Source organism: Henckelia pumila, chromosome 2 (assembly GCF_033568475.1).
Source record: "Henckelia pumila isolate YLH828 chromosome 2, ASM3356847v2, whole genome shotgun sequence".
NCBI lineage: Eukaryota > Viridiplantae > Streptophyta > Magnoliopsida > Lamiales > Gesneriaceae > Henckelia > Henckelia pumila.
The window spans coordinates 111,196,878-111,268,966 of record NC_133121.1 but is presented as its reverse complement, the minus strand read 5'-3'; the positions used below and the strand labels follow the sequence as shown (position 1 = coordinate 111,268,966).

Sequence of the window (72,089 nt, the reverse complement as noted above, 5' to 3'; positions counted from 1 at the left end):
GAACCGCTTGTTTTACTAATTAAAATAAATAATCGGAAAATTTTTCAGGTTTGGTATCTAATTCTGGGCAGTGGGGACGAGACTAACCTTGAATCGATAAAAGAAAATATTTTTTTATTATTTAAAATAAAGTTTTAGTCGATGCAATGTATTTTAATTACTAGGAGGTTAAAATTTTAAAAACTTTTAATTGTAACTAATGGGTCGTGTTAGAAACCCATATATTAGTCACAATTAGTTAAGCGTTCAAAATTTCATTTTTAATCTTTATTAGAACGTTTTCTCTTCTCCCAAAAGTTCTCTTCTCTTGTTCAAACTCAGCAGCCAAGGCAAGGGTTTTTTCTCGAGGCTAGATCGTTCTTCCGCAATCCAGGTTAAATCCAAGCAATGATTCAGGCAAGTTTTTAAGGTTTTGAAAACCCATTCAAGGGTATAGAAATTTTGATACAAACCCTATATGCATATATATATATATATATATATATATATATATATATATATATATATATATATATGTTGATTGATGCATGATTTACAAAGATTTCATGAGTATGATGTAGAATCGTGATGTGTACTGATGCGTTTCTGATGTCTTTGGGGAAATTTTATTGATGTTTTATGGATTTAGATGAAAGGTTTTTGAATTTGGTGTGCGTACGGTGTTTTGATTCAAACTTTTGAAGAGATGAATTGATGTTGGAATTATTTTCATGTTTTTTATGTTTTTTTGGCGTGCAATTGTTTTTCTAAGGGTGTGGGTACATAGTTTCATCAAAAAGAGTTCGAAAGAGGTTGAAATGGTCATGTCTTCGTCCAATTCGCGCGGCATCGGACTGCCTGGAAAACCCAGACAGCATGCTTTGAGGCGGGACATGTTCTGTCCAAATTTTTATATTTTTTGCATTTGAAGTCCAAAACTAAGTTTTATGTTTTTAAAGCTATTTTAAGTGTTTTTAAGACGTTCTATTGGAAAAGTTTCAAATTCAAATGTTCAGGACGGAAGAAACGACTCACGTGGGTTGATTATACTATGTGATGCATATTTATGTTTTCAACCTTCATGAAAACTATTTTTCCTTGAAAATCATGAAATGTAGGAAGTACTTTATGCATGAATGGTTCTCACATTGGTTTATGCATGCACGACATTGTTTCATGAATGTTCACGTTTTTGGAAGAATGATGATTATGACTATGAAATATAATACGATGAACGGTGTGAAGCCTCGGGTTGCTAATCTCATTCTTGAGGCAACTAGTAATTAAACATCATTAATAAAACTAGAAAGGAAAAAGATCAAACAATTTTTTTTCTTCAAACAGGGGTGCGCGAGGTCCGCCAAAAATAGTGGACCGTTCGCCCCCCTCAAACCCAACTCTCCGGTTGAACAAAATAGGCTGCGCTCGGTCTGCTAAAAAGAGCAGACCGAGCACACCTCTGAACAGTCCTGTGCTCTGGTTTTTGACAGCCAAACTTGATCTTTCTAAACACTCCAATCCATCATATTGAAGTCCTAAAACATGTAAACATACATAGAACAAAAACTAAACATGTTTATAACAAGGTTATACATCAAACCAACCTTTAAGAATTCAACAAAAGCATGAACTTTACAAGGTGTTCCTCAACTTCTTAAGAACATTAACCAACGTATTTTCAACATGCTTTCTAAGAGATATAAACATCATTTCAACTACAAACAACCTGAGTCCACATATCTAGACTCTCTCATGAGCTACCCTCGTTGACTATGGCCAGCTCCTGCCCCATCTGTTGTCATGCACACATACAAAATAAAGCAACAGCCGGATAAACTCCGGTGAGAAAACATTCCCAGTACAATCGACATATATAAAGCGTTAAATAAATCATATCAACTCTATTCATAATCGACTCAATAATAAAGTAAATAACGCATATCTCGATTAAGAATTAATTCATATATATTGTTGTTGCCATCAAGATTCGTAACCGATCTTGATATGGATATCCATCTATCGTAGCCATCCCGGCTAGAAAATAAGGTTAACCGCAACCTTGGCATAGAATCAATTCAATATACTATCATATCGACTCAAACTCAAAGATCCACTACCTGAGATGGATCGACAACATCAAACATAAATAAAAACATATCAAGTATGTGGTTTTTGCGGGCCAACTCAAAAATAGTCGTTCTTGAGTCTCAAAGTCCCTAACTCACGATGTCGTCATTATACCTTCGTATATCTCGGTTCTGAACACTTCAATCTGCAATATAACAATCAGAACATATATATCAAACTTCATTCAACTCAATCATTTCAGAAATGAATCAAAACCATCAACAAATCGTCAATCAATAGCATTTCAAACCTCAATCAAACTTCTTCGGTTCAAATTTGATGTCTTGAGTCGTTGGCCTTCCAAACTCAACTGAAACTGAAGAATAAAAATGTTGTAACAATCACAACATCTAGATAAAGACTTCAGCTCAGACATAGGCTATCAAAACAGCTTCAAAACACGATTCGACGGCGTAGTGATTGAAAATCGGGAACCGACAAAATATCGAAATCAATTCTATCTTCAAAACCATTCATACGTGCATCTAACTCAATAAATCATCATCCAAATCATCCTAACATCAGCTATAAACTTCGAATCATAATCGAATTCAAAGATTAAGAACAAATAGGATAAACTCTTCGATCCGGTTTCAAATATAGAATTGCATATACGTCAAGAACAACTACTGACTTCGAAATCCATATAAAACAACACAAAACTTACACGAGATCGAAGCCCTCATCACAAGGATTTCAGAACAATTTACGGAATCGAAATCGGATAACCGGAGCAAAAGTTACAAGGTTTTGAAGATCACAATTCCAAAGAAAATTGAAGAACCTGACTCCTCTGTTTCTGAATTCTGAATTGTCTATATACATTACACGTTTCAAGCTGATAATATAAATATTAAATCAGATAACTTCAATACAAATTGCAATTTAATTCCTCAAACTTCGTAAATTGCAATTCAGTCCTCAGCCCTCTTTTTAATTCAATTTCAGTCCTAAATAATTTAAGAATATTAGAATTTAAATCAAAACTCTAAATATTCCCAAATTAAATATACTCGGATTAAAATTAAATTATCTCGGATTATGTTAAATAATCCTGGATTAAATAAAATAATCTCGGGCCTTACATTTCTCCCCCACTAAGACATGAGTTCGTCCTCAAATTCATAAGCAGTATAGATATGCAGTCTGTATACTCGTAAGAATAAAGAATAACCAGAAACTGAATAAGAACTCACATAAGTGGAATAGATAAGGAAATCGTTGCTTCATATCTTCTTCGACTTCCCACGTCGCTTCTTCAACTCCGTGCCTACTCCATTGAATCTTCACTAATGGAATGGTCTTCGTTCGGAGTTGCTTTGTCTTTCTATCGAGAATCTGAATAGGTTGCTCGAGAGTATCATCCAATTCAGCTTCATCAGATCGAATCACATGAGACGCATCAGATATATACTTTCTCAGCATCGATACATGAAAGACATCATGTATTCCAGATAAAGACATAGGAAGAGCGAGTCGATAAGCAAGATTGCCTATCTTCTCGAGAATCTCGTATGACCCAATATATCGTGGAGATAACTTCCCTCGTTTTCCAAATCGGACTGTGCCCCTGAACGGTAAAATCTTTAGAAACACTCTATCTCCCTGATCAAAAGATAACGACCGTCGTCGTACATTCGCATATCTGGTTTGTCTGTGCTGCGCTGTTCTTATTCTGTGCTGTATAAGCTTCACTTTCTCAGTCATCAGTCTGATCAAATATGGCCCTAATTCAGGTACCTCAGAAACATCATCCCAATACAGTGGCGATCGGCACTTCTTCCCATATAACTCTTCAAATGGAGCCATATCGATACTCGTCTGATAACTATTGTTATAAGAAAATTCTACGAGTGGTATAGAATCTTGCCATGTAGTACCAAAATAAAGTACTACAGCTCTCAACATATCCTCAAGCATCTGAATAGTTCGTTCAGATTGACCGTCAGTTTGAGGATGGTAAGCAGTACTCAAATGTAAGCGCGTACCTAGAGCTTCCTGTAGGCTATGCCAAAAGTGCAAAGTGAATCTCGGATATCGGTCAGAAACTATTGACTTTGGCACACCGTGTAATCTTACCACTTCTCGAATATAGAGATCTGCCATTGATCATGACGATAAGTCATTCGGTAAGGAATAAAGCATACAGATTTTGTCAATCTTTCGATGATCACCCAAACAGCATCGCATCCTCGAGATGATCGTGGCAACTTTGTTACAAAGCCCATGGAAATGTGGTCCCATTTCCATTCAGGAATCGATAAACTCTGTAATAAGCCACATGGTTTCTTTCTTTCAGCCTTCACCTGTTGGCAATTCAAATATTTGGATACAAATTCAGTCACGTCAGACTTCATTTGTTTCCACCAGTGCTGATTCTTCAAGTCGTTGTACATCTTTCTGCCTCCAGGGTGAACACTGAAGCGACTACAATGGGCTTCTTTCAAAATATTCTGTATCAAGTCTGCATTATTGGGAACAACTATTCGGTTATTCACATACAAGATATCATCGTCACAAACCTTGTACTCAGACTGATGTCCTGATCGGATCATTTCAATTGATTTCCGTACATTCTGATCGGCTTTCTGCGCTTCTTTGATACGAATCAGCAATTCTGGCTCAGCACTGATTGCATATACTCTCATCGGCCTTCTATCTGTCTCAAATACATATCCAAAAATACAACAATCCTCAATCAAATTAGATACACCTACCGTAGACAAGGATAAAGCACATACCTTTCTACTCAGGGCATCCGCTGCTACATTAGATTTCCCTGGATAGTATTTGATTTCACAATCAAAATCCTTCAATAAATCAAGTCATCGTCGTTGTCTCATATTCAATTCGGATTGTGAGAACAGATACTTCAGACTTTTGTGATCAGAAAAGATTTCAAACTTCTCGCCGTATAAGTAATGTCTCCAGATCTTCAATGCAAAGACGATTGCAGCCAATTCAAGATCATGAATCGGATACCTGACTTCATGTGATTTCAGTTGTTGAGAGCATAAGCTACAGCATGTCCTTTCTGCATTAAAATACATCACAAACCCTGGTGAGAAGCATCAATATACAACAAAATCACCAGTACCTGTAGGGATTTTCAAAACCGGCGCTGTAGTCAATCTCTTCTTTAGTTCGATAAAACTCCTTTCACATGCCTCAGACCAAATAAATGGTGCATTCTTCTATGTAAGCTGTGTAATAGGCTTCGCTATCGATGAAAAATCTCGAATGAATCGACGGTAATAACCAGCTAAGCCCATAAAACTTCGAATTTCTGGCACAGATGTCAGTTTCTGCCAACTAATCACAGCTTCAACCTTATTTGGATCAACTAAAATGCCATCTCCTGAAATTATATGACCAAGAAAAACAACTCTCTGCAACCAAAATTCACATTTGGATAACTTGGAAAACAATTTCTCTTCTCTTAATGTTCTTAGTACAATTCGTAGATGATCAACATGTTCACACAGATTCTTAGAGTATATCAAAATATCATCGATAAAGATAATCACAAAGTCGTCTAAATATCTTTGAAATACTCTATTCATCAATCCCATAAAAACTGCTGGTGCATTCGTTAGACCAAAAGACATGACTATGAATTCATAATGGCCATACCTGGTTCTAAATGCAGTCTTAGGAATATCCTCGTCTCTAACCCTCAACTGATGATAACCGAATCGTAGATCAATCTTCGAATATACTGACGAACCCTGCAATTGATCAAATAAATCATCGATACGAGGTAAAGGATAACGATTCTTTACCGTTGCTTTGTTCAATTGCCCGTAGTCAATATATAATCTCATCGATCCATCCTTCTTTCTAACAAATAAAACTGGAGCACCCCATGGGTAAACACTCGGTCTAATATATCCCTTGGCCAACAAATCTTCGAGTTGGTCTTTCAGTTCTTTTAGTTCAATCGGTGCCATTCGATAAGGTGCTTTCGATATCGGCTGAGTACCTTGCATCAATTCAATACCGAAGTCTATCTTTGTACGGTGGCAATCCCGGAATCTTGTCAGGGAATACATCTGCAAACTCATTCACCACTGGTAGATCAGTCAATTTTGGACTAGTCTTCAGTACATCAACTGCATAGATCAGAAATTCCTCTGCTCCTTTCTGTAACAAATCAGTCATAGCAATAACAGATATCAAGGGAATTTTAGATCTTGCACCCTTACCATAAAATTTCCATTCGTCAGCCATCACTGGTCTGAACCTCACTATCTTTTGAAAACAGTCAACTGTTGCTCTGTACTTGGTTAGCATATCAATACCAATTATATAGTCAAAATCAGACAAACCAAGAACGATACAGTCAAGCTTAACTTCATTACCTTCGTACTGTAGTACACAGTTTCTAACAGACTTCACTGATACTATACATTTTCCCAGCGGTGAAGATATAGACACTACAGTAGTTAATGACTTAACAGGCAATGAATACAATGTAACAAATTGTTCAGAAACGAAAGTATGCGACGCAACAGTATCAAATAAGACATAGGCAGGATAACCATAAAGAGAACAATTACCTGCAATCACATCGTTCGGTGCCGCTTGTGCTTGTTCCTCTGTCAATGCAAACACTCGTGCTTGTTGCCTCGGAGGTTGATTCACCGTCTGACCTCCTCCTCTACTCTGTGCTGCAGTCTGTGGTTGGAAAGAGTGGACTGAAGTTACTTGTCTATCAGCCTGAGCTACTGATCTAGACGATCCAGTACCCTGAGCACCTACAGAACCTCGTTGTGGACATACTCTCGCAAAGTGTCTCATCTTATTGCAAATATGACAACTTCCAAATACACCTCGGCATTGCTCATTGGTATGTTGACCTCCACATCTGGTGTAATAAACATCTTACCTCTGTCCAGCTCTAGACTGTCGGGAACTACCTGAACTAGAAGAGCTACTACCACCTGATCTCTTGAACTGTTTGCTCTTACCCTTGAAAAAACTTTTCTTTCCACTGCTGCTATCTCCAGCTTCAAATCGAGGTGGTTGTGGAATTTGTGGCTGTTCTTGTGGTTGCTTCATAGGTTGGGGAACAAACTGAGCTCCTCTTTGTTTCACTATTCCTGCTTCTACACCCTTTGCATGATTCAGAGCATCAGCAAAGGTACTTGGTCTTCCCGAATTTACAAGAGTAAACACGTCAGGATTCAAGCCAATTATAAATTGATCGGCTTGAGCTTCGTCACTGGAAGCAACATGTAGAGCAAACTTCATCAAACTCGTAAATTTTTCAACATAATCTTCAATATTCATTTGGCCCTGTTGCAAACTTGCGAATTTTGCTCCCTTGTCCTTCCGATAAGACATAGGAAAGAAACGCTGATAGAAAGCAGTTTTAAATACAACCCAAGTAATAACAGTACCTTGGTTTTCAAATGCTTTCTTTGTCACTATCCACCAATTCTTCGCAAGGCCATGTAGTTGATGGATTACCAATCTCACTCGTCATTCATCCGCATAATCAAGTGACTCAAATAACTGCTCTATATCCTCCAACAATTTTTCACAGTCAATAGAGTTCTCAGTCCCTTGTAGTGTCGGTGGTTTGAAGGACTGGAATCGCTTCAAAAGCTTCTCCATCGGATTGGCATCACCAAACAAATCAACAGAAGTACTACTCTGTCCATGTTCAGTTGCTGTCACTGGGACCTGTGCAGCATTTGTCTGTTCTGGTTCATTTACTGCCAATGTATGTCTAACTCTCGGTGCTGGTCGGGGAGGCATATCTGATAATCAAACAGATTAGTGCACATTTCATCATATCATAACACATTTCTGTTTCAGTTCCACCTCTGATTAGCACAATTATGCCTTCTCAAGAGATCGAGTTCTGATTCATACTCATTCAATACATGCTATTACTTCAATCAGATAATCAGATAGCATGTAATTCAAAACATTGTACGACATGTTCTTCGCAAATTATCACAGCATCATGTGACAATTTAACATCTGTAATCAATGAATCATATACCATACAAGTATGAAAGCAATAAATAAATCAGAATAGATGACTCGATCTACCCCGCTCATCTATTCTCAGTCCGAGAAACTTATCGCTCTGATACCACCTGTTGTGAAGCTTCGGGTTGCTAATCTCATTCTTGGGGCAACTAGTAATTAAACATCATTTATAAAACAAGGAATGAAAAAGATCAAACAATTTTTTTTTTCAAACAGGGGTGCACGAGGTCCACTTCGCCCCCCTCAAACCCAACTCTCGGGTTGAACAAAATAGGCTGCGCTCGGTCTGCTAAAAAGAGCAGACTGAGCTCACCTCTGAACAGTCCTGTGCTCTGGTTTTTGACAGCCAAACTTGATCTTTCTAAACACTCCAATCCATCATATTGAAGTCCTAAAACATGTAAACATACATAGAACAAAATCTAAACATGTTTATAACAAGGTTATACATCAAACCAACCTTTAAGAATTCAACAAAAGCATGAACTTTACAAGGTGTTCCTCAACTTCTTAAGAACATTAACCAATGTATTTTCAACATGCTTTCTAAGAGATATAAACATCATTTCAACTACAAACAACTCGAGTACACATATCTAGACTCTCTCATGAGCTACCCTCATCGACTATGGCCAGCTCCTGTCCCATCTGTTGCCATGCACACATACAAAACAAAGCAACAGCCGGATAAACTCCGGTGAGAAAACATTCCCAGTACAATCGACATATATAAAGCGCTAAATAAATCATATCAACTCTATTCATAATCGACTCAACAATAGAGTAAATAACGCATATCTCGATTAAGAATTGATTCATATATATTGTCGTTTCCATCAAGATTCATAACCAATCTTGATATGGATATCCATCTATCGTAGCCATCCCGGCTAGAAAATAAGGTTAACCGCAACCTTGGCATAGAATCAATTCAATATACTATCATATCGACACAAACTCACAGATCCACTACCTGAGATGGATCAAAAACATCAAACATAAATAAAAACATATCAAGTATGTGGTTTTTGCGGGCCAACTCAAAAATAGTCGTTCTTGAGTCTCAAAGTCCCTAAATCACGATGTCGTCATTATACCTTCATATATCTCGGTTCTGAACACTTCAATCTACAATATAACAATCAGAACATATAGATCAAACTTCATTCAACTCAATCATTTCAGAAACGAATCAAAACCATCAACAAATCGTCAATCAATCGCATTTCAAACCTCAATCAAACTTCTTTGGTTCAAATTTGATGTCTTGAGTCGTTGGCCTTCCAAACTCAACTGAAACTGAAGAATAAAAATGCTGTAACAATCACAACATCTAGATAAAGACTTCAGCTCAGACATAGGCTATCAAAACAGCTTCAAAACACGATTCGACGGCGTAGCGATTGAAAATCGGGAACCGACAAAATATCGAAATCAATTCTATCTTCAAAACCATTCATACGTGCATCTAACTCAATAAATCATCATCCAAATCATCCTAACATCAGCTATAAACTTCGAATCATAACCGAATTCAAGATTAAGAAGAAATAGGATAAACTCTTCGATCCGGTTTCGAATATAGAATTGCATATACGTCGAGAAACATGATCAAGAATTCAAAATCTGATATCTGTCAACTACTAACTTCGAAATCCATATAAAACAACACAAAACTTACACGAGATCAAAGCCCTTGTCACAAGGATTCCAGAACAATTTACGGAATCAAAATCGGATAACCGGAGCAAAAGTTACAAGGATTTGAAGATCACAATTCCAAAGAAAATTGAAGAACCCAACTCCTCTGTTTTTGAATTCTGAATTGTCTATATACATTATACGTTTCAAGCTGATAATATAAATATTAAATCGGATAACTTCAATAAAAATTGCAATTTAATACCTCAAACTTCGTAAATTGCAATTCAGTCCTCAGTCCTCTTTTTAATTCAATTTCAATCCTAAATAATTTAAGAATATTAAAATTTAAATCAAAACTCTAAATATTTCCAAATTAAATATACTCGGATTAAAATTAAATTATCTCGGATTATGTTAAATAATCCTGGATTAAATAAAATAATCTCGGGACTTACAAACGGTATGATGTATGAAAAATATTTTGATGATTTATGCGTATTATGGTGATTATACGAGGTATGCACTTCGGGATGAGCTCGGGAACGGCTATCCAAACATGGCTCACGGGATGGTTATATGGGGTATGCACTTTGGGATGAGCTCCGGAGCGGCTATCCAAATAATGAAAGTTTACGGGCGTAATGTCATATACTTGTTGTACGACAAGAACCTATGAATGACTCTTTATGACGGTTACCACAATACACATACTTCATCACCCCTAAATGTTTATGTTATGGCTTCATTAATAAAATGCATTTATGTTAGTTTTGCATGAAAGTTTAGGATAATATTTTTCTCTTTTAAAGTTTAGAAAAATCCTATTTATGTATTTTTCTTGATGAGTCTTTAGACTCGCTATATTTGAATGTTGCAGGTGACGATGATGTTGATTCATTCATTGATGATTACGTTAGTGGACATGAAGAAGAGGCAGGGGTTGGTCCAGCGTGCGATGCATGAGTGCGAAAGTTTTGAAAGATAGTTGTTCAAAAATTTTTACGTTGATGAAGTTTTTGATTTTATTGGATGGCCATGTTTGGCAAAATTTTATTAAATGTTTAATTTATTATCTTGTGAAATTTTTAATACTCTTTTTAATGAAAAAGATGATGCTTCCGCAATATTGTAAGATTCTATTCATGGAATGATTTTCTAGATGATTGAAGATCAATTTAAACAAGGGAAGTCAATGCATTAAAGAGGACACACGAGATACAAGAGAAACGGCGAGATAAGAGCAAAATACATAGAGAATAACGTTGATTACCGCATGAATTCCCGAGCAAAATTTTTGAAGATCTAAAGAATTTTTGAAGTACTCATAGCCGTTACACAGTGTTGCCGAGTAGTGTTGGAAACACTGAAGAACACACGAGTGAAGTGTTTTTCTGAAAGTGGTTCTTTGGTTTTTGTTTTTCGACACATGTATTTAGAACTTCTTATTAATTTTTCTATTCTATTTTTTAACTAGTTTTTAGAAAGTTATTTATTTTTTAACCTAGTTGAGAAAGGTAGGTTTTCATATATGTTCACTAGTTGGTTTTGTAAACTGAGTTATTTTCTAGTGATATTTTTACCATGAGGCATCATGCAAGTACTTAGTACTTATGCATAAATATCCTTGTGTTATTTACTTTTATTTAAATTATTTCGTTGTGTAGTTTGTCTTGAAGTGTTGATGACACCAAGAGATAATACTTACTTAAAAAGTTATTCAAGTTAATTTATGGTATTTTCGTAGTTGAGACGTCAGAACCTTACACAAAGCATCACCGCCTCAAGAGCTTATCACGTATTTTTACCGGAAGCCCTCATCTCCTTCGTTTTAGTCTCCAAGAATTCCTCCAACATGACTCGATTAGACCATGTGAAAAGACCCTAACTCTATAATTATAAATATATATATATATATGCGGAAATTTTTTTTTTTTTTTATTTACTTACTATGTAAAAATATGTACATACATGCCCATACATATATGCACAAAATAAGTAGTTTTTACAAATAAATAAGTTGAATAAAATAATGCAACAATTCAAAAATTTAATATTGCATAAATTAAATATCTGAGTCATGCATTTAATAAAATACTGACAAAAGAAAAATAAATTAAAGTTTACATGCACTGAAAATATTTAAATAAAAACATACAATAGTGTCAATTACTGAAAATAAATAAAAATGTATAACATGATAAAATATTCGAAACATGCATATAGACTCAGACAACGGTCACGGGGTCACTGCATGTCCGCTCATAGGTCCTCGCCGCCGGTGGGTACTACATCCTCCGCTACGTACTCACCTGCACCATATCAGTGTAGTGAGCCTAGAAGCCCAACATGCTAATATAACAAGGGTTTAAAATAATTTAAATCACTTTAATACTAATACATAACATATACATGAATGAGCATGCTTAAAAATATCATGAACATAACATAAACTTAAATTAGACTTGAATATCATAATAATACATAAACATTGTTGAGCAAAGTATTTTCTAACCTCGAAAGGTCGTATCCATAGTGTAACCACACATACATTAAATAATGATCAGCGTGGTAAACTAACGTACGTGGCGGTGACGAATCACCTCTTAAATTGGCAGTAAACTGCCCTTCAATAGTTCACATATGGGGACGAATCCCCCTTAAATTGTCACACTCTTCAACTTCCAACATAAAATTATTTTCTTATGCTCAACCTTAGACATTAAATCATGCATAAAAATTATTTCATGAATGCATGTACTTAAATAAAATGTGTGTCCTTCATATATATTTAATTTAATTTCATACTAACATATAAATATTAAAAATAACTTCCATGCATAAAAATAATTAAATATATATTCAGGACACATGCAATTTCTCATGGGTTGTACTGAACTGCTGGCCCTAACACTCAAGCCCAATTTCTTAAATTCTGGCCCATTAACACTGAGACTGGCCCATTAACATACTTAAACCCATTAACACATTTCTAAGCCCAATAAAATTTCCTGGCCCAATAATACTCTATTCTGGCCCAATGGGCCCAAAAGCCCAAAGATTGGCCCAATAATTTCCATGGGCTCTAAAGCCCATAAAAAATTAGTGGAATAACTTAAATTAATTATTTAAGCCCACTAAGAAAATTAAATATATCCCATTAATTTAATTAAACTAATTAGCCCAATTAAACACTTAAACTTATTAATTAACTTAAAAATAAAATACCCGAGCCCAACTAACTTAACCCGGACTCGGACCCAACTAACTTAACTCACTTACTTCCAGACCCGACCCGGACCCATAACTCGACCCGGACCAACTCTGGAACCCTAGCCCGATCGCACCCTAAGCCCTAATCTGCTGCGGCCGTGAGCAGCAGCCGCTCCTTGGCTGCTGCCGGCCTGCTCCGGCCGCCCCTGGCCGGAGCGCCGCCGCCCAGACGTAGCCCACTTCTGGGCGGTTCGAACCTAGCCCTTGACCCAGCCCCATGCACCCTAGAGCCCTTAGCCGAACCCTCCTTCCCCAAACCCTAGTCTGCGCATCCATGGGAGGCCGTCCGACTTTGTGGCTTTCCTGGGCTCGTTTGGATCGAAACACTCGAGCCATTCGAGTCCAGGCCACTCACACACACCCTCTGAACACCTACCAGCAGTCATACGCAACCATGGCTAAGAAACGTGAGCATGACATTCAAAAACACACGACAAGTCACAAACTCCATGAAAGCCGAAACCTTTTTCTGAAAATCTTTAAAGTTTTCGATGCATACACAATACACACACTATAATAGCTGATAGGTACAAAAAATAGGGAAGAAAATCATGCCTTTCACCGAAGTTGAAGAGAAAAGAAACGTGTATAACGATTCCGGGACGACGGGGCGACGATGACACAACTTGGAAGCTTCAAAATCGTGGCTATGGATTCCTTAGAGATGCTAGCCGATGAAGAAGATGAAGATGAAAGGAGGCGTCGGCTGATGCTTGGAGGCGTGAGGGTTGGGTAGATTAGGGTGTAATTAATTAAAATAGAGTTTTGGAATAATTAAAAATATTAATAAGGATTTTAAATATGAAATATATAACTTAAAAGCTCTAAATAATATTTAAAATCTGATAACTTTAATAAAATCCCGAAATATATAATTAAGGAAATTTTAAAGATAGTAAAAAGTCATTATTTTGGCTTATTTTGAATAAAAACGGACTCCTAAAAATATATAAAATTAAATACTGATAATTTTGAGGAAATAAAACTCAAAATAATATTTTTGGGCTCTAAAAATGCTCATGAAATAAATTGGATAGAAAGTTGTCATCTCGTCCGTCCATGGTCCCGTCTACGCGATAAAATAATTTAAATACTAAAAATCATAAAAATCTCAAATTATGGGTTAAATGCTTGAAAATAAATCTTAAAACATGCACAAATAATTCACATCATAATTTAACCCATAAATATAAAATTTTAAATAAATAAATTTCCTAATTATGCATGCGAATTTACGTATTAAAATACCGGGTGTTACACCATGGCTCTGAGGCCACTGTTAGAGCAATTTAATACAAATATCTCTACAATTGTATGATATTGTTCACTTTGAGTTTAAATTCTCATGGTTTTGCTTTTGAACTTCAAGGTCTCATACCAAATTGAGATACCATTCCATATATCAATATAACGATCTTGATCTCTTAATGTGAGACTTTGATTGTATTTCAAAAAATCGTCAAATTAACTTCATTTCCCTTCTCAGTACCCCAGCTTTATATTTCATTTAAATTATTTATAAACTCATTATAAAAATGTTTTCAAAACTAAACTCACTTGTCGTGGAATTCAATTAGTTGGCAATAATATCCCCTCAGAACTGTTCGAGTTTATGGGATAAGTGAACAATTGATCAGTAGTCATGTGCTCAATCTTTCTAGTTATCAACATTTTTTTGGACAAGTCTATCACACAAATTTATGCTCAATACGATTTATAATCTAACTAACGTGATTTAAAAACTAAGGTGTTAGCCAGGAGTTTTACATAGTGTGCATAAAAAAGATGACGAATGTGAGTCGTATATATCTTCAAGAAAATGGGCACTTATAATAATTTTCCTCTATATTCATTCAATTAGCCCAATACGTGAAAAAAAGTATTCTCATAATCCGCTCGTTAAGTAGGTTATTTCGATCCAACTATAAGGTGATTTGCCATTAATAATACATGATCCAAATATTCAGCCATTTCAGATTATGGCATACACAGTGGAGGACATTTGGAGAGGACATTTCTCCAAATGTCCTCCAAACACAAATGTCCTCCCTTAAGTCAAGGAACTTCTTCCACTAGTGGGACATGCCCAGCATCTCCTTCTGTCCAGTCTATGATCTCGATTGTGGGTGGGTTCGTTTATGCAACTCTTTCTTCGATTGCTTCAGCTTGAGAACCCAGACTGGCATGACAGTTGCCCATCACCATAGGTAATAGCATGAATACTTTATCTCCCCTACATTTTCCGAGTGTTACTAGACTCTTGAACATCAAGCTTGCGAACTGGCCTATCGCCCTAATACTTTACTTTTTGGGCGAAGGGCGGGTGTGAGCTGACCAACTCGCCAACGGGGATGGCTATCTGTGCTGACTAGGAAATGTCCGGACACAGATTAGTGTCCGGACATTTCCACTTACTTTTTTTTTATTGATTCAACGGGTGGACAGCTGTCCACCCGTTGAACTTTATTTTTTTTAAAGTAATAATTTATTAAATAATAAATATTTTATTAAAATAAATAAATGAAAAAATAAATATTTTAAATTTATAAGAAAAGTTAAAAATTAAATTAATTAAAATAAATAAATAAACGATAAAATGACAATTGTATAATTTATTTTAAAATTTAAAAATATTTTATTAAAATAAATTTAGGCTTTTAAATTAATTGTAATTGTCATATAGTTGTTATAAAATAATGTTGGTAATTATTTTTTGAATGAAAAATAAATTAAGAGTAATAAAATATTAGTGGGGTCATAAATGTTTGGTTTGTAGGATATTTGATTGTGAGAAGTGAGATATTTGAGATGTGTGATATTTGAAAGATGACGCGGACAGATGGACCCACAAATGTTTAGGAGTAATATTCCCACTATTGTGGGTGCCCTTATAGAGTTTGCGGTATTTAGACGACGTGGACTCGTCTATAACACTGAAACCCGTGTAATGTTGGAATGAATAATTAATGCTAAAGATACAAGCAATAATGTAGCGACCCTACCCGGATCCGCTACCTAATCAGAGTTAAGAGCATAATTAGACATGCATTAAATAAATCGCTGCGGAAGACTTAAATAAAAACAGACCGGCAGAATGCAACCGGTTAAACCAATTCGATTTATACAACCAAATCGAATAAATAGCCTAAAGGCAAAACCTACAGCTAATCCTGCTGTCTTCACTGGTCACTGGCTACTCCAAGCTCCTGGTGCTTAATCCTGCACCTACACCTGCCCCGTCGAATGGGGTGTCCAGATACACAGAAAAGACTGGACGTGAGCTCTAAGCTCAATACAAAAGCACTGGGTAAAACATACAAATATGATGCATGCAAATGATAGGGTATCCATATCTGGGATAACTATATACAACTGCTCAGTAAAGGCGCCTAGGACATGAGTGGTACAACCCGGGGAGCAAACCCTGTGTACACTGCTCATTCCTATAGGACGTGGACCGTGTCCCCCAGATGCTAATCACCCATGACCCTTCAGTCACTGGGCCCTAGACATCAACCGTCCAGACAGGGCTGAGCGGCCCTATATGGCTCATCTCACAAGATGGACATGCACAATATGATATGCACATGCTGCATAATAATATGACACACAAATGCAACATATAAGCATGCAAAACCCGCTGGCTATCTCAGTCTGTACTTACGTACCTTACTACAGGCAGTCATAGCAGTCCCACTCTAGGTTCCCAGCCTATCATCAACTCTACAATGCAAATACCCATGCATCAATAATTAAGTTCTAAAAGCCTTAACTAAGCTATTGCATACTCTTAAATATTTTAAGGAGACCATAGCTATACCTGCGTTCGTCGTCAGCCCGCTGATGACAATTGCCTCAAAACTTAGGCACATCTTCGCCTCGACGTCGGGATCGCTATGCCACTTTCGGATTCCTCATTGGATGCCTAGATCTCCCTAGATCTGAGTTAGAAGGCTTAGTAATCAAAGAGAAGAGAGGGAAAGGTGCACTTGAAAATGAAATCTCGGCCCCCTATTTATAGACGGAGTTCGGAGCCTCCGAACCCGATTCGGAACGTCCGAACACGATCGAAACCTCAGATCCCATCTTCGAAGCATCCGATCGCCCAATATTACGTCAGCCATGACATCACTTTGCTGACATCAGCAATGACACGTGCCCTAGTCCCGATCGGAACGTCCGATCTCACCGACGGAGCTTCCGATCCACTTCGGAGTCTCCGATCCTGAGTTCGGATCCTCCGATCAAGTTCGGAGCCTCCTGACTTGGTTCGGAGCTTCCGAACTCTCCGGATCCTCGGGACCTTCCTGGCTATTTTCGAGTATCCTGAATCCATTTCTGGACTCTGTTAACCCATTTGGAATTTCCTTAATCATGTTTTACTTATTCTAAACATGATTACATGATTAATATACTCATTAATCGCTAATTCTGGATACGGGTCACTACATTCTTCCCCCCTTAAAAGATTTCATCCTCGAAATGTAGGGTAAAACCTCGAGAACGTACAAGAAACCCTTGTTCGAGTGTCTGGTCGAAATATTCTCCGACACACTCAGACTCCCATCGAATTCTCTGCAAGCTTCATTAATGCTGAACCGCATTAACATTTTCCTAGCTAAAAATTACTGCGCTACTGGTCGACAATCGAACTTTCCTTGCGCTAGCGTATCGTAACATTGATACATCTTTCACTCGGACCACGATCTTCCTGACCACGAAGGATACAAACACCCACTTGATCAAGATCATCATCTCAAGTAAAATCTTAAGCTAACAAAGACCAAGTCATAACTTGACTGGCTTACGACAATCGTCGAATCACTAATCCAATTAACCATCAAATGGTTCCAAAAGTTCTCGGTGCTCAACACCTCTAGTCAGGAAAACACTAATCCCAACATTGTGCTGACACATTCTAACATGAATCTCGCTTAAGATAATCCAGTGGACTCAAGTCTATACTCCAACGTAACTGCTCACAATGTTCCCTAGACTGGTTACTCTCCCCACTCTCCCTGAAGCACAACCGGCTTCCCAAGGAATATTGGGAACTTAAACCATCATGTCTAGTACATTATGTTGTCCACGTTTCTTAGTATAACCTCAACACTGTGCCCTGATGATAACTATCATCACTTGAAATTTATGACGCTAAGTCATCTCTTATCCATTGGCCTGCGAAGTCACGCATACTTTGCAATGGAAGTCATTACGCCTCTGATGATCTACATCATCTCGATCATAGGTTATTCACCTCATGAATTTCAATCGATAGACATCCTCTGGTTAGTTAAACATACTCGCAATCACTGCACACACATTAAAACTAAGGCAAGCTCCCACCAATATGCTCGACTGGGACATTCCACAGTGCACAGACATATGGAAACGCTTCCTATTCCGTCTCGAAACTCGACAGTCATTGCACCTGGTATAACTCAACTCAGAGTCTCTGATAATACCATCAGCTCATACCAACCTCCCAAGGTTGAACATACTGATCCTGGAACTAAATCCCAACGGATTCTCAATAGTCAAATCGCTCCCTTGCCGAACGCATCAGTCTCAGCACTGAACGATCTAACTCGTCGATTCCCTAGTCAATCCTGAGAAATACTTGTGCTCGAAGTAACTTGACACCCGACGCACATCCGAATATCGTCCATTGCGAAAGCACAATATCCTTGACGAATGGTCCGCACTGATGTGGCTTGTCGACTGAAAAGAAAAAAGTTGCTTCATCGCTATCTTGCGAAATCTTCAATTCCCACAACAATCTTGTTGGCTACTAAGTCGATCTATGACTGCCTTGATCACCCCAATGATCTTAAGCACCACACGATGAAAATTTATGACACACCCTGTCGGATCTCGAGAACTAGGTCTCAGCAAATGTCACACCTCACAATCAAACAACTGATGTCCATACAAGTACACATAGATGCCCTCACTTAACCGAAATGTTCGGTCAAAAATCTTCACTATTGTTGTTCAATGGAAAACTCTCACATGAAACAACAAAATGATCCTTTCCTGACCTATTGCTATCACTAAGCAATCGATTGGATCAATATCAGCTTCCTTCTTAACAAGAATGCACTATACTGGAACTACCAACTCTCTTGCTCGTCTCCACTGTCAAGTTAGCACCTAACTTGATCATACAAGTCCACTTGCAATCGTTCCCGATTACAGCAATCCCAGAAGATTCATCTCTAGCGATCATTGAGACTAAAATAACTCAAATCTCCGATTTCTCTGAGATGGTATTCAGTACTCATCCCATAAGCATTACTCGACAAAATACTATCCCAAGTATTTCTTAATTGCTACATCCTGATCAACCCTGATTGGCTCAACCAATCGAATTCGTCAATCTACTTAAGCTTGCACTTATCAGATCAGACCACCACTGATCATCCAACCTACATGGCTTGGTCAATAACCATGACTCAACTGCCACAAAGAACTATTTCCAAACGGTGTCAGATCACGGTACATAAGTAGTTTACTTGGCACAAGTCCTGCGCCTTTTCAGCACTACTAACCGCTGCTTCGTATTCTGAACTTAATCATCCTAACTCTGACAGAGTTAGCCAATAACCACTAGTAGTCACTAGCATAGATCCCGTGCCACCTTAGCACTACTAATCGTTGTCTTGTTCGCCCAAGTCAAACATCAAGATGAACTAAGCTCATTTCCATTCCATGGAAAATCCTACGCTCAATCTCTGAAAATATCAGGCAGTACTTAGCGCAACCACTGGACTCACTATCCTTACCTCGTTCATTCAAAATGAACACCACGGCTCGTCAAGTCCAAGAAGAATAACTAAAGAATCCTAAAGATTTCCACAATCTTCGAACACTCTCCTGATCATATCCCTTGTTAAGATTGTGCAACAGTTCAAGACTAAGGTAGCTTACCTCAATAACCCACCTGGACAACCACCAAGGTTTCACGGGTATAGGCCACGCTTCCCTCCTATCTCAAATAGTCATGTACAATCCTCAACATCTGATATAATCTGTAGTAACCCGGAACCCATTTTAAGATAATAATATGTTAAACATGATTAAGGGTTGGTAATTGATCTATTTCGGAGTGTTATTGGACTTCGGAAGAGGAATTTGGGCTTTTGACTTTGGGCCAGATCGGAAGCTCCGATCCCAGTTCGGAAGCTCCGATCCTGACCACTTCGGAAGCAGATCGGATGCACGGAGATCGGACGTTCCGATCAGGAACGGAGGTTCCGATCTCCGCCAGCCAGCAATGCTCAATGACTCAACTGTGAGTTTTGACAAGTGTTGATCGGGGGTTCGATCGGAAGTTCCGATCCCGGAACGGTGGTTCCGATCCCGACGTGTCGGACATGCACAGAATGAGCTGGAATCGGAAGCTCCGATCCCGAGATCGGTGGTTCCGATCGTTGCCGAGATTTTGGCTATAAATAGGGCTCATTTGCTTTAGTTTTGAAATACGAATTCCCGCGTTTCCTTCTTCAGTTATATAGTGTGAGATATACACTTGAGGGCCCTATCGATTATAATAGAGGTTCTGGAATAACCAAGGTGTGGTTATAGTCATCCGGGACTAGCGACTCCAAAGGGCTAACTACGGACGAAGGTATGGTCCGGGAATCTATTTAAGTTTTGAGAGTACTTATTAGCTTAGTTAAGGCTTATAGAATTTATGTAGTGATACGGTGAACTTTTGAATATAGGCTTGAAACCTAGGATCCTATTATACTTGAACTAGCCTAGAGGTACGTACACATTGACTGAGATTGCCAGCGAGTATACATGTTTATATGTTGCATTTATTTGGCATTATTATATGGCATGATGTATGATTTATCGCTTTCTATACTCATATGTCATGTGCATATACACGTTGAGCCTATTTCTTGTTATACCTGATTATAGAGCCGCTCAGCTCTATACTCGATAGTCTGTCACTGAGAGTACCGCGACGGCGGGGGCATTTATGTCTGTCTACTCTGGTGTACTAGACGAGTGTGGTTGCACCCAGAGGTTGATCCGTGCGGTGGCAGCACTCATATGGCGCCGGTTCTGAGCATGACTTTTCAGATGACCCTGTACCAGTCATCATGTTGCATGCATTATATACATATGTTTACTCATGTTTATGTACTGGGCGTAGCGCTCACGTCCTAGTTGTTATCTTGGACACCCTATTCCATGGGGCAGGTCGCAGGATGGACGGAACTGGTAGTTCAAGGCAGGACTAGGGAGCAGGAGCTTTGAAAGTTTTTATACAGCACGATTTATTAGCTGTATAATGTTTACTTTTAAGAATTTCTATATGGTTGTATCACTACAGATTTAAGTCTGGATTATATTACTAAGCTGATATGTAAATTATGGATTATGTTTCCGCACGTTTTTACTCTGTTAAGTATTTTGTTGTATTAAGTTTAATGCATGCTATTAGTTGCCAGTTAGTAGGTGATTCCATGCAGGGTCACTACATTTTTGGTATCAGAGCATGCATAGATTTTGGGATTAGTACTTGGGATTTAGTTTAGTCTTGAATAATTCTTGCGCATTTGGGATTTTAATGTGCAATTCTTTTCAGGATATGGCTGACGAGAGTCACGGTAGTGTTGGCCAGGGAAGTGGTCATCATCATCGTCGCCATCATCATCATCATGATGATCAACATCGTCCTCATGAGGGTCGACGTCGCTATACTATTAATAAGTTTATGCAGGTAGGACCGAAACCCTTAGTGGGAGGCGAGAATCCTGAACAAGCTAGAAGCTGGATGTCTAAACTTGAGAGCACGTTCCGAGCTTTTGAGTGTACTGAGGAGCAGAAATTGGAAGTTCTAGAATTCCTTCTAGAGGATAGAGCACGTTTTTGGTGGGATGCCAAGGTTGCTCAGGCACGTACTGAGAGAGGACAGGTGACTTGGGGGGATTTCTGTCGGGAGTTTCAGAAATTATATTTTCCTCCGGCTGTTCGCCAAGAACGATCTATGGAGTTGCTTACTCTGAGGCAAGGATCAATGACTATTGATCAGTATCAGCAGCGATTTCTTGATCTGCTACCTTTCAGTCCTCATATCAATGAGAGTGATGCGTCGAAATATGATATCTTTCTGCAAGGCCTGAACCAAGATATCTACTCTCAGGTTGTCGTCTGTGATGACCCGGTATCTTATGAGACTTTGGTGAACCGTTGCCGTCTTGTGGAGACTAGCAACAGGCGTGCACAGTTGATGATGCCAGCACAGCCTAGTGGATCTTTTGAGCCTCGAGCTCAATCTGTTGTGCCATCTGTACCTACGTCTTCTTCTACTCCTACTACTTCATCTGGATCTCGTGGTTCACGAGGTATGTTCCGTTTTGGGAAGAAGAAGAAGAAGGAGGAGTTTTGTAGCCACTGTGGTGGGAAGCATCCTGCAGCTTCATGTCGGAGAGTTACTGGGGCATGTTATATTTTGTTGGGAAAACTGGCGGTCAGATCAATCACGATTGATACCCGGTGCAGCGGAAGTTTAAAATTTTTATCATGGAACAATTCCATGGTGTGGGTATCAACCATTCAACGATTAAATTATTGTGTGTGTAAAATTCAAATAACAATTAATTAAATTTTACCTTCAATCTCGAAGCGAGATTAATAGACACCAACAGAATTAATCTGCTCTTGTTGTCTCTCCCAGGAACCGATGAACTCCTTCAATCAGGTCCACGAATAGGGTTTAAATCCCTCTGATAGATTGCACTAGAAAATCTATCAGAAGTTTTCTGCGAAGAGATTAAACGAATCTGATTCGTTATTCCTGACTGCGATTCAAAATCACAGACCGAAATTTCTCGGGCAGAGGTAGGGAGGGGTCGGCCGATTACCTTTTGAGAGAGAGGAGGGTTCGAAATTTCTGTCTCAAAAATAATGAGCTGTTGTGTCTAATTTCTGTACTGCAATAACTTATTTATAATGCAGGCCACTAACACCTTAGGGCCCATTAGTCATAAGCTAGGGCCCGACAAGCAAAGCCCGCACGTTCAGAAATTAATATAAAATTCATCATGACTCCGATTGATGAACCGATTTCACCAATGTGCACAGAAACCATTTCTGCACATTTTAAAGTCAAAATAAATTTTCCTGAATCCGAATTCAGTGGTTTCCAAAAATGTCCATCCCTATGTCATTTTAGGAAATCCTACTCCCTTACTCTTATTTAAGAAGTCCAACTCCTTAGTTCATTAAATTTAACTCTTTAAATTTAACTATCTCAACGGGGATTAAAACTCCATTACACTGTGTGACCCTCAATGGTTCAGGGATACAGCTAGCCGTGGGCTCACAACTCCTTGTGACTCGGAACAACACTTTCCGACTTGCCCAACGAATCATGGTAAAGCGCCTAGCAACATCGCCCCATGATTCCCTAGGTATCACTGATAGTGCCTACAAGAACCAGTAGATTTTGGTTAGCGTACAGTACGGTCCCTTCATCCATATATCCCGATCGAATCAACAATCATTGGTATATCGAGAGTCGCTCAAGATTCGATAACTATGCAATACATCTTGAAGATCAAATTAGTGACATCGCATGTGCTTCTAAGAAACCATTTCTTAAATCACATCAAGTACTCTGGCCAGAGATTTGTCACACTAATATCTCCTCAGATCGCATAGGATATCCACACTCGCAAGTATGTGGTGAATCCTTGACAACAATGCATTGACTCCTATATGTGTCGTAACTGTACCCAATCTCGACACCTGATGACCCCCATAGAGTCGGTAAACGAGTCAAAGCACAGCACTAGCATATAGAGTCTCCATGATGTTTCAAGTCGTAAGGACTAATGGTGTACAACCAAAACCGCGGACTTTATCCACTCGATAAGTGATAACCACTTGGAAAGTCCGGATAGGGTAGTTCGATTATTCATCCTATGAATATCCATTTGCATGCTTCGAACATCTCCATGTTCCCTACCAATGAAACGTGGTACTCCGCATCGCAAATGCTAGTCTCAAACTCGAGCGATCCTTATCCTTATTATCGGACGGCTCAATCGACTAGGAACGGTTTTAGAATATACAGTGACTATAAGATGTATTTCATGATAGACATCCCCATGTTCTACCACATCTTACATACACTATAGTATATTCAAGGTCTTTATCAAAACAACAATAGTATATCACAATATAACAATATGAAGTAATATAAAGTCATTGCCATTAATAAAAGTGTAAATAATATTAAACAAAAGATTGTTTATACAAAGAGTCATCAAAGCCCATAGCCACACAGTTGGCTCACTGGGCACCCACTCTTACAATCTCCCACTTGCCCTATAGCCAACTAGTCATACTACGTAGACCCATTGCTTCGCGATGTTTGTCAAACAATGGTCCTGGCAAGGGCTTAGTAAGCGGATCAGCGATATTGTCTGCAGAGGCCACTCGTTCGACAATGATGTCTCCTCTTTCCACAATCTCCCGGATTATGTGGTATTTCCTCAGTACGTGTTTGGATCTTTGATGAGACCTTGGTTCCTTTGCTTGAGCAACGGCACCCGTGTTGTCACAGTACACCGGGACTGGACCAACAAATTCAGGAATAACGCCCAACTCTTGGACGAACTTCCTCATCCAAACGGCCTCTTTAGCAGCTGATGCTGCAATGTATTCAGCCTCAGTGGTGGAATCCGCTGTGGTGTCCTGCTTGGAACTCTTCCAAGAGACAGCACCGCCATTGAGCATGAACACAAATCCAGAGGTTGACTTCGAGTCATCCACATCACTTTGGAAGCTAGAGTCGGTATAGCCTTCCAATTTGAGATCTCGTCCTCCATACACCATGAACATATTCTTAGTCCTTCGCAAGTACTTAAGAATGTCCTTCACGGCTTTCCAATGCATTTGACCAGGATTAGACTGATATCTGCTCGTGACACTCAGAGCAAATGCTACATCCGGTCTGGTAGATATCATCCCATACATGATACTACCTATAGCTGACGCATATGGTACATGTGTCATATTCTCTATCTCTGCATCAGTCTTGGGACACATAGACTTGGATAGAGAAACTCCATGACACATGGGTAGATGTCCTCTTTTGGACCCATCCATTGAAAACCGTTTCAATATGGTATCGATGTAGGTTGATTGAGTGAGTCCTATCATTCTCTTAGACCTATCTCTATAGATCTGTATCCCAAGAATGTAGGATGCCTCTCCCAAATCCTTCATCGAAAATCTACCTGATAACCATATCTTTGTTGACTGCAACATCCCTACATCATTCCCAATGAGTAGGATGTCATCAACATAAAGTACTAAGAATGTCACCGCATCCTTAACTACTTTCTTGTACACGCAAGGTTCCTCCGGGTTCTTGATGAAACCAAAATCTTTTATTGTTTCATCAAATTTCTGGTTCCAACTTCTTGATGCTTGTTTTAGACCATAAATTGATCTCTGAAGCTTGCATACCTTATGCTCGCTTCCCATGGATGTGTACCCCTCAGGCTGCTTCATATAGATTTCTTCCTTAATGTCTCCATTAAGAAAAGCAGTCTTCACATCCATTTGCCATATCTCATAGTCATACCATGCAGCTATGGCAATTAGGATTCTTATGGACTTGAACATTGCAACTGGTGAAAAGGTTTCGTCATAGTCAACTCCTTGCCTTTGAGTATAACCTTTAGCCACCAATCGCGCCTTGTAGGTCAATACCTTACCATCAGGCCCAAGCTTTCTTTTGTAGATCCATTTACACCCTATCGGAACAATTCCATCGGGAGGATCTACTAAAGACCAAACTTGGTTTGTATGCATCGAATCCAATTCTGACTGCATAGCTTCAAGCCATAAATTCGAATCCGCATCAGAAATTGCTTCCTTGAAGTTTCTTGGATCACATCCAATGTCGGGTTCATCTTGATCCCCTTCAAGAAGAAGACCATATCGAACTGGAGGTCTAGAAGTCCTTTCGGATCTTCTAGGTGCAGGCGTGTCCAGCAATGGTTCCAGAGGTGTAGGATCGTTATTTTGTATTTCGGGTTCTTCTCGAACTTCTTCGAGTTCCATCATCTCGCCTTTCTTATCCAATAAGAATTCCTTCTCCAAGAAGGTGGCATTCCTAGAAACAAACACCTTTGTTTCAGCAGGATAATAGAAATAATATCCGATTGAATTCTTCGGATACCCTACAAAATAACATAAGCTGGATCGACTATCCAACTTATCTCCCACTGTCCGCTTCACGTAAGCAGGACATCCCCAAATCCTCAAGTACGAATACTTAGGAGCTTTGCCATTCCATAACTCGTATGGTGTTTTGTCCACTGCTTTAGTGTGGACGTTGTTCAACAACAATACCGCTGTTTCAAGCGCATAGCCCCAAAACGAAGGTGGAAGCTCAGTGAAGCTCATCATAGATCGAACCATGTCCAACAAAGTTCGATTACGACACTCCGATACACCATTAAGCTGTGGTGTCATAGGAGGAGTCCACTGAGAGAGAATCCCATTCTCTTTCAGATAGTCCAAAAACTCGGTACTCAAGTATTCTCCACCTCGATCCGATCGAAGTGCTTTAATACTTTTACCTAGCTTGTTTTCTACTTCAGCCCTGAATTCTTTGAACTTTTCAAATGCTTCAGACTTATATTTCATTAAATATAAATACCCATACCTTGAATAATCATCAGTAAAGGTAATGAAGTAGGTGTGGCCATGTTGAGTCCCTACTCTAAATGGACCACAAACATCTGTATGGATCAAATCCAACAGATTCTGACTACGCTCAGGTTTCCCCTTAAAAGGAGATTTAGTCATTTTTCCTTTTAGGCAGGATTCACAAGTAGGTAGAGAATTAATATCAGACATATCAAACATGCCCTCTCCCACTAGCTTGTTCATCCTCCTTGAGGAAATATGACCTAGCCTAGCATGCCAAAGGTTTGCCGGGTTTTGACTATCGATTTTCCTTTTGTTTGTTGTCGCCGGTTTATCAACATAATTCACTGGAACGTCTTTTAGTTTTAAGTTGTATAGATCGTTTTCAAGTTGTCCATTTCCAATTAAACATTCATTCTTGTAAATATTGCAAATCTCATTCACAAAATTGCAAGAATAACCATCTCTATCAAGCATAAAAATAGAAATAATGTTTTTAATTAAATCTGGCACAAATAAAACATCTCTTAACAATAATTTAAAACCGTTCTGCAAAGTCAAACAAACATCTCCAATGGCCGTAGCTTCAACTCTGGAACCATTCCCGAGCCTCAGCTGGGTCTCACCCATTCTAAGCCTGCGACTTCTTGTCATCACCTGCAAATCATTGCAAATGTGAGATCCACATCCGGTATCCAATACCCAAGAAGTTGTATTAAGTGACATGTTTATTTCAATATAGAACATACCCTTTGCAGTTCCCAACTGCTCAAGATATTCCTTGCAGTTGCGCTTCCAATGACCGGCTTCTTGCAGTAATGGCAAACATCCTTGGATTTTTCATTGTTTGAAGCCTTTGTCTTTTGCTTCTTCTCGGGCTCGACTTTCTTGGGTGGGGTAGAACGTTTCTTGCCCTTCATACTTGGCCCCTTCTTAGCAGAAGATGAGGAGCCCACCAAGAAAGCTGGCTTATCCTTCTTAAGTATGGATTCATATGTAACGAGCATATTGACCATCTCTTCAAGGGTGGCCTCTATCTTGTTCATATTAAAATTTATCACAAATCCATCAAATGAAGAAGGAAGAGACAGAAGCAATAAATCCACATTGAGTTCATGCTCCAACACCAAATCTAGGGTCGCCAACTTCTGTATGAGCCAAATCACTCGTACCCCATGATCACGGACCGAAGTCCCTTCACGCATGCGGCACGTCATCAACTCCTTAACAGTAGCGAACCTTTCAGCCCTCGACTGAGCCCCAAAAAGTTCCTTGAGTTGCGCATGAATGTCAGCAGCATTCACCGTGTCCTCAAATCGCCTCTGGAGTTCATCAGACATCGAGGCTTGCATATAGCATTTGGTCTTGATGTCATGGTCACACCATGCATCAAGTTTGGCCAATTCCTCCGGACTTATGTCAGCTGGTGCTTCCTTCGGAGGTGCTTTCTCTAACACGTAGAGCATTTTCTCCGAAGTTAAGACAATCTTCAACTTCCGGAACCATTCCGTATAGTTGGCGCCAGTCAATTTGTTTTGTTCGAGGATCGAGAATAATGGATTTCGCGAATTCATTGTATGAAATACTGAAAAGAAAAACAGACATATATCAATGATTGTTTAACAATTTACTAAGACATAAAATAGGCGAATTTAATTTTATGAATCTCACTCCCACTATTTTAACGATTTCACCACCCTCTAGTGAAAACGGGAAACTTTTTCCTTAGTGAGAACATGGAGTCCAATTGACAAACTTATGGTCCCGAATAATATCAGCCAACCATAATTCTCAAAAGGTAGAGCCCAATTGCTTCCAAAGCAACCCCCATGTGTTTACCTCATGTCCAATAAGGGCCCAATAATATGACGCCGTTTAAAGTGACATGTCAAGATGACCCATCAATATTAAGTTGTGATGGACGGTCGCCATGTGGATCCCCCAATAATATGAGCCGATCCCATGGGAGTTCCACCCAACTTACAACATTTGTCGATCCAATGTACAGCTTTCCGACGGACGGGCCCCCCCAATAATATGAGCCGGACCGTATCCGCGGGTAGCATCACATACATTGACCGTTGATGGAAGGTGGGAACATTTAAACAAATTTAAATTTCCTTTATTTATCTTGATATAAATTTTAAATCATATTTAAAATGAGGGATTTTTAATTATAAAAATATTTGTCTCATCATATTCATTTTATTGCATGCTTGCCGGATTCACGCAATTTATGTCTAAACATGCATACAATCATAATATCAAATATTATATAGGATGATCGATTCCATTTCTAATTGACCCGTGGTTGCCAATCACGGGTCTTAGTCCAATCCTAGGTAATATGCAGTATGCAATGCAATCCTATTACATGTGCTTCCAATTTACATTTCTTCAGTCTTTATTGTCTGCTGGGCCCACCGTCTTCAAATCTTGATCTCCCACTAAATCTAATGCATTTACAATAAATAACAATGACAAGTAGGGGATACATTTTTAGGGTGGGAACGGGCTATAAACCAAGCCCACTTTTATTACATATGACATTCATATCGGGCCATAAACCAGGCCCATTAATAAAACCAACAACAATAAAAACAAAATGTAAATTCCTAACATACACCTACAAAATTGGTCATGGCAATCGATCATCCTTATCCAATAACATTTAATTCAAAATTAATTTATTGGATAACATGCAGTGGCAATTCAAATTTAAACAAGATAAAATCATATTTTATATATAAAATCTCATTTCACATATAAAATCATATTTTATCTCTATATCAAATAAAATCATATTTTATCTATAAAATCCAATTTTACAAATAAAATCATATTTTACTCAATATATCATAAGATCATATCTTATCATCAATTGTACCAAAATAATTGATTTCAAAATTCAATTTACGGATAAAATATTAAAATTTTCCAAAAATTCAAATTTATCCAAAATCAATTTTAAAATTTACGGACTCGAACAATTCGATCCGAAATCTCGTGAACCAATCAAAACAAATTTTTGATCGGACCAAAAATAAAATTTTAACATATTAAAATTAATTTTTAATAAAAATAGAATTTTTCCCGCGGGCCGCCCGGGACACTCCCGGGCCAGCCCGCACCCGGGGCGCGGGCCGGGGGCAGCCAGGCTGCCCCCTTAGGGCAGCAACAATTGCTGCCCTGGCGGCGCCTGGCGCCGCCGCTGGGCGGCGCCGTGCGTCGCCCTGGGCGGTGCCGAGCGCCGCCCCTGGGCGGCGCCGTGCGCCGCCCTGGGCAGCGCCGAGCGCTGCCCTGCGCAGCGCCCAGCGCTGCGATGGGCAGCGCACAGCGCTTCCCTGGGCGGCGCCATGCGCCCCCTTTGGGCGGCGCCGTGCGCCGCCCGGGGCAGCAACAATTGCTGCCCCACCGGGCAGCGATCCAATCGCTGCCCGGGTTTTGCCCCGAAAAAAAAAAAAATTTTTTATTTAAAAATATTTATTTTGTTTTCCAAAAACCGAGATTCAAAAATTTTGTACAATCGATTAATTCAATCGTTTGATCTGAGCAACCTGGCTTTGATACCACTGTTGGGAAAACTGGCGGTCAGATCAATCACGATTGATACCCGGTGCAGCGGAAGTTTAAAATTTTTATCATGAAACAATTCCATGGTGTGGGTATCAACCATTCAACGATTAAATTATTGTGTGTGTAAAATTCAAATAACAATTAATTAAATTTTACCTTCAATCTCGAAGCGAGATTAATAGACACCAACAGAATTAATCTGCTCTTGTTGTCTTTCCCAGGAACCGATGAACTCCTTCAATCAGGTCCACGAATAGGGTTTAAATCCCTCTGATAGATTGCACTAGAAAATCTATCAGAAGTTTTCTACGAAGAGATTAAACGAATCTGATTCGTTATTCCTGACTGCGATTCAAAATCACAGACCGAAATTTCTCGGGCAGAGGTAGGGAGGGGTCGGCCGATTACCTTTTGAGAGAGAGGAGGGTTCGAAATTTCTGTCTCAAAAATAATGAGCTGTTGTGTCTAATTTCTGTACTGCAATAACTTATTTATAATGCAGGCCACTAACACCTTAGGGCCCATTAGTCATAAGCTAGGGCCCGACAAGCAAAGCCCGCACGTTCAGAAATTAATATAAAATTCATCGTGACTCCGATTGATGAACCGATTTCACCAATGTGCACAGAAACCATTTCTGCACATTTTAAAGTCAAAATAAATTTTCCTGAATCCGAATTCAGTGGTTTCCAAAAATGTCCATCCCTATGTCATTTTAGGAAATCCTACTCCCTTACTCTTATTTAAGAAGTCCAACTCCTTAGTTCATTAAATTTAACTCTTTAAATTTAACTATCTCAACGGGGATTAAAACTCCATTACACTGTGTGACCCTCAATGGTTCAGGGATACAGCTAGCCGTGGGCTCACAACTCCTTGTGACTCGGAACAACACTTTCCGACTTGCCCAACGAATCATGGTAAAGCGCCTAGCAACATCGCCCCATGATTCCCTAGGTATCACTGATAGTGCCTACAAGAACCAGTAGATTTTGGTTAGCGTACGGTACGGTCCCTTCATCCATATATCCCGATCGAATCAACAACCATTGGTATATCGAGAGTCGCTCAAGATTCGATAACTATGCAATACATCTTGAAGATCAAATTAGTGACATCGCATGTGCTACTAAGAAACCATTTCTTAAATCACATCAAGTACTCTGGCCAGAGATTTGTCACACTAATATCTCCTCAAATCGCATAGGATATCCACACTCGCAAGTATGTGGTGAATCCTTGACAACAATGCATTGACTCTTATATGTGTCGTAACTGTACCCAATCTCGACACCTGATGACCCCCATAGAGTCGGTAAACGAGTCAAAGCACAGCACTAGCATATAGAGTCTCCATGATGTTTCAAGTCGTAAGGACTAATGGTGTACAACCAAAACCGCGGACTTTATCCACTCGATAAGTGATAACCACTTGGAAAGTCCGGATAGGGTAGTTCGATTATTCATCCTATGAATATCCATTTGCATGCTTCGAACATCTCCATGTTCCCTACCAATGAAACGTGGTACTCCGCATCGCAAATGCTAGTCTCAAACTCGAGCGATCCTTATCCTTATTATCGGACGGCTCAATCGACTAGGAACGGTTTTAGAATATACAGTGACTATAAGATGTATTTCATGATAGACATCCCCATGTTCTACCACATCTTACATACACTATAGTATATTCAAGGTCTTTATCAAAACAACAATAGTATATCACAATATAACAATATGAAGTAATATAAAGTCATTGCCATTAATAAAAGTGTAAATAATATTAAACAAAAGATTGTTTATACAAAGAGTCATCAAAGCCCATAGCCACACAGTTGGCTCACTGGGCACCCACTCTTACATATTTGTGGTCAGCAGGGACATCTGCGGAGAGATTGTCCTCAGCGCATGGGTTCTGCTAGTGGATCGGGATCCCAGGTTGGATCTCAGGCTTCTACTTTTCCACGTCAGCAGCCAGCACCACAGAGTTCTTCTGGTTATCGTCCCCAGACTCAAGGGCAGGTGTTTGCTCTGTCTCAGGAGCAGGCTACTGAGGGAAGCGATCGCATGTTGGCAGGTAACTTCTTGTTATGTGGTATTTCTGCACTTGTATTAATTGATACTGGAGCATCGCATTCCTTTATTTCTAGTCGCTTCGTTAAGAGACATAGATTACCTTACGTATCATTAGATATGGATTTAGTTGTATCTACTCCGTTGGAGCAGGAGGTAATAACTAAGCGTCTAGTGATGGGTTGCCTTCTGGAGTTTGAGGGTAATGTGTTATCAGCTAATTTGATGATATTAGCGATGACGGATTTTGACTGTATCTTGGGAATAGATATGCTGACTTTGTATCACGCTACTGTGGATTGTTATCAGCGTCTGGTACAGTTTCATCCCGTTGAGGGTGATAGCTGGTACTTTTATGGTGAGGGTGCGCGACCTCCGATGCCACTTGTTTCGGCTCTGAAGGCATGTCATGTCTTGGAGTCAGGTGGGGAGGGCTACCTCATCTATGCAGTTGATATGTCCATGAGTAGTACGGGTATTGATCAGCTACCGGTTGTCAGCGAGTTTCCTGACGTATTCCCTGATGTGATTCCTGGTTTTCCTCCGGTTCGAGAGGTTGAATTTGGTATTGATCTAGTACCAGGAACTACGCCTATATCCCGAGCACCTTATCGTCTGGCACCGTCAGAGATGAGGGAATTGAAACAGCAGTTACAGGATCTGCTTGATAAGGGATATATTCGTCCGAGTGTTTCTCCGTGGGGAGCACCTGTTTTGTTTGTCAAGAAGAAGGATGGATCGATGCGATTATGTATTGATTACAGGCAGTTGAATCGTGTCACCATCAAGAATAAGTATCCTTTGCCGCGGATTGATGATCTGTTCGATCAACTACAGGGTACTTCTGTTTATTCGAAGATAGATCTGAGATCTGGATACCATCAGATGCGGGTACGAGACTCAGATATATCTACGACTGCTTTCAGGACCAGATATGGGCATTATGAGTTTCTGGTGATGCCATTCGGTTTGACGAATGCACCGGCAGTCTTTATGAATCTGATGAATCAGGTATTTCGAGATTATCTGGATAGCTTTGTCATTGTCTTCATAGATGATATTCTTGTCTATTCTCATGACAAGGATGAGCATGCACAGCATTTGAGGATTATTCTACAGACGTTACGAGATAAGCAGCTATATGCGAAATTAAGCAAGTGTGAATTCTGGCTTGATCGGGTAGTATTTCTCGGTCATGTGATTTCTAATGAAGGGATATCTGTTGATCCTAGTAAGATAGAGGCAGTGCTGAACTGGTCTCGACCGACGACGGTTGCTGAGATTCGTAGTTTCTTGGGTCTAGCGGGATATTACCGTCGGTTCATCGAGAATTTTTCACAGTTGGCCAGGCCTTTGACTCAGCTTACACGGAAAGATGTTGCCTTCATTTGGTCCTCGGATTGTGAGGAGTCATTTCACGAGCTGCGTAGACGTCTTACTACTGCACCTGTGCTAGCTCTACCTTCTGGATCAGGAGGTTATGTTGTTTATACTGATGCCTCTGGTCAGGGGTTGGGATGTGTGTTGACACAGCATGGACATGTTATTGCCTATGCTTCTCGACAGTTGAAGACGCATGAGAGTAATTATCCAGTGCATGATCTCGAGTTAGCCGCCATTGTATTTGCGCTCAAGATTTGGAGACATTATCTTTATGGCGAGAAATTTGAGATATTTACGGATCACAAGAGTTTGAAGTATTTATTCACTCAGGCAGAGTTGAATATGCGACAGAGACGCTGGATGGATCTCCTGAAGGATTATGATTGTGAAATCAAATATCATCCAGGTTCTGCTAATCTTACTGCTGATGCCTTGAGTCGGCAGGTGAGACTGTCTGCACTTCAGACTAATGAAATATCTCATATGATTCAAGAGTGCTGTTCATTGAGTTTTACGCTCAAGCACAAGAAAGGGAGGAATGGGATTCGTTGGTATACTATTCTATCTGAGCCAGCATTGTATTCTCGGATCAGAGATGCTCAGATATCTGATGTTAAGACTCAGCGATTGGCACGTCTAGCCAATGGAGTTAATACATCTGGATTCCATTTTCAGGCAGATGGTTTATTGTGTCTATCCAATAGAGTGGTTATACCTAATGTTGCGGAGCTCAGGAATGATATTCTATCTCAAGCTCACAGGAGTCGATTATCAGTTCATCCTGGAAGTATGAAAATGTATAAGGACTTGCGAACTAGATTCAAGTGGAAGGGGATGAAGCGAAGTGTGTATCAATTTGTTTCGAGATGTTTGGTTTGTCAACAGGTCAAGGCTGAACATCGACGACCAGGTGGATTACTGCAGAATCTTGAGATTCCCGAATGGAAGTGGGAGCACGTAACTATGGATTTTGTCACCCACTTGCCTATGACTTCACGTCAGTGTGATGCTATCTGGGTTGTCGTTGACCGTTTGACGAAATCAGCACACTTTATTCCTTATAACCGGGAGTATTCTTATGATCGCATGGCACGCTTATATATCCAGGAGATTGTGCGATTACATGGGATTCCAGTGAGTATTGTCAGTGATAGAGATCCGCGATTTACTTCACGTTTTTGGGGTAGTTTTCAGCAGGCGTTGGGTACCACTCTGAGTTTGAGCACGGCGTATCATCCGGAGACTGACGGGCAGTCAGAACGCACTATTCGTACGCTGGAGGATATGCTACGTTCTTCTGTCATGGACTTTGGTTTATCTTGGCAGGATCAGTTACCTTTGATTGAATTTGCCTACAATAACAGTTATCATCGTAGTATTGATATGGCACCTTTCGAGGCATTGTATGGTCGACGGTGTCGTACTCCGTTATTCTGGGATGAAGTCGGGGAACGGCAAGTCGAGGGTCCTGAATTGGTGCAGCAGATTGTAGACAAGGTAGATTTGATCAAGCATAGGATCAAAGTTGCTCAAGATAGACAAGCCAGTTATGCGAATATTCGCCGCAGGCCACTTCAGTTTGAGCCTGGTGAATATGTTTTTCTGCGAGTATCACCTTTTAGGAAGGTGATGAGATTCGGTGTGAAAGGCAAGTTGTCTCCTCGTTACATTGGGCCTTTCCAGATACTGGAGAAGATCGGAGATGTTGCTTATCGTTTGGCTTTACCGCCATCTCTTTCCAGTATACACAATGTTTTTCATGTGTCGTTGCTTCGACAGTACATAGCTGATGAATCTCATGTGATTCAATCTACTGATATTCAGCTAGAGCCAGATCTGTCTTTTGTTGAACGACCAATCTGTATCCTAGACAAGAAGGAGAAAGTTCTTCGGAACAAGACTATACCAATTGTGATGGTACAGTGGCAGCGCCGAGGCGTTGAAGAAGCAACTTGGGAAACTGAGAGTCGTATGCGAGCAGAATATCCTGAGTTGTTTGCTTTGTATTTTTGATTACCATCTAAGATGTAATTACCGTTGTTGTAATAAGACATGGTTTGTTGTTTCATATTGTTATCTTGATTTATCTTTAGATGTTATTTCGCGGACGAAATATCTAAAGGTGGGGAGAATGTAGTAACCCGGAACCCATTTTAAGATAATAATATGTTAAACATGATTAAGGGTTGGTAATTGATCTATTTCGGAGTGTTATTGGATTTCGGAAGAGGAATTTGGGCTTTTGACTTTGGGCCAGATCGGAAGCTCCGATCCCAGTTCGGAAGCTCCGATCCTGACCACTTCGGAAGCAGATCGGATGCACGGAGATCGGACGTTCCGATCAGGAACGGAGGTTCCGATCTCCGCCAGCCAGCAATGCTCAATGACTCAACTGTGAGTTTTGACAAGTGTTGATCGGGGGTTCGATCGGAAGTTCCGATCCCGGAACGGTGGTTCCGATCCCGACGTGTCGGACATGCACAGAATGAGCTGGAATCGGAAGCTCCGATCCCGAGATCGGTGGTTCCGATCGTTGCCGAGATTTTGGCTATAAATAGGGCTCATTTGCTTTAGTTTTGAAATACGAATTCCCGCGTTTCCTTCTTCAGTTATATAGTGTGAGATATACACTTGAGGGCCCTATCGATTATAATAGAGGTTCTGGAATAACCAAGGTGTGGTTATAGTCATCCGGGACTAGCGACTCCAAAGGGCTAACTACGGACGAAGGTATGGTCCGGGAATCTATTTAAGTTTTGAGAGTACTTATTAGCTTAGTTAAGGCTTATAGAATTTATGTAGTGATACGGTGAACTTTTGAATATAGGCTTGGAACCTAGGATCCTATTATACTTGAACTAGCCTAGAGGTACGTACACATTGACTGAGATTGCCAGCGAGTATACATGTTTATATGTTGCATTTATTTGGCATTATTATATGGCATGATGTATGATTTATCGCTTTCTATACTCATATGTCATGTGCATATACACGTTGAGCCTATTTCTTGTTATACCTGATTATAGAGCCGCTCAGCTCTATACTCGATAGTCTGTCACTGAGAGTACTGCGACGGCGGGGGCATTTATGTCTGTCTACTCTGGTGTACTAGACGAGTGTGGTTGCACCCAGAGGTTGATCCGTGCGGTGGCAGCACTCATATGGCGCCGGTTCTGAGCATGACTTTTCAGATGACCCTGTACCAGTCATCATGTTGCATGCATTATATACATATTTTTACTCATGTTTATGTACTGGGCGTAGCGCTCACGTCCTAGTTGTTATCTTGGACACCCTATTCCATGGGGCAGGTCGCAGGATGGACGGAACTGGTAGTTCAAGGCAGGACTAGGGAGCAGGAGCTTTGAAAGTTTTTATACAGCACGATTTATTAGCTGTATAATGTTTACTTTTAAGAATTTCGATATGGTTGTATCACTACAGATTTAAGCCTGGATTATATTACTAAGCTGATATGTAAATTATGGATTATGTTTCCGCACGTTTTTACTCTGTTAAGTATTTTGTTGTATTAAGTTTAATGCATGCTATTAGTTGCCAGTTAGTAGGTGATTCCATGCAGGGTCACTACATAATCCCTCGCAGATGAAGTCATTCATCATGGAGTAGTTCTCACATTCGAGTCTAAGTCTCGTAACAACATCCCATCCAATATCTTGGATGATTCCCATCACAAGGAAGTTCTAACCACAACTCTGATGACAACCCCTAGTCATCGTTGGTAGAAATCCGTCCACCTACTAGATCCACACATCTAGCAGTAACCCAAAGGTTAAAACCTATATGCTCAGAGTATACACTTGCCAAGAAAATCCCTCCATGACAGGTTCCCATAGCAGAACACTCAAACTATATCTCTGGCACACCAGACGATATCGAATCATCGATATCAAACCTGATATCTAATCCAAGGTCATACCCTGTCGTGACTGCTACCAAATCCCTAGACTTAGTAGCCTTCCCACCGCCATCTCCTGAAGCACAAGGGCTCCCAGATAACCTCTGAAGTACAAGGACTCCCAGAGTAATACTGGCATAGGGTCGCGCCCCATCACGTCTAGTCCTGGTCATAGTCCACAACTTTCGGCATATACTGGACCTGGCATCCCGATGAAAACCCATCATCACAAGCCTCAACCTAACAAAGGTCAGACAGCCTACTATTCTAAGGACACAACTTAGAATGAAGCCCAACGTTCTAAACCGAACAATACCCTTAATGCCTCCAGATGAGTCCACTCATCGCTGGCACTAACTTAGTCCACCGACTAACTAGGTCAATCCTAGGAAAACGCCTAGACTAACCGCAAGTCACACTGTCACAGTTGGCCCACTCAAATCCCATGAGCTGCAATAGTTGAACACTAATCAACTAAATCCAATCCAAACTTCTGCACAATCATGCAATCATCCACGAATTGCTGGATAAATAAAACATGTATCACTTATTTCAAGTTATGTACAATTCTCTTTATTACAATCTCATGTAATACATACAGTATTCAAAATACAATGAAATGTACAATCGAACTTGAAATGATACAACCAAAGTATGATGATTCATTACAACTGAAATACTGTTTACAACTACAATGATACAGTATTTAAATCATCGTACTAGTCTTCGTTTCTTGAGCATGAAGCTTCTAATCGACACACGCATCGATACAAGCATACTCCCAACCAAGTCTCTCTACATGTCCACCTACGAAGAACTCTGGAGAAATGGCTCATGATAGCTAATCAGCTATGCTCTGCGTCAGTGCATGTCAGTCGACCCCTTCTGCTCACGATATACCATAAGCGTTCTTCTTGTATTCATATCATGCTTTTGAACATGAAGTTTCCCGTGTGCCTACCGAATGCATCGATACAAGCATACCGGCAAAACTATGTTCCGCATGAAAATCTCTCCAACTACGATTGGAGAATCTTCAGAGTAGTGTCATCATGGTAATGACTGTACAGATGCAAGCATCAAGTAAGTCCCCACCAATCCTCTACCACTGCCTCTGGCATCCGGTACTCGATCCAAAACTAGGATCCATATGAGTATAAGTCTCGGAAGCTCAGACACGATCCATCGTTCCTGCCCGCACTTGCTGGAATCCCATAAGCCAAATCTTTAGAAATCCTATCGATGATGATAGTATCTGGGCAACTTAATCGCCGCATCATCATCTCTTCCAAGGTCTCATCCATCCTATAAGGATAACCCAAATTCTCAGTACTATATCCCAAGTCACTTGCATGCATATGCTCTGATACCAATAAATGTAGCGACCCTACCCGGATCCGCTACCTAATCACAGTTAAGAGCATAATTAGACATGCATTAAATAAATCGCTGCGGAAGACTTAAATAAAAACAGACCGGCAGAATACAACCGGTTAAACCAATTCGATTTATACAACCAAATCGAATAAATAGCCTAAAGGCAAAACCTACAGCTAATCCTGCTGTCTTCACTGGTCACTGGCTACTCCAAGCTCCTGGTGCTCAATCCTGCACCTACACATGCCCCGTCGAATGGGGTGTCCAGATACACAGAAAAGACTGGACGTGAGCAATAAGCTCAATACGATAGCACTGGGTAAAACATACAAATATGATGCATGCAAATGATAGGGTATCCATATCTGGGATAACTGTATACAACTGCTCAGTAAAGGCGCCTAGGACATGAGTGGTACAACCCGGGGAGCAAACCCTATGTACACTGCTCATTCCTATAGGACGTGGACCGTGTCCCCCAGATGCTAATCACCCATGACCCGTCAGTCACTGGGCCCTAGACATCAACCGTCCAGACAGGGCTGAGCGGCCCTACATGGCTCATCTCACAAGATGGACAGGCACAATATGATATGCACATGCTGCATAATAATATGACACACAAATGCAACATATAAGCATGCAAAACCCGCTGGCTATCTCAGTCTGTACTTACGTACCTTACTACAGGCAGTCCTAGCAGTCCCACTCTAGGTTCCCAGCCTATCATCAACTCTACAATGCAAATACTCATGCATCAATAATTAAGCTCTAAAAGCCTTAACTAAGCTATTGCATACTCCTAAATATTTTAAGGAGACCATAGCTATACCTGCGTCCGTCGTCAGCCCGCTGATGACAATTGCCTCAAAACTTAGGCACATCTTCGCCTCGACGTTGGGATCGCTATGCCACTTTCGGATGCCTCATTGGATGCCTAGATCTCCCTAGATCTGAGTTAGAAAGCTTAAGAATCAAAGAGAAGAGAGGGAAAGGTGCACTTGAAAATGAAATCTTGGCCCCCTATTTATAGACGGAGTTCGGAGCCTCCGAACACGGTTCGGAACGTCCAAACACGATCGGAACCTCCGATCCCATCTTCGGAGCGTCCGATCGCCCAATATTACGTCAGCCATGACGTCACTTTGCTGACGTCAGCCATGACACGTGCCCTGGTCCCGATCGGAACGTCCGATCTCACCGACGGAGCTTTCGATCCACTTCGGAGCCTCCGATCCTGAGTTCGGATCCTCCGATCCAGTTCGGAGCCTCCTGACTTGGTTCGGAGCTTCCGAATCCTCCGGATCCTCGGGACCTTCCCGGCTATTTTTTCGAGTATCCTGAATCCATTTCTGGACTCCGTTAACCCATTTGGATTTTCGTTAATCATGTTTTACTTAATCTAAACATGATTACATGATTAATATACTAATTAATCGCTAATTCTGGATACGGGTCACTACAATCTCGTACAACGATATTTACAACAATTATATCGTGATTGTTTGCTTTTTATCGTGAGATTTTAATATTATATATATCGTGATATTTTATATTCAATATATATATATATATATAATTTTATAAATAAAATTTTTATATTAATTTTTTTATGATGTAAATTATGTTGTACAAGTTTAGTTGTATATGTAGCATTACTCGTGTTAGAATTATTCGATCCACTGCAACAAATAAAGATATGTAGTTAGGGATTGGAAAAAAATACCGAAATACCGAAAAAACGTACCGAAAAAATTACAGAAATTACCGAAAAAATCGGTTTACCGAAAATTTTGGTACGACATGATACCATACCGAAATTTTTGGTATCGGTATCGGTATGGTAAATTTTTTTTTCGGTATTTCGGTATATACCGATATACCGAAAAATAATTTTTTTTAATATATATATATAATTTCGGTATACCGAAAAAAAAAGTCGGTACCGACTTTTTTACCGGTATACCGAATTTTTTTCGGTATATCGATAATTTTTTGATATACCGAAATTTTTTTGAATTCGGTATCGATACACGGTATAGATTTTCGTCATACCGAAAGTTCGGTGTACCGAAAATTCGGTATATTCGGTATACGGTACAGTATCGATATAAAAAAATTTCATATCGATTTTTTTGGTACGATATACGGTATCCGATTTTTGATACGGTAAACCGTACCGACCCATACCTATATATAGTCGTGGCTTAATCATTACATTTTACTATACCCAATAAGTATTTTTGATTTACATACCTTTTCAGTCATGTAGTCTAGGTCTTTCATGTATTTATTTATTTATTTTTTCAGAGTCAAGGTCTTTGGATTTATGTATGAGTACTTGCCTAGAGAGGCATGTATTTTCGACCTACTTTCCTTCGACTTGGAGGAAAAACGCAAAGAACGTGTAGAAATAAAAATATTAGGACAAGAACCCGACAATCATTACATCCACTGGCCAATAAAATTGTTAATATATTTATTGCATATGTAATAAAAGTTTTACATCATGACGTAGAAACCTAATATATATATATATTTCTTTTTTGAGATAGAAACCTAATATACTTAGTACACATAAAAGCGTTCACATTATATTATTTATATATATACGTAAAAATATATATATAAATGTGTTCATACAAAGCAGGATGGTTCGAGATGGTTCGATCCTACCCCATGGGCATTATTCATGGGGTAGGTGGAACTCTTTCATTGGTTTAAATTATGGATGCCCACATCAATTACGTGAAGCCTGCATAATTTGACCAATCATGTGCTTTTATCTATCACATGGGATAAAACCCATGGGGCAGGATGAAATTTTCCACACAAAATGTAAACCAAATTGCAGTCGCATGCATGTCAATAATTTATGGTACCACTCTTTCAAATATATGTTATATTTATCGGGTAAACTTCCGATTTTTTATGTTTCTTGCCCCATTATTAATTTTTGGCTCTTGTGTAAATAAAAACCGTGCAACTTGTTGATGAATATATATAGCTGTATATATACACATATGTTATATTAAAGTTTTAACTAAAATTTTATGCTTTTTAATCTAAATTAATTTCATTCGATCATTCAGATTGAAGCAAAAAGTCAAAAACTTTGTTGGAAAATGCTATTTCAAGATAAGGAAATTGAATTCTCGAGTACCTAGGTCACCCCAGTTAAAAAGCGCACTTAAAAACGTACAAATTAACCATTCCTGATTTCTATATAATTTGAAAATGGTAACTTTTGATTAATTTTGTTCTTGGGATTACAAATAACAATATGGGTCAAAAACGCTATTATTTTCAATCTATTTTTCTCATAAAATCATACTCCATAATTGTCCATGGAACGTGGTTATATCTTATGGCACAACACAAAATCATAACTAATGTGTATATATTCATGAAATAAATAAATAACATCGTTTTTTTTTTTTTTTAAAACTCCCTATTAATCTCATTAGAGCCACTTTAACTAAAGTCTTTAATTCAAAACCATTGAAATTTATGAATTTCACACTTTTAAATTAGTCAAACAACTAAATTAAACATCGTTCATAACAAAAAAAACACAGCTTACATTTTTATCTTATGACAAGTTGGAAGCTTGAAACAAAAACAAGAAATGAACATGATATTATATTTTATTCATTAATTAGTTTATATGGTTATTATTCGGTGATATTCGAATTAAATATATATATTTTCTTGGTCGTCTTCCATCTTGTGTAGTTTAGACATTGGGACGGGCCCTTGAGTCTCTGTCTCTATCAGCCTTTGCAGTTGCTCCATGTGACCTCTGCTGTTCCATTAATTCAACCAACACAACCTTCTACATATCTCCGCTCTAGAATATAAAAATACTGTTAATTAAGAATATTATAAAGAAACCAAATAAAAATATCCATGTTGTACCATGTAAAGCGACGGAAATTGTATTTGGCCATGCACATATTATATGTCATCGTATTTTATATAGTGTCTCATATATTCTTATTTTTGTCAACTTTAATATTTTTTATTGACAGTGTTGATATGAACATAAATGCATCGCCGTCATATTAATTCCATATTAGCTCTATATCAAACAAATGATTAAAATTAATCCAAAAAAAATGATAGTGGCCGATTAACTAAATAATTATAATAAATTTGACAATACATAGAACTAACGATAAGAACAATCTATTATATGTAGATGTGTGAAACTGTGTTTTAATGAATATTGTATACTCGCATTATAGTAGTTTTTAATTATATTATTTTTTAGCAATATTGCAATTTCATTCTTTTATGTTTTGACGTTCAATTTCAGTCTCAATATGTATCTTTTAATTTCGGCAATTTCAAACATTTGCGATCGATTGTATTGATATTACACTGCACACATCAGCGCCGCATCGGAACCACATAAATATCACTTAGGAAATATGACTGAAAACAAAAATTAGAAAAAAAACTTATAATCTAAAAATGAATTTGATATGGTAAAGAACCAAAGAGGCAAAGAGGTGCAATTAGAGACAGGGGCGGCTCCATTAAGGGGCAAGAGGGGGGGAGGAATATCCCTATATTTAAAATATAATTTATAATGTATTAATATAGATTAGAAACCAAATACGGAAATACAAGAGAGAGATAAAAAAAAAACTTAAGTTATTTTAAATAATGCAAAGTGATCCAAAAATTTGTGGCTCATAATCTTTAAAAAAATTAAAGCCCAAACGCTAATTTTTAAATCTAAACACAAATAAGTTTTAAGCTTTTTAAACTTAAAAACAAATTATTGAAGCAGAAATCGTTAACCTACAAGTTTGTGAGTTTGACTTTGATTTTACCAATCGCAACAACTGTAATGAATATAAAATTTTTTGTTGTGAAAATCATTACGAAAATTATAAATTGTTTATACTGAAAAAATATATTTTGTAGTTTTTTTTTTGTTTTTGAAGAAAGCTGTCTTTTGTGACATTGTAGTTTGTCGAATGAAATTATTAATGATATTCAGAAAATATAAGGTTGTAGAGGTAAATTTTAAGTTAAATTTGAGATATAAACATATTATTTAAATTAGAGTACTATATTTAATTTTTGTTATATATATATATATATATTTGTGATCTTTAGTTATGTTCGTTTGTCATCCCTTAATAATATATCTGAATCCGACCTTAATTAGAGACATATATGCAACTATTTTTTTCATTTTCATTTTTTTTTTTGACAATTTTAAGTTTTTAAATAATACAAAAGTTATAAAAATAGAGAATCATTATGTTTATTTTCAATTTTCCAGATCAATTTCTCTTTCTCTAAAATTTTTTTATCCCCCAAAAATATACTAATTTCTCCAATTAAACCCCTCCATCTTTTTTCAAATAATATTCTATTATAATATTATATCGTGCTCAAAATATTATATATTTTATTTAAAGTTATTCTATGCACTCGGTATACCCATCAATATCTAAGACGGTCCCATCTGAAATCTATAATAATATTGATTATATTTTATGAAAATAAATTAAACCTAGCATAATATATATAATGCAAATTGCTCAAAAATCTCCAATCCAAACATGTTTTGCTCTGCATTTCTTAGTCATTTTTTTGTATCACATTTTTTGTTAATTTGTACCACATCTTGTATGATTTTGTACCACATCTTGTATTGTTTTGTACCACATTTTATGACTAAGGACCCCAAAGCAAAACAAGTTTGCATTTGGAGATTTTTTTAAGCAAATTGCCCATATATATATATATATATATATTTTTTTTTTTTTCTTTACTGAAAAGCCAATTGCATGACCTTGACGTGATAGCCACACTTGAGTCTATCTTCAACACTTAGTCGTCCCCTTCATAATAACCATTTATTACAATATATTAATTACAACGAAACTCTTCCGATTAATTAATTAATTACAAAATTAATTGCAGCCCTCCAAACACCGAAGAAGCACGACTTCCATTCATATTTTTTTAATTATTTCTTTATTTATCGTTTATTATTATTTTCTCTCCGTTTCTTTCAGTCCTTTATTTTCCCTCTCTCAAAAAAAAAAAAGGAAAAGAAAAGAAAAGGCATATACTTACTGACAATTCCAAAAAAGCCCTTGAACTTTCATATATTCACATCTCGACCTCTCCTTACCTTCATAAATAAATCCCTCCCCGCAGCTCACCACAGTCTACAAGTATAATTTTTTTTTCTCTCTCTCTCTCTCTTGTGCTCATATATATATATATATATATATATATATCATCAACGGCAAAACGACGTCGAAGAGCAGAAGATGAACGGAGTCGAGCTCTTGGCCAGCTGGCTGACACCCGCTGTTCTCTTCTGCTTGCTGAACCTCACGATCGGCGCCATTTTCGTAATATCGGGCCTCAAGCCTCGCACCACCGATCCTCCAAAAGCCAGCGAGAACGAAGACGCCGCCGTTTCGCCGCCGAAGCTCGCGCGTGTCCCGTCCTTCCTCGAACGCGTCAACTCCATCAAGATCTCCTTCTCCCGAGCCACCGTCCATCACGAAGACGGCCCGAATCGAGATCATGATCAGGCCCGGCAAATTCCCGAGGGTAATAATACTAACGACTTTCACGTGACGAGGAGCAAGTCTGATGCGGGAGCAAAGTCTTCCTCGTCGGCGTCGATGAAGAAGTCCGCCAGTGAGAAGACATCGGAGGTGGGCGGCGCCGGGGATGAGGCGGTGGATGCGAGAGCGGATGATTTTATAAACAGATTCAGGCAGCAGTTGAAGATGCAGAGGCTGAATTCTCTGTTGAATAGATCATCATGAGGATCTTGCATTTGCATAGATGTAGGGGTAATTAAAATGAGTGAAATATTATTTTTCTTCTTATATTTTCATTTTCGGTAATATTGTAATTCTTGATTGGAATTACGAATAATTTTTAATTACCTTTTAAACTTAATTTTGTCTCCATTTTAATTCACCAGTAATTATTATGGCATACATTGTATTTGTATGTGAAGAAAAGGGCTGTATCAGACATGGGTGTTCTAAGTTAATCTAGTAACAAATTAAAAATTTTATTTTGAGTCACATTTTATTATATTAAATAATTGAATCGATAATATTACATTAATTAATTATAATTGTGAACAATTAAAAAATGTTCTTGTTATTTTATAGTAATCTTGATTTAAATAATGATTTAATTAAATAGTTAGTTTACCTATCTTCTTATAATTATTGTAAGGTATATTTTTTTATTGATTCTATTGAATTAGTGACAATTTTGGATATTAATTTTAGTTTTAGTAATATAAATATGTTCATGAGCAGAAAATGAAATAGGTCGATCAATAAAAAAATTTGTATAGGAATTAATGTTTTGGGGGGCAGAAATCGATATAAATTGCAATGTTTGAAATACAATAATAAAATCGTAAGATCACTTGTAAGTAATATTGTTGGCCTGATCAGAGAATTCTTTAAGGATGCGTTTCGAAATATTTGGATTTGAGAAAGTATTCGAATGAAATAACTTGAAATTATTATTTTATGGATTTCAAATCCATCGTAATGACTCAAAAAATAATTATTTGAAACTTAAAATCTATTGCCAAATTAATGGATGCATGCATTTAAAGTACTAATTGATGGATTTGTTTATTATATAGATTTAGAAGTCTCGCCATCGATCGAACCAAATTAATTCAAACTTATAAGTTATAACTGACGACTTCAACGTTTTGAAGACGTGAGGTGATGTATAATTTTAATTAATTTCTAAGATATTTTTGAAGATTGATCGCACCTTTTTGGAACCTGAAAAGGCCATGGAAGAAATATTAAATTGAAAGGCAACAAACTGATCATCTTAAAAAATTCTACGAATTATTGATCAATTTCTAATTTGTATGATTTTTTTTTAAAAAAATTGAATAATTAATGTAAGGGAGCTTGTCGATAGGCACAAAGAATTATTTAATTTTATTTGCTGATTCAGTTGTTTTACATTAATTATGCATTGTTAATTGAATTGTTAATTACTAAAGATGAAATTTATACACTTTTCTTCCGAAAGTAACTGATTTGGCTTAATTAGTTGTGATTTCAATCCTTTAAACTTAATTATAATTAAGAGTATGTTTCTTGTAAAATGGTCTCACGAATCTTTATCCTCCGCGAAACGAGTCAACCATACCGATATTTAGCATAAAAAATAATATTTTTTCACGAGTGATCTAATTAAAAAATTCGCATCACAAAATTAATCCGTCGAGCCATTGCACAAAAGTTTTTGTGTATGATCAAAAGCTTTACTTAACTCTGTTTTTTTTTATAAAAAAATAATAATAATTTGGCGTCACGAATTAACGATTGCACATCAATATTCTGCAATGACATGTTAAAGGTCTAAAATCACAACATGAGAAAATCAATCAGAAAAAAACTTTTAAATTTTGATTAATTAATTAGAGAACCAACACCGCAGTTCCACCAAATGATAATACCAAATTTACAAATTTTATTTAATTGAAAAACACATATATGCTATAAATTATTATAATTACAACTCAACCAATATCTTTTCCATCCCCCGTGGATTTGTGGAGATGAAGAAGTCTCTGAACTATTTCCATCTCCTTTTGAAGCATCTCAATTTGTTCCCGGAGCATTTTCTCCGTTTCAAGTGGACCGTGGACCGGGTTTTCTCGCCTGATACTGGCCTCGATCACCAAGGTCTCTGCAGTCCTGCTCCTCTCCTCTTCCGTAACAGAATTTAGCATGTTCATCGTGTTTTGACCTCCGAACAGCCAGTTTACTTTTTCGAACTCTTCAGCCTTTTCAGCCGGAAAATATGGCGCAAACACACAATCCGGGCCGCACCTCTTCCGTCGATAGGTGCATGCTGCACAGTTTTGATGAGCCATTGTGTTAAATATTGATTCCATGTTGCATTAGCCGCGCTCTATATATATATAGAGTGTGTGTGTGGGTCATTTGAGGATGATTAATGTGTGTTACTATCAGTATCTGCTCACAGGATTTCCACATGTAATTCTAGTAAAATGGATTTAATTTAAATAGCTAGATTTTTGCTATTTTTTTAAAGGAAAATTGTTTTTTTTTAGTCTAGTATGTTTGTCACATTGCGATTTTTGTTCTCTATCTTTTTTTTTTTTTTTTACAATTTTAATCATTTTTTTCCTATTACGTAGCGCTGATGTAGTACCAATACAACGCTGATGTGGAGCTGAAGTATATGGTGTCACATAAGCATTTTCGACGAAAAATGATCGAATTTACCAAAAATCAGAATATGCAGAATAAAACTAAAATATGAAAAATAGAGGAGTAAAATTACAAAATGATAAAATTATCGGACCAAAAGTGCAATTTTCTCTATTTTTTTATTAGCATACATGTCAACTATATATGGTATAAATTTTAGTTATATTATCAAAAATATACGTATATAGGAAATTTTGCTTGTTAAATTCTAGTAAATCCAACTTTAATTTTCTATACAAAAATTTGCATGATCCCTAGCGATTTTATAATTCAAGAAAAAGGCATATAGCATATACAATTCAGGATTGTGATTTGTGCGCATAGTACTTTACAATTATTTTATGAAGAACAAAGAACATTTTCATTATTGGATTACCCAATCTTCAAACTGTTGACTTGTATTGTTTTATGTTGTGTACCTATCCTATAGCAATATAAAATTTATAGAGAATAAGTTTCTTCTATTCTTTTTGTAACTAATTTCTTGAAATTTTCAAATATAAGACGAGCAAAGAAAATTTATAGAACAATGCATGCAATATATACCGGCCATTTGATTTGATTTTCGGCATCAAATGAAAATATTTATCACTATATCCTCTTCTATCAATTTGGAGAAAAAGATTTGATTTGAAGAAACTCTAAAAATGAATTTGAATGAAACCTACAGGCTACAATTGGTGTATATCAATTCTATCACAATCATCGTTACATCTACATAAATTAATGAGTATCCGAGTAGGTATTTTGTGAAATCGGTTGACATGATTCATATTGGATGCGAAATAATTAATAATTTTGCATAAAAAATAATACTTTTACCTATATCGGACGGGTTGGAGATCTGAACAACAAAATTAACCAATAAGACGATGTCATACGTGTTTCGGTGTAAATGAAACGTGGATTTGAAATTCACTTAACATATATTCATCCAAGCAATTTAACTGATTTGAAATCTATAGTTTCAAGTTCCCCAATTCAAGCGCACGTATGCTTGTTTTCCATATCGCAAGAGGAACATTTTGCAGATAAAACTAGTCTCACCTTTTCGACTTGGTTTTGGAGATTAAAAAGTGAAAAAATTTAGATTTGGATCGTTATTAGTCTAATTAAGGTGATTTTATTATAAAGTCAATGTAAAATCCAACAACCTCGACCCGATAAATTTAGGGTCATGAAGTCCACGTGTTAGACATAGATCTCACGACCTAAAAAAATTAAAGTCGTTGGATCTGACGTGAGAAAATTCTCTCACAACAAACACAAATTTCCTTATTATTTGCGTTAATGAATTAAAAATTTCTTAGAATAGAAATTTGACTTCCTTGGATTGAGCAGATGATATATATGTAATAAATCGCGGTCAAAAGTCAAAAGAGTAGAAATTTGGTCACTCTTTTTCGAATGGAATGTTATGTTAAATCCATATAGTTTTGTATTTCTTGTTACATAAAATTTATGTGATATGTAATTACCGTACTTTTAATTTTTACCATTAAGTAAATATTTACACAATTGAAATTATTATGCCACTTGTAAGCAAAAGTCTCCTTTGACTTGATATCTAATTATAATTGACTAATTGTAATGCATTGCACGTACATTAAACACTATAGACAATGAATATAATTTTGAAATCTTGAAAGGAATATGTGAAAGGAATTTAATTTAAAATTTAAAATTTTGATAATGACCATACCACAAACCAATATATCACTAATAAAGATAGAAAAATATTACCGAAAATCCGATCCTTCGTTTTTTTCATTGAATCCAATATTATTCCCTAGATTGTTTAATAAGATTTCATAACTTGTTTCCAAAAAAAAATAAAAAATTAAAGTTCATAACAATATATTTTTTTAAATTATAGAACATATTTCTAATAAAAAAAATGGTATTGCAACAAAAACAAAAAGAAAAAAATTCACCATCAATTACATAATCTTGCAGAAATCTATGTAGCACCTTATCAAATGAATATTATATCTTGTTAAAATATGTTTCTATCAGATTGAATAAGAATATAGAAGAGATTATATCAAAAAGTACAGATCAGATGAATTCAGTGATCAGATGAGTTCATGGTCAAATCGAATATTGGGATCAGATTGAAGTTGATGGTCAGATGAGTCTTCAGATGAGTTCAGGCAGATCGATTGCTCGAGTACTGAAACTTGGTTAGAGGTCAGATGAATTCTCCGTAAAGCTGGAAGCTGGAAGGCATATCAAAGTACAAGAGCAGATCAGATGGAAGTGAGAAGACTTATCGGGTTGGACCATGTTGACTTTATAATTGGGCCGTAAGTTGTTTGACCTAAAACCCAAGAGGAAAATTCGGTGTAATTCTCTATATGAGCAAATGAAAGACACACAAATGAGAATAACAAAAAATCAAATTCTTCAGAATATATTGAGAAAAGAAAAGAGAGATTTCGGAGGAGAAAACTTGGGCGCAGATTAATGTGATGGGAAGATTCAATGATCAAACCCTTGAATCATGTCTATATCTAGCATTAATAGTTTTCTGTTCTATCTCTGTTATAATAAGCTCTGGTTATTGAGCTTGGATTTGTTCTGTTGGTGATTAATAAAGTGATTGTGTTGCTTTTTCGTGGACGTAAGCAAATCTATCGAACCACGTAAACACTTGTGTTGTTTATTTTCTTTCGCGCGAGTTGGTGTGTGATAGTCAGCTTGTTGACAAACACGAAGAACTATTTATTTATTTATTTTTGAAGCAGCATATATAGTGATGGGTTACTTTATAACTCTATCTTTTTTTTTTCCTTTTAAATTCAATGTCACGTCAACGCAATGAATAACCCCATAATAAGCAATATGCGATGAAATGTTAAAGATAAAAAAATTATAACAAGAGCAATTTAATCGGACTAAATATGAAATTTGATTAATTAATATTAGATAATAAACAACATCACACTTATAACTAATATAATTTTATTTAGTGTCAACCAAATTTGCCTTTTTCGATGGATTTGTGAAGATCAATCTGCCTCCGAACTATTTCCAGCTCATTCTGAAGCATCTCGATTTGATCTCGCAACACTTTCTCGGTTTCGAGTGGGCCGTGGACCGGGTTTTCTTTCCTGATCCGAGCCTCCATCACTAAGGTCTCAGCGGTTCGACTTCTCTCTTCTTCACTAACCGACATCAGTATGTCGATTGTGTTCTGGACTCCAAATAGCCAGTTCACATTCTCGAAGTCTTGAGCCCTTTCAGCAGGAAAATATGGCGCGAACACACAATTCGTGCCGCACCTCTTCCGTCTGTAGATGCATGCTGCACATTTTTTATGAGACATTTTTTTTGTTAGATTGATTCAATATTGCATTAGCTAGCTCCGCTCTATATATAGTAGGGGGAGTTTGTCGATGATTAATGTGTATTTTACTATGAATATCTGTTTACAAGATTTCAAAATGTAATTCTAGTAAATAGAGTTAACTGGCATTGCTAGATTTTTGCTATTTTTTATTAATATACATGTCAATCTGATTTTATATTTGAGAACACTATCAAACGTTTATTATAAGATTTTATTAATTAATAAATAATAAATGTCTTTAATTCTATGATAAAAACACAATTTTATGACACACAAAAAAAATAAAAAAACAAATCCAGATACCTAGAACACGATCAAATAAAGTAAAATTTTTTCGTGATTTCATGCAAAGATTGACGTTTTGCGACTTGCAATGTGAAATTAAATAACAAAAAAAATTATTAATTCGAATTTCTAAAATGAGATTTAATTAATGTTTAATTGTGTGATAATGATGACTCCATATGTGTTATTTTGATATGAATTTATTTTAAAAATTAGTCTAATAAAATGTCACATGATTAAAAATTAATTTATGAAAACAAAGAAAATTTAATTATTGGATTACGCAATCCGATCAACTAATTAACTTGACACACTTTTGACTCGGTTCTATATATGTTGCGTACCTATCCTATTGTAGTAGAAAACATAGAATAGAACCTTTGGTTTTGACTGAGAATAAATTTCTTGTCCTAATTTTTATAACGAATTTCTAGAATATTTCAAATATCAAATCGACGAGACAAATATAAAAAATAAAAATTAGTAGAATAGGCATGTAAAAAAAATTTAATGCCTATATCCCTTTTCCATTCTATCAATTTGGAAGAAAATACTTGATTTTGGGAAAGATTTGAAAATGAATTTGATTTGGAGTAGGTCTTTTGTAAGACAATCTCACATATTTTTATCCGTGAAACGGATCAACACTACTCATATTTACAATAAAAAATAATATTTTGGCATAAAACTAAAAAATATTTTTTCATAGATGACCCAATTACGAGATTCGTATATCAAAATTGACCATTGAGACCGTCTCAAAAAAAATTTTGTGATTTGAATGAACATATATTTGTGGTTTATTTCAAATCCAACACAATTATAATTACATCTAGATAAAATAAAACGTATGGAGATTAGAAAAAGAAATTCACCTAACATATATTCATCCAAGAAATCAAATTGATTTGAAATTCATAGCTTCAAATCCCTCAATCTAACCGCATGCTTGTTTTTCCAATGACGCATGAAGAATATTTTTGAGATGGGAGTCAGTCTCGATTTTTCGGCTTGGTTGTGGATATTAAAATTTTAAAATTTAGATTAGGTTTGTTAGTCGGGGCAATTTTATTAGAAGACCGATGCCAAATCCAAAAGACCCCGACCCGATCTATTTGGGGTCATGCAGTCCACGTGTTTCAAATATAGATCTCGTTGTTCTAAATACATTAAGATCGTTGGATTTGATATAAAAGGTAGTGCTACCACGACATGAACAAATTTTTCCTTTATTATTTATATATGTTAATTAAAGTTTCTTTGAATAAAATTTTGATTTCATTGAATTGAGTAGGTGATACACGTAATAAATTGTTGACCACAATGAAAATTTGGTCAATCTTTTCGAATGCAATATAAAGTTCAACTATATTATATTTTGGTTTTCTTGTTCCATAAAAATATGTGTGATGCATCATGCATGTTCAATATATATATATATATATATATAATATATATATATATATAGAGTTTTGTTATGCTGCCCACCAACCATGCCAGAATCCGTGCCCACAATGTATAAGTCAACTCATCTATTGTATTGGTCAACTCACATATTGTATATGGTGGGCACAGAGTCGGGCATGGTTGGTGGGCAGCATAACAAATCTCTATATGTGTGAGTTTTGTTATGCTGCCCACCAACCATGTCCGACTCCGTGCCCATCACGTACAAGTAAACTCACCTATTGTATTGGTCAACTCACATATTGTACATGGTGGGGACAAAGTCGGGCATGGTTGGTGGACAGCATAACAAAACTCTATATATATATATATATATATATATATATATATATATATGTGTGTGTGTGTGTGTGTGTGTATGTGTGTGTGTCTGTGTGTGTGTGTTTTTAAGTAACTTTTAATTTTTACCATGCATTAATGATCACTAATAAATATTTACATTATTCAAATTATTATGCCATATATAAGCAAAAGTCTCATTTGATCGACTTGATACTTAATTATTATACTGTAGGTTTTTTGTTATACGGTATTACAAATTTTTATTCATTGGATGGGTCAACACTTATCATATTTACCATATAAAGTAATATTTTTAGCATAAAAACAATTATTTTTCATGTCTAATCTAAATAAAAAATGGGTATCACAAAATTAACTACCGAAAGAATCTCAAAAGACTTTTTTCCATTATTCTGACATCTATAATTATAACTAGCATGACCTAAAAAAAAAAAATTATAACTAGCACCATCAATGCACACAGAACGTGTGTAAGATAATATAGAAGTATTATAATATATTGCATGTACATTAAAAATTATAGACAATGAATATAATTTTGAAATTTTGAAAAGAAGTACGAGAAAGGAAGATGAACGAAAAATATAGTGTGAAGAGGTTTAGTTGGGGGAGGGAAGATATATATAGACGGATCTAATTTAAGTTCGTCTTGAGCTATAATTACCTATGTAGACCATGGTCTATCAAAAGCATGCATGAGCACATTTTAATCAAAGAAAACTTTCAAAACATTTAGTTTTAACTACAAAATACAATATAGTGACATTGAAAAAAATATACACTAATAAAAAAATAATGTTTCAAGTGAGCTCACTGCAAAAAAAGGTTTGATATTTGTAAAAAAGGGAAAATTACAAATTTAGTCATGTATGTTTGTCACTTTGCGATTTTGGTCCTTTATATTTTCACATTTCAGTTTTAGTCCTATATGTTTCGATTTTTAATGTTTTATAAGTGAAAAAAATTTAATATATATATGTGTGTGTGTGTGTGTGTTTGGATATATTTTTTGTAAAATATTTTTAAAAAAATGTTATCCTAGTATAGCTTGTAAAGAATACGTGAGATGTATTTTAGATATATTTAGAATAGAAATATGAAAATAAAAAATGAACAACATTACTTTTGAAATATTAAAATGTGTTTATACAATAATTTTCAAAATACATTATTTATTCTTAAAACAAATTTTAAAACATTTTATATAAACTTTTTAAACAACACTTGTATAAAAATGTTTTATAAGTACACGCCCAAACACAACCTAGATGTTTCGGAGATATATTTGAGAACTTATCACATTTTTTTTTGAAACCTCAAAGCTGGGTCATGTAAGTAATAATGTTAAATTGACGGACAGCGAACCAATAATCTTTGAAAAAATCTACGATCATTAATCCGATTTGAAATTTATATCGTTTTTCAAAAAAATTGGATGTTAGCCAGCTTGCCGATGGGCACGAAAAATTATTTATTTATTTTTGAAGTAGCTATATCTATAGAATTTTATTTGACTAAAGAGGAAATATATAATATTTTCTTTCCAAAGTAACTAATTTGTCATCTTAATTGTGATTTCAATCCTTTTATCTTATAATCGATACTTACTAAATTCATGTGTGTATGTGTGTGAATTTATTTATTTTTATTTTTATTTTTGGTGTCATGTCATCAGTAATTAACGACCTCACATCAACAATATGCAATGACATGTTTAAGGTTTAAAACTATAAATTTACAAAGTTCTAAAAGTTTATTTATCAATTGAAAAACACATATCGTTGGTGTTGTTATTATTATTACTATAAAATTAATGTATATGGTCTCAACCAACTTTAATTGCCTTTCCCCATTAATTTGTGGAGATCAAGTTGTCTTTGAACTATTTCCATCTCTTTTCATTGCATCTCGATTTGATATCGCAATATTTTCTTTGTTTCGTGTGGGCCATGGACCGGGTTTTGTTTCCTGATTCTAGGGATGACAATTTTTTCCGCGGGTTCGGATACTCACAGAAAAAATCCGAAACAAGGCGATTCGAAGAAAAATTTTTGGGTATAGGTTCAAATTCGAGGATTTTTACAAATCCCCGCAACATTTTGGGCGGGGATGGGGATAACTATGGGGATGTTATCATGGGCGGACCCATATTGGGTCTAGGGGGCACATGCCCCCCTCAATTTTTCATAAATTTTTTTTATTATATATTGTATTATTTATTTAATAAAATAAAATATAATACTTATTAATTTTAATTCATATTTGTGTTATACATTGAAAAATAAAATTATTTAGGGACTTATCAAATAATATAATAAATTATTATGTATTGATGACACTATTTTAATTTTTTTGCTTATCATTTAATGATATAAATTATGCATTCATGATTTTTTTTTTATGAATTACAGCATTTAACATAGTTAGATTTTTATTTTTTTCTGAATTGCATTTTTCTGATATCTCAATTTTTTAATGTGTTTAGCTTGTATCCTTTTATTTTTAAAATTGTTAACACGTATATTGACAAAATGTACGTACTAAATTTAATATATACAAAATAGAGAAAACAAAGTGGTCACCGACGAGCACCCGATGGAGCAACATGTGGCTCCGCTCTTAATTGCGCCCCCCTGAAAAAATTTCCTGGATTCGCCCCTGGATGTTATCCCCATCCCCGAACCCACCCCGAAAATAATAATAATAATAATACTAATAATAATAATGTAGTAGATAAATATTTAAATTATCAAAATTTATTAAATCTAAAATATTATAAAAATTAAAATTAAAAGTATTATTATTCTTTGGTTTATATATATATTTTATGCATTATATATAATATATCCGCTTATGATAACATACTTTTTTATAACATAAAATATTATTTTGTTACGTACACATATAACTATTAATATTAATCTATGTATATTATTTATTTATTTTGATAAATTTAGAAAAAATATATAATCTTAATAATTTTTTGATACATAGTATTTTATTTAAAATAATAATTTTAATTGATATAAATATTTGTTATTTAAAATATTTTGATAAATTTTAAAAGATAACATTATAAAAAAAAAATTCCCCAAAATATTTGATGTATTTTATCATAAAATTGAATGATAATTTTTATAGTCTTGTATAATAAAATTTACTAATAATATATATAAATAAAATATTTCGATTAATTTTAAAAGATAATATTATAAAAAATTTTTACCCAAAATATTTGATGTATTTTATCATAAAATTGAATGATAATTTTTATAGTCTTGTATAATAAAATTTACTAATAATATATATAAATATTTCATAATTAAATTTATTAATAATATATATATATTTTCGGGTATGAGGACGAGGATGGAGACTTGGTTTCCGTGGGGATGAGAAATTCCCGATAAAAAATTATGGGGATCAGGGCGAGTACGAGGATACCTGATTCTAACCCCAATCACCATGATCTCAGCGGTTTTATTCCTCTCCTTATTTTTAACAGACATTAGTATATGCTAATGGTATTTTGAACACCAAAAAGCCAATCAAAACTCTCGAAATCTTCAGCCTTTTCAGCCGAAAAACATGGCACAAACACGCGATCCGTATCACACCTCTTCTGTTTGGAGGTACATGCTTCACATTTTTTATGAGACATATAATTTGTTAAAATTGATTTAATATTGCATTAGCATATATATATATATATAGGGAGTTGATATTTACACTCCATTTTGTGTTATCTACATTCCACTTCATGTGTAAAATATTTGTTCAATTTACTCACAAATGAAGTGCAAATAACAAAAAATGGAGTGTAAATATCAACTCTCATATATATATAGAGTTTTATTATGCTGTCCGACAACTATGCACAAATTCGTGTCCACCATGTACATATATAATAATTGAGTGTTTTATACAGGAGCGGATCCAGGATGTAAGGTTTGGAGGGTCCGCATATAAAGTGACGACAATGTGCGACGGTGTCGGAACTACCAGTTTCCAACGAGAACTATTAGTTTCGCTATTTTGACTTGCATTATTTTTCTAAAACTTGTTTGAGTATGAGATATATAGAAAGGTAAAAAAAATTGAGAAATTTTTTGTTCGAATGCCACATAGATCTGTCACTATTAGTGAAATCAAATTTTAACTTAATAAAAATCCTAATTTTTGTGTCATTTTATATTTTATTTTTAAAATTTAATTTAATGTTCGAAAGTATTTTTTTTTACTAATTTTTAGACTTTTTTCAATACGAAAAAAGTTTGTTAAAATAAAATTTTAAAAGTAAAGTTTTATAAATACTATTTTTTGGAATTTTTTCAATACGGAAAAGTGTGTTAAAATAAAAATTTTTTGTTTATAAAAAAACGTCAGTACATGAAAAAAAATAATTCAATTTTATAAAGACTTAATAATAGACATTAAAATTTGCTAATCATTAAAATTAACCAAATTAAAAGATATTGAAGATGTGACAAACTGCCAATTAATACATGAGCCCAACAAATAAATAAAAAAAATTTAAAAAAATTGAAATGTTGTTGACCAGATTCGAACCATGGGTTATCTCTTCTCATCTCCGCTTATTGAGATGGCATGACCATCTACGCTAGAGACCTGGTTATTAGCATAGATGGTTTATTAAAATATATATACACACTTAATAAAAAAATTCATATATAAAACTTAAAATTTTAAAATTTCCGGGGGGCCGTGGCCCCCCCGGGTCCTCATGTAGATCCGCCCCTGGTTTTATACATGGTGGGCACAAAGTTGGGCATAGTTGTTGGGCATCATAACAAAACTCTATATGTATGTGTGTGTGTGTGTGTATATATATATATATATATATATATATATATATATATATATATAGTTTCTTTCAGTTGCCCACCTATCATGCCGTCCATGCCCACCAATGATGTGACACTATTTTATTGGACCTACAATTTATCACATCTTTATCACATCCAATAGAATAATGCCACATCATTGGTGGGCATGGTGGTGGGCATGATAGGTAGGCAGCTGAAAGAAACTCTATATATATATATATATATATATATATATATATAGTTTTGCTATGCTGTGCACTAACCGTGTCCACTTCTGTGTCCACCATGTATAAAACACTCAATTATTATACATGGTGGACACAAAAATTGGCATGATTGGTGGCCAGCATAGCAAAACTTAGGGGTGTCAATTCGAGTGGGTCGGGTTGACGAAAATAATTATAAAACACTCAATAATAGTAATATTTAATTTAATCGCATAATAACAAAATATAAGCTTATATATAATTTAAATTGGAACTTTTAGTTGTAGAAAATTTAAGGTATACTTATTAAAAAAATAAAAATTATTTTAAAAAATAAAATTATACAAAATAAACATTAAATGACGAAAATCTATTATATCAATAGACAATATATAATAATTTTTTTTCAAACATACAACATATAAAAATGTAGTAAATCTATCTTAATTTTATATAAAAATAATAATAATTAAAAGTTTCAGGTCATTTCGGATCAACCCGTTTTGACCCGAACCCAACCCGAACCCGATTATTTTTTTTGGGTTAGCTTTTGGGTCAACCCGATTCCACCCAAACCCAAAAACCCCCAACCCTAACCTGGTATTTTTCGGATCGACTCGTATCGGGTTGTCGGGTTGAGTTGAATTTTGACACCTCTAGCAAAACTAAATCTATATATATATATATATATATATATATATATATATATATATATATATATATGGTAGGGGGAATTTGCCTCATTTGGCGATGATAAATGTGTGTATTTACTATGAATTAATATCTGCTCACACGATTTTCAAATATAATTCTAGTTAATAGATTTAATTGAAATAGCTACATTTTTGCTCATTTTTTAAACATATCTATCGAAGCATATCGGTATTTTTGGTATAAAAATTAATTATTATAATTATAATATCAAAAAACATATGTAGGAATTATTGCTTAATTGTTACTTTCTTGGAAAGACCATTTGAATAGTCGGGCTTTAATTTAATTTTCTCTACAAAAATTGCATGATCCCTAGCGATTATATTTGAAGTAAAAAGCATATAAGAAAAAAAGTATATATAATTCAGGATTGTGCACATGATTTAACATTTAATTTGTGAAGACAAAGAACACTTTAAATAACAATAAGTTTCTTCTATTTTTTGTAACTAATTCTAGAAAATTTCAAATATCAGATAAGAAAATAAATTTTTTAGAATATGTAACATTATTTGATTTTGATTTGACTTTCGGCATCAAAAAAAAATATTTATCTCTTTATCCATTTCCCCTTCTGTCCATTTGGAAGAACAGATTTGATTGGTGAGGATTCAATCAACAAATTTGAATGACATCTATTTCTGGTGTATTTCGAATACATCATGAATAATTGGTTGCTAACAAAAAAAATAAGACGTTGTCACTAGATGTTGATAATATGTTACATAGTATGCAACGGAATTTATTAAATCGTGAATAAAATAAATAAGAAACCAAATAATCAGACTCAAATATTTAAACAAAAATATAAAATACTCTTGCAACGCTTCATGGCAAAAATTTCACTAGAAAAATAAATCAAAAAGTCTACAAAACCCTGTAAATATCAATGTTCTCAAAACATGTGACCTAAAAATTCTATGTGAAATAGAATAAGAAAAAAAAAGTAAGGAGATGATCCTTGACGACTAAACCCGAGAGCAACACTCTTCAATCTTCAATTCTCTCAAACTCTTCCAAATTGATCAAGTAAATTGACACCAAACACGGCTGCAAAATCGATCTTCAAATATATTTCTGAAATCTCTGAAGATGTATGCTCAAAACTCTCCAAAAGCTCTCCCACGAATTTCGTCCGTGTTTCTTGTATATAAGCCTTCACTCCACGTTGTTTTTATATGCGTGTATTCTTTATCTCCATATAGCTTGATCTTGTTTCTTTGATTCATAATTGAATCTATAAAGATAAAGTAACAAGATGTTACGATAAGATCTCAATCAATTTTTTTAAATTAGAAAGGATTTTTATAAGGAATAAATATTCCTTTCACATCACAAATTCACAATTAACATTATATGCACATAATTTGATGAGCATGTCTCCTGTTGAGACGATCTTATATATTTATAATTATGAGACAGATGGACATGATCCCTATCTAGAACGAAAAATAATAATTTTGTTGGATCTGGCTTATAAAATCGCTCAAATTAGATGCATAACAATCCAATTAAAATTTTCAATTTTGAATCTCCAAAACCAAGCCGACAAAGCGAGACCGAGTACCATCTGAAAAATGGTCGTGCGACATTGAAAAAACAAGTGTGCACTCGGATTGAGAGATTTGAAACTATAGATTTCAATCAATTTGATTGCTTGGATGAATATATGTTAGGTGAATTTCAAATCCACATAAGTTTTAATTTACACAAAAACTCTTATAAGATCGTTTCACGGGTCAATTTTGGTATAAATCTCATACTCGACCTGATCCATAAAAAATGTGCAGCATGCAACTCCCGATGGAAGGAGTGCGGCATGGATTTTGTGTTTGCGCCATATTTTCTTGATGATAAGGCTGAAGATTTCGAGAATGTTAACTGGCTGTTTGGAGTTCAAAACGTCATTAACATACTGAAGTTCGTTAAAGACGAGGAGAAGAGTAGAACTGCTGAGACCATGGTGATTGAGCCCGGATCAGGAGAAAAACCCAATTCTCGGTCCACTTGAAATAGAGAAAATTCTACGAGATAAAATTGAAATGCTTCAAAATGAGGTAGAAACAGTTCTGAGACAACTTGATCTTCACAAATCCATGGGGAAAGGCAAAGTTCGTTGAGACCATAATACGTTGTTGTTATTAATGTATTATGGTTTGAACTAACTTTTTTGTTCCCCATGGATTTATGGAGATCACGTTGTCTCTAAACTACTTACATTTCCTTTTGAAGCTTTTCAATTTGATCTCGTAGCATTTTCTCTGTTTCAAGTATATCATGAACTGGTTTTTTCTCCTAATCATAGCATCAATCATTATGGTCTCAACAGTTCTACTTCACTCCTCCTCTTTAACGGGCTTAGTACGTTAATGACATTTTGAACTCCAAAGAACCAGTTAAAATTATCGAAATCTTCAGCCTTATCCACAGAAAAATATTGCGCAAACACACAATTCGCGCCACACCTTTTTCGTCGGGAGGTGATTGCTGCATATTTTTTATGGATCGGGTAGAGTAGAAGATTTATATCACAAAATTGACTCTCGAGAAAATCTCACACGATTTTTTGTGTACATGAAAACGTGTGTGGAATTGAAATTCACCTAACATATATTCATCCAACCAATCAAATTGATTTGAAATCTATAGTTTCAAATCTCTCAATTCGAGCACACACTTGTTTTTTTCAGTGTCGCACGAATATTTTTTCAAATGAGACTCGGTCTCATCGGCTTGGTGTTGGAGATTCAGAACTGAAAATTTAGATTTGATTTGTTATGCGTCTAATTAGGGCGATTTTATAAGCCACATACAACGACCCCGACCCGATAGAGTTTGATCCATGGGGTCCACTTGTTAAAATATGGATCTCACTATCCTAAATAAATTATGAACGTCGTTGGATATGACATAAAAGATATTGCTTTCACGGAATGTGCGAATTTTCCCTTGTTATTTATGTTAATGAAAACTTTACTAAAAATTAATTTTGATTTCCTTGAATCTAGTAGGTGATTAGGTGATATACGCAATAAATTGTGGTCAAATTAACCAATGGAAATTTTGTCCACTTATGGATGAACTATTGGGGTATTATCCTAAAGTTAACATCTCTTTATAACTGTATCTTGTAATTACATAAATGGATAGAGTTCAACATATTAAAATATTACTCTAATTATATATATGACATCTATAATTTGTAATTACCAAATAACACTCATCTGTTGTTTCATGCTTGAATAATTAATTCAAGAATATATATATATATATATATATATATATATATATTAGATTGGTTTTTTCCTCTCTTTTCTTGGTGAAACCATTGAGTGTAATACGTAGTAAACTGAATTATTGATCCGTGGATGTATAAATTTGTCGAACCAAGCAAAAGATTGTTTGTGTTCTATATTTTTCCTTCTAGTTCTTTTTGAAATTTGAAACTCACATCTTCAGCATAAATCGTGGTCAAAAGTCAAAATTATGGAAATTTGGTCACTCTTCTTCGAATGGAATGTAATGTTAAACTCCATATAATTTTGTATTAATTGTTACATAAAATATTTGTGATATGTAATTACCGCACTTTTAATTTTTATCATTAAATAAATATTTACATAATTGAAATTATTATGCCATATTAAGCTAAGCAAAAGTCTCCTTTGACTTGATATCTAATTTGTAATTTATTGCACGTACATTAAAAATTATAGACAATTCATATAATTTTGAAAATCCGATCCTTCGTTTCGGACCAAAAGTCGTGCCCGTCACACGAAAAGTTGCACTGATTCGGAAGCAAAATAAAATATTTAATTAATGAGCTGGATGGTTGCAATGATTGCAAAATAAAATATTTAATTAATTTTTGTCCAAAAAAGTTATATTTATGTCAAAGCCAGCCAGCCCACGCCCGTGACCGTGCCGAGCCGGCCGGTCGGACGGCGGCGTGCGTGTGGCTAATGGTTCGAACCTAGCCTAGACTAGGTCCGCTCCCTTTAACAAACATGGGTACCCCTTGGGGCCCCAACCCATTGTCTAAACTTTGACATTATATAGTGCAATTTATTCCCACATTTTATCAATGTGAGACAATGAGCATAAAACCTCATTCACCATCCATTTGTCCATAACAAATTTTTCAACACTTTTAAATCCAGTGTCACGTCAACAGAACGAATAATGACTCACAATAAGCAATATGCGATGAAATGCTAAAGATAAAAAAATTATAACAAGTTAATCGGACTAAATCTAAATTTGATTAATTAAATAATAAACAACATCACACTAGCTTCTCACTAATATAATTTTATTTAATTGAAGTGTTAACCAAATTTGCCTTTCTCGATGGATTTGTGAAGATCAATTTGCCTCCGAACTATTTCCAGTTCATTCTGAAGCATCTCGATTTGATCTCGCAACACTTTCTCGGTTTCGAGTGGGCCGTGGACCGGGTTTTCTTTCCTGATCCGAGCCTCCATCACCAAGGTCTCAGCGGTTCGACTTCTCTCCTCTTCACTAATCGACATCAATATGTCGATTGTGTTCTGGACTCCAAATAACCAGTTCACATTCTCGAAGTCTTGAGCCTTTTCAGCCGAAAAATATGGCGCAAACACACAATTCGCACCGCATCTCTTCCGTCTGTAGATGCATGCTGCACATTTTTTATGAGACATGTTTTTGTTAGATTGATTCAATATTGCATTAGCTAGCTCCGCTCTTTATATAGTAAGGGGAGTTTGCCGATGATTAATGTCTGTTTTACTATAAATATCTGTTTACAAGATTTCAAAATATAATTTTAGTAAATAGATTTAACTGACACTCTAGATTTTTGCTATTTTTTATTAATATACATGTCAATGTGATTTTATATTTGAGAACACTATCAAACATTTATTATCAAATTTTATTAATTAATAAATAATAAATGTCTTTAATTCTATGATAAATAACACATTTTTACGACACAAAAAAAAAACAAAAAAAAAACAAACAATTCCAGGTACGCCTGGAACACGATCAAATAAAATTTTTTCCGTGATTTCATGCAAAGATTGACGTTTTGCGACTTGAAATGTGAAATTTAACAACAAAAAAATTATTAATTCGAATTTTTAAAATGAGATTTAATTAATGTTTAATTGTGTGATAATGATGACTCCATATGTGTTATTTTGATATGAATTTATTTTAAAAATTAGTCTAATAAAATGTCACATGATTAAAAATTAATTTATGAAAACAAAGAACATTTAATTATTGGATTACGCAATCCGATCAACTAATTAACTTGACACGCTGTTGACTCGGTTTTATATATGTTGCGTACCTATCCTATTGTAGTAGAAAACGTAGCATAGAACCTTTGGTTTTGACTGAGAAGAAGGTTCTTGTTCTAATTTTTATAACGAATTTCTAGAATATTTTAAATATCAGATCGACGAGACAAATATAAAAAATAAAATCCAGTAGAATAGGCATGTAAACAGTAGTACTATTTGATTTGATTTTCGGCATGTAAAAAAAAAATAAAATACCTATATCCTTTTCCCCTTCTATCAATTTGGAATAAAATATTTGATTTTGGGAAAGATTTGAAAATGAATTTTATTTGGAGTAGGTCTTTTGTAAGACGGTCTCATAGATCTTTATCCGTGAAACGGATCAACACTACTCATATTTATAATAAAAAGTAATATTTTTAGCATAAAACTAAACAATATTTTTTTATGGATGACCCAATTACGAGATCTGTCTCTCAAAATTGACCTTTGAGACCGTCTTACAAGAATTTTTCTGATTTGAATAAACATATATTTGTGGTTTATTTCAAATCCAACACAATTATAATTACATCTAGATAAAGTAAAACGTATGGAGATTAGAAATAGAAATTCACCTAACATATGTTCATCCAAGCAATCAAATTGATTTGAAATCCATAGCTTCAAATCCCTCATTCTAAGTGCATGCTTGTTTTTCCAGTGTTGCATGAAGAATATTTTTGAGATGGGAGTCAGTTTCGTTTTGTCGGCTTGGTTTTGAATATTAAAAATTGAATATTTATATTAGGTTTGTTAGTTAGGGCAATTTTATTAGAATACCGATGCCAAATCCAAACGATTCCAACCTGATCCATTTGGGGTCATGCAGTCCACGTGTTTCAAATATGGATTTCGCTGTTCTAAATACATTAAGATCGTTGGATTTGACATAAAAGGTAGTGTTATCACGACATGAACGAATTTTTCCTTTATTATTTATATATGTTAATGAAAGTTTCTTAGAATAAAAATTTGATTTTATTGAATTGAGTAGGTGATACACCTAATAAAATGTGGTCAAAACAATGAAAATTTGGTCATTCTTTTCGAATGAAATGTAAAGTTCAACTCTATTATATTTTGGTTTTCATGTTCCATAAAAATATGTGTGATGCATGTTCAATATATATATATATATATATATATATATATATATATATATATATGTGTGTGTGTGTGTGTGTGTGTCATGTGTGTGTGTGATGTAAGTAACTTTTAATTTTTACCATGCAACTAGTAAATCTTTACATAATTCAAATTATTATGCCATATATAAGCAAAAGTTTCATTTGATTGACTTGATACTTAATTATTGTGGAGTAGATCTCTTGTTAGATGGTATCACAGATTTTTATCTATTGGACGTGGCAACATTTTCCATATTTACAATAAAAATAATATTTTTAGGATAAAAGTAATAATTTTTTATGGATAATCTGAATAAGAGATCCGTATCACAAATTTAATCAGTGAAAGAATCTCACAAGACTTTTTTTCCATTATTGTGACATCTATAATTATAGTTAGCACCCTCAATGCACACAGAATGTGTGTAAGATAATATAGAAATATTATAATATATTGCATGTAATTAAAAATTATAGACAATGAATATAATTTTGAAATTTTTAAAAGAAGTATGAGAAAGGAAGATGAACGAAGAAAATATAGTGTGAAGAGGTGTAGTGGGGAGGGAGGATAAAGAAGGATCTAATTTAAGTTCGTCTAGTAGACCATAGTCTATCAGGGCGTGGCTAGAAAATTTTCATCTTGGCCAATGGATTCGATAAAAAATAAAATAAAATAAAAATTTAAAAATTTAAATATAATAAATTATTGATTTTAATCAAGGAACACTTTCAAAACATTTAATTTTAACTACAAAATACAATATAGTGACATTAAAAAATATATAAATTATTAAAATATTAATGTTTCAAGTGAGCTCACTCAAAAAAAAAATTTGATAGTTGTAAAAATTTAAATTTCTTATATATCATATATTAAATTTATCCTTTCAATTGATATATAGTCTAACAATATCCTTAAAAAAAATTATGATGTTACAAGCAATAGAATACAAAACAAAAGAAACTTTAAAATGCAAACATTTTTGTTTCCATTTGGTAAATGAAACCAACAAAACTAATAAATCCTACAAGTGAGTCACTTTATAACACTGTCGTTACCATTTTTTAAATGAAGAAAATGCAAAATGTCATAGAAAATTATAAAAATAAATGAAATTATTCAAAAAGTCCACTTCACAGTTATTTTTCAAAAACTCACAATTGTACAAATCAATGAAATCAAGTCATTCAAAAACAATAAAATCTATTGTAAAGCCCCCAAGGGGGTGCCCAAGTTGGTGTAGTAGGTGAACTCTTGGCCATAGGACAGGAGTTCAATTCCTCCTGGCCAACATCTTCTTGGACTAGCCTGTCACACATGGTCTGCCTAGTGTGGTTTACCTGACTGGCGTAATTTGTAGACTATTGCATTAGTCCGATGGTTTACCCAGAGCGCACAGAGAGACAGCGGGTTTCCACGTCACAAAAAAAAACAAAAAAAAAACAAAACAAAACAAAATCTATTGTAAAATATAAAAACACAAAAATCCATATAAAAAATTGAACTTTTGAAGCGAGTTGAAAACAATGTTATAAATCAAACAAAAAACAAATCCTACAAATATATTTTAGAAAATGAGATAGACCAAGTTTTGGACTAATTAAAACATCTAACATGGGCTAAAATTACATCCATATTACAACTAATAATAATAAAAAAAAATAGTCTTGACTAGAGCCTATTCCAGTCTTTAGGATGGCTCCGCCCTTGCAAAGCACCTTCTTAGTTCCAACACTCTACTTAATTGAATAATAAAATGTAATGTCACACACACATATATATAATTTAATAATTATGTATTTAGGCATGTATAATTTACAACGTATATACTTTATACGTTTAAGACTATTGTAATTCTTTGATCCGTCTTTGAACGTGGAGTCTGCAATTTAATTTAAAATTTTGATAATGACCATACGACCCTTCATGTTTTTTCTTTTATTGAACTCAATATAATTCCCTAGATTATTTAATCAGAGTTCAAAATTAGGGTTCTGTTTGTACAAAAACTTCAAAAAAGTTTTTAATGTTTTATAAGGGAAAAAAAATTTAAATATGTGTTTGGATAATTTTTTAGTCAAATATTTTTGAAAAATATTTTTTAAAAAGTGTTCTCATAATATAGTTTGTAAAGAATACTTGAGATGTATTTTTAGATATTTTTAGAATGAAACTATGGATAAAAAAAATTGAACAACATTACTTTTGAAATGCTAAAATGCATATGTTTATAAAATAATTTTCAAAACATATTATTTATTCTTAAAACAACTTCTGAAAAATTATATATAAAGGGTCATGGAGGAAATGTTACATTGACGAACCACGAACCAATAATCTTTAAAATAAAATCTACGATCATTAATTCGATTTGAAATTTATATAGTTTTTTAAAAAAAAATTGGATGTTAGCCAGCTTGTCGATGGGCACGAAAAATTATTTATTTATTTTTGAAGTAGCTATATCTATAGAATATTATTTGCTGATTCAAATTTTTATTTTAATGCATCTAGCTAGCTATTACTAAAGAGGAAATATATAATATTTTCTTTCGAAAGTTATAATTTGTCATCTTAATTGTGATTTCAATTCTTTTATCTTATAATCGATACTTACTACATTCACGTGTATATTTTTGTGAATTTATTTATTTATATTTTTTTTAGTTTCATGTCATCAGTAATGAACGACCTCATATTAACAATATACAATAACATGTTTAAGGTTAAAAACTATAAATTTACAAAGTTCTACGAGTTTATTTAGAAATTGAAAAACATGTATCGTTGTTGTTGTTATTATTACAACAAAAAATAATGTATATTGTCTCAACCAACTTTGTCTTTCCCCATGGATTTGTAGAGATCAAGTTGTCTCTGAATTATTTGCATCTCTTTTTCAAGCATCTCAATTTGATCTCGCAACATTTTTTCCGTTTCAAGTGGACCATGGAACGGGTTTTGTTTCCTGATCCTGGCCTCCATCCTCCTCAATCACCATGGTTTTAGCGGTTTTACTCCTCTCCTCTTCTTTAACAGACATTAATATATTAATGGTATATTGAACACCAAAAAGCCAATCAACATTATTGTAATCTTCAGTCTTTTCAATCGAAAAATATTGCGCAAACACACTATTCGTGTCGCACCTCTTCCGTTGGGAGGTGCATGCTGCACATGTTTTATGAGCTATTTTGTTAAATTGATTCAATGTTGCATTAGCTCGCTCTATATATAGTAGGGGGAGTTTGCCTCATTTGGCGATAATTAAATATTAATGTGTTTTTACTTTGAATTTCTGCTCACACGATTTTCAAATGTAATTCAAGTTAATGGATTAATTTAAATAGATAGATTTTTGCTATTTTTTTATTAACATACATATCGACGTATATGTGGTATAAAAATTAATTGTTATAAATATCAAAAAATATATGTAGTAATTCTTGCTTGTTACCTTCTCGGAAACACCTTTTGAAGTCTTATCGGGCTTTAATTTAATTTTCTCTACAAAAATTGCATGATCCCTAGCGATTTTATATTTGAAGAAAAAAAGCATATAACGGTTTTCAAATGTGCCATATTATGTTAGCAACATCTGCAAAAATATTATAAACGTAAATAAAACAAGCAATAAATAAATAAACACACTTGAATAATTAAGCACAAGTACAAAGTACTTGTGTAGTGCTTCAGCGCAAAAACTTTCACTAAGAAAATAATAATAAAATTTACAAAATCATAAAACTAGTGAATAATGATCAAAAATAATTTTCTCAAAACATGTGAGAAAATAAATATTATCCCTTAAACATCTACTCAAGGTAGAATTACAAAACAAAAAAGAAGTTGATCCTTGACGCCTAAACATGAAAGCAACAAATGTTTTCGATTCAATCTTCAAGTGCTCTTCAAATCTTCAAGGTGATCAAGTAAACTTCAATAGTCATGAACTTTTGCTTCCTTAGAGATCTCACTAGTTGTACACTCAAACTCTCTCTTCTCGTCTCTAAAAGATCTCTACACATTCGGCTCTCATTCTTTCTTGTTTATAAGCGTGAGAGCCTTATCACTTTGCACTCATGATTTTGGTTACTTAATTCAAATATTTGAACCCGCAAAGATAAGAAAAAAATCATTAATTTGAGATAGTTATATATTAAGATAAGCACATAATATCTCATATTAAATAAATAAATCAATTGAGTACAAGATATTTTCTTATTTAAAATATCTCAATCAATCAAAAACCTTAAAGTTCAAGAAATTCAAAATACTTAAAATAAATCTTTTTAAAACTTTAAGAAATTTAAGGAAATAAATATTCCCTTCATAATGTTTAGTTGAGAAATTTTTTTAAAAAAAATACATAAATAAAATCAAATTTACTTATTTATACAGTGTAAAGGTGGAAAAAAAATTGGTGTACTCACTCTAAAGTACTCAACTATTATATATAACTACTGAATTGATGCACGCGTTCCGTGCTTGTGTAATATTTTTGTAATTGATTTGATTTATATTCAAATAAGAGTAATATTATAGCTATAAAAATTATCGAAATACTAAACTGTAATTTAAAATGTCAAAATTAATTAAAAATAAAAATAAAACAAAATAAAAGCGTAATATCTATATCAAATAAGGGTAATTTTGGTAAAAAAAAAAAAGATGGTGTCTAATTAAGGGGCCGATTCTTTTTTATATAAGAGAAATATATATATAGATATGTCTATTTGATTTTGATTTAATTTTCGACATCAAAAAGAAAATATTTATCTCTTTATTCACTTCACCTACTATCTATTTGGAGGAAAAGATTTTATTAGGGGAGGATTAAATTATTTGAATGACAAATATTTTTCGTGTATTTCAAATCCATCACAATTATCATTATATGCACATAAAGTGATGAGTGTGTCTCATGTTGAGACGATCTTATATATTTATATTCGTGATACGGATCGACATGATCCCTATCTGGAAAGAAAAATAATAATTTAGTTGGATCTGGCTTATAAAATCGCCCAAATTAGATGCATAACAATCCAAATTACAATTTTCAATTTTGAATCTCCAAAACCAAGCTGACAAAGCAAAACCGAGTACCATCTGAAAAATGTTCGTGCGACACCGAAAAAACAAGTGTGTGTTTGGATGGAGAGATTTGAAGTTGTGGAGTACTTCAAATCAATCTGATTGCTTGGACGAATATATGTTAGGTGAATTTCAAATTCACACACAATTTAGTTTACACAAAAATTCTTATGAGATCGTCTCATGAGTTAATTTTGTGATATAAATATTCTACGTTCATTCATAAAAAATACGCAGCATGCACCTCCCGATGGAAGACATGCGGCATGAGTTGTGTGTTTGCGCCATATTTTCTGGCTAATAAGACCGAGGATTTCGAGAATGTTACTGGCTGTTTGGAGTTCAAAATGCCATTAACATACTGAAGTCTGTTAAAGACGAGGAGAGGAGTAGAACTGCTGAAACCATGGTGATTGAGGCCGGGATCAGGAGAAAAACTCAATTCATGGTCCACTTAAAATAAAGAAAATGCTACGAGACCAAATTGAAATTCTTAAAAATGAGGTAGAAATAATTCAGAGACAAATTGACCTTCACAAATCCATTGGAAAAGACAAAGATTGTTGAGACCATAATACATTGTTGCTATTAATGTATTATGGTTTGAACGATATTTGTACTTTCGCATGTTGAGATCACGTTGTCTCTAAACTACTTCCAGCTCCTTTTGAAGCTTTTCAATTTGATCTCGTATTATTTTCTCTGTTTCAAGCAGACCATGAACTAGTTTTTCCTCCTAATCCTAGCCTCAATCCCCATGGACTTAGCAGCTCTACTCCTCTCTTCGTCTTTAACGAGCTTAGTGCGTTAATGGCGTTTTGAACTCCAAAAAGCCAATTAACTTTATCGAAATCTTCAGCTTTTTCTGCAGGAAAATAGGGCGCAAACATACAATTCACGCTGCACATCTTTCGTCGGGAGGCGCATGCTGTATATTTTTTTATGAATCGGGTCGAATGTAGAATATTTTTATCACAAAATTGGCTAATGAGACGATCTCATAAGAGTTTTGTGTAAACTAAAACGTGTGTGG

At 35.4% G+C, this 72,089-nt stretch overlaps 1 protein-coding gene across 1 annotated transcript; it reads right to left on the bottom strand.

Moving 5' to 3' along the window:
* Positions 1 to 47,600: 47,600 nt before the first annotated feature.
* Positions 47,601 to 47,957, bottom strand: LOC140878164 (LOB domain-containing protein 4-like). Its single transcript, XM_073281776.1, has one exon. The coding sequence runs from the start codon at positions 47,955 to 47,957 to the stop codon at positions 47,601 to 47,603; it is 357 nt and encodes a 118-aa protein (XP_073137877.1).
* Positions 47,958 to 72,089: the final 24,132 nt, after the last annotated feature.

Excerpts from the sequence above, each read along its gene's own strand:
- LOC140878164 (XM_073281776.1), bottom strand. The coding sequence starts at position 47,957 with ATGGCTCATCAAAACTGTGCAGCATGCACCTATCGACGGAAGAGGTGC.